The following is a 57331-nucleotide window of genomic DNA, read 5'->3' as shown; positions in this document are numbered from 1 at the left end:
ATGTTAACTTTTTTGTAGATCTTACTTTGCTGAACATTATTGCTGCTTACAGTTTATATATATCTATAATAATATTCAAAATAATAACAAAAAACTGCAAAATTTTGTTAAAACTACCAATTCGGTGGCAGCAACCCAACAATGGGTTGTTCGATTCGTCTGATAATTTCTGGGCCAATAGATCTTGACCAATTAAACAATTTTACCCCATGTCACATTTCCTCTAAAAGATTTAGTTTTTGTCGAGCCTGCGACTTTTGTCGCAGAAAGCTCGACATAGGGATAGCGATCCGGCGGCGGCGGCGGCGTTAGCTAACTTCTTAAAAGCTTTATATTTTAGAAGGTGGAAGGTCTGGATGCTTCATACTTTGTATATGGATGCCTCATGTTACGAAGTTTCCGTCAGTCACATGTCCAATGTCCTTGACCTCATTTTTATGGTTCAGTGACTACTTGAAAAAAAAGTTAAGATTTTTTGTAATGTTAGATTCTCTCTTATTATAAGTAATAAGATAACTATATTTGGTATGTGCGTACCTTGCAAGGTCCTCATGCCCGTCAGACAGTTTTCACTTGACCTCGACCTCATTTCATGGATCAGTGAACAAGGTTAAGTTTTGGTGGTCAAGTCCATATCTCAGATACTATGAGCAATAGGTCTAGTATATTTGGTGTATGGAAGGACTGTAAGGTGTACATGTCCAACTGGCAGGTGTCATCTGACCTTGACCTCATTTTCATGGTTCAGTGGTTATAGTTAAGTTTTTGTGTTTTGGTCTGTTTTTCTTATACTGTATGCCATAGGTCTACTATATTTGGTGTATGGAATGATTGTAAGGTGTACATGTCTAGCGGGCAGGTGTCATTTGACCGTGACCTCATTTTCATGGTTCAGTGGTCAAAGTTAAGTTTTTGAGTTTTGGTCTTTTTTTCTAATACTATGTGCAATAGTTCAACTATATTTGGTATGTGCGTACCTTGCAAGGTCCTCATGCCCGTCAGACAGTTTTCACTTGACCTCGACCTCATTTCATGGATCAATGAACAAGGTTAAGTTTTGGTGGTCAAGTCCATATCTCAGATACTATAAGCAATAGGTCTAGTATATTCGGTGTATGGAAGGACTGTAAGGTGTACATGTCCAACTGGCAGGTGTCATCTGACCTTGGCCTCATTTTCATGGTTCAGTGGTTATAGTTAAGTTTTTGTGTTTTGGTCTGTATTTCTTATACTGTATGCCATAGGTCTACTATATTTGGTGTATGGAATGATTGTAAGGTGTACATGTCTAGCGGACAGGTGTCATCTGACCTTGACCTCATTTTCATGGTTCAGTGGTCAAAGTTAAGTTTTTGAGTTTTGGTCTTTTTTTCTAATACTATGTGCAATAGTTCAACTATATTTGGTATGTGCGTACCTTGCAAGGTCCTCATGCCCGTCAGACAGTTTTCACTTGACCTCGACCTCATTTCATGGATCAATGAACAAGGTTAAGTTTTGGTGGTCAAGTCCATATCTCAGATACTATAAGCAATAGGTCTAGTATATTTGGTGTATGGAAGGACTGTAAGGTGTACATGTCCAACTGGCAGGTGTCATCTGACCTTGACCTCATTTTCATGGTTCAGTGGTTATAGTTAAGTTTTTGTGTTTTGGTCTGTTTTTCTTATACTGTATGCCATAGGTCTACTATATTTGGTGTATGGAATGATTGTAAGGTGTACATGTCTAGCGGGCAGGTGTCATCTGACCTTGACCTTATTTTCATGGTTCAGTGGTCAAAGTTAAGTTTTTGAGTTTTGGTCTTTTTTTCTAATACTATGTGCAATAGTTCAACTATATTTGGTATGTGCGTACCTTGCAAGGTCCTAATGCCCGTCAGACAGTTTTCACTTGACCTCGATCTCATTTCATGGATCAATGAACAAGGTTAAGTTTTGGTGGTCAAGTCCATATCTCAGATACTATAAGCAATAGGTCTAGTATATTTGGTGTATGGAAGGACTAAGGTGTACATGTCCAACTGGCAGGTGTCATCTGACCTTCACCTCATTTTCATGGTTCAGTGGTTATAGTTAAGTTTTTGTGTTTTGGTCTGTTTTTCTTATACTATATGCAATAGTTCAACTATATTTGGTGTATGGAAATATTTTATGATCTATTTGGCAGTCACGCAGGTTTTATTTGACCTTGACCTCATTTTCAAGGTTCATTGCTCAGTGTTAAGTTTTTGTGTTTTGGTCTGTTTTTCTTAAACTATAAGCAATAGGTCAACTCTATTTGTTGTATGGAAGAATTGTTAGCTGTACATGCCTGCCTAGCATGGTTCATCTGACCTTGACCTCATTTTCATGGTTCATTGGTCAATGTTTAGTTTACTTGGTTAATGTTAAGTTTATGTGACAGTTGTAATTAAGCTTTATATTTAGGACTATCAACATAATATCAATGATTAGTAAAGAAGGCGAGACATTTCAGCGTGTGCACTCTTGTTGAGATATAAGTCAAAAACTGCATTTGACCCTTATGTTCTATTTTTAGCCAGGGCAGCCATGTTTGTCGATGGATACAAACTTCGGATACAATTTTAAACAAGATACCCTAAGGAACATTTATTTAAAGTTTGAAGGTAATTGGCCCAGTAGTTTCAGAGGAGAGGATTTTTAAAGGCAGTGCTTTAATGCCTTTCTAGTTGCCGGGTTAATCCTTCCTTCCGCGATATCCAACTTATCTACGTGGGGGGTCATTAGACTCCAAGTAGATCCGGAAATGTTGAATTCTCTCCTCCTCTTATTGCGATATAAAATGTTTTTTGTTTCATTTCATTTACATTGGGAAATAGAGAAACGATCATTGTGTTTTGTTAGTTTTAAAAACTTTTGATATATTAGTATTTTGCATTATAAGCAGTCAACCGATTGACAAACTAGAATTATTTGAATTCCGTGTGGAAAGAGCTCGGGTTAATTTCGAGTGTTATCTGCAATCTAGATGTTTATAAATCATTTCAGTCGTTGATATAATAATTAAAGGTCGACTGAACATGAATTATATTATACAATTTAAAGCGCATTTCTGTTTATGCACGTGAACCCGTCTAACGTTATTTTCGCAGTTATATAAAGTAGCAAATTATCGTTCCTGAATAGGTGGCGCCGTGGTAGCGGAACCTGTTCCTCTTCTTCCGGTTTCTGCACTGTGCAACTATTTCAGTTATATTTTTAATTAACGATGCCAAATACTTGTTGTTGTGTACCTGGATGTCATTTAAGAGGAGGACATGCATTTCCAAATGACTTAAAAAGAAGGAAAAGTTGGATCAACGCCATGGCCCATACGCAGATTGGACGAGAACACGATGATATCGTGGAGTCCATCTCAATCAGCTGTTGTTTGCAAGGCACGTTTTACTGAAAAAGACTACTTGCAGGAAACTATTCATGGTAAAACTCTATTTTCTTTGTGAAATATATAGTAATATATGTTATCGCCATGCGAATAAACCAAAGTCTGTTTACAACAATTATCGTTTTAGAATAAAAGGGGGTGGGTAATTCAAGACGTCATAATTTTTTGGATTACGATTCAATGTGATCTGTTTGAGATTTTTTGGTGATTGCTACAATTATAATGATTTCTTACAAGAGGTATATCATACTGAGAATTATTTTAGCAGTAATTATGCTAATGTAGTAATGACAGGAATGCATAAGCTATGCCTCATAGACTTTCTTGAAAAATATCAATGACAATGTTAACAGGAACAAAACAATGACACGCTCTCATCTATATTATAGTTATTTAGGTACAAACAATGTACGTTTGTTGCATAAGTCTCTCATTGTTTGTCCTTTGGATTTACATAACATACATTGAATCAGGCAAACATAGTTTTATCCAGATTGTAATGAATAAATCTAGTTAATATTTCGCCAGGTAGTACAAAGTATACATTGCTAATGGAAGTTCATTTAATTATAAAAAAACTAATGTTTTATAACCTTTTTCAGGGCGCAAACCCCCCATACAGAGACTTAAGTCTACTGCAATTCCCAGCCTATTTTCCTGGACCAAGCAAGAGACTGAATCGTCCGCAAAAAGAAAAATCAGGGCAGTTTCCTGTGAAAACAAAAGAACTAAACTTGATGAATATTGTAGTAGAAATCTAGAGGAAAGTTTTGATTGTAAAGTTGGTTTTCCTGAAGAAGTCATTCATACTGCAGAAAGGATTTATGACTGTCCACCACCAACTGCCGAGCTAATGTTGAGCTTCACAGATGGAATAACGCAAACACCATCAATGCCTATGTTTTCAGCAGAGAATTTTGAAATGAAGACACGTGACACAGCCATGCATTTTTATACCGGTTTAGAGTTGTATACTAAATTTTTATTTGTTTTGACCACACTTGGTCCAGCAGCACATTGTTTGAGATACATATATTTCAAATTGATAGGGTGTCAGTTGAAAATCAGTTTTTTTATGACTTTGATGAAATTGAGGCATCATACAACCAACTTTGAACTGTCTAGATTCTAGATTGAATCTAGTGTTAAGAATATTGTGTATACATGGATTGTTTTTATGTCTAAACAGTGGTGTGAGGCTAACACTTGGCCATCTAGTGGTTTAGTCAGGTATTTTTCACCATCCAACTTCAAATTAAAGTTTCCTACGACTTGGATTATTATTGACAGCACAGATTATCCCGTGATAAAACCTAAAGCTCCTAGAGCTCAGGCAACCTTTTCATCAAATAAAAACAGAAACACTGAAAATTCTTGAATGTTCGACACCTGGTGATTTAGTCAACTATGTCTCTATGTCACATAGAGCAAATTATTGGACTTGGCAAAACATACAAAATTCTAATAAATCCTATGAATGGAACTGAAACAAAACTTTCATCTGAAATAACATTTAGTTGTTTTATGTTGTGTAATTTTAGAACTTGTATTGTACCAAAGGATGCATAAATAAAAGTGATGCAATGAATTTTGTTCTGATATATATATATTTACAATTACATGCACATGTAAATTGTAATGCATATAAAAATAAGGAGATGTGGTATGATATTCAGTGAGTTTATCAAACTAAAGTGCATAAGAAATGGGTTTAAGCAGTTACAGGTGTTACTGTCACCGTACTATCTCCAACAATGAGAAAAACTCGTACCGTGTAAAAAAATTCAGAGATCTTACAACTAAGTTTTGTTGTCTCACCTTGACTTTGGTGAATTTTTTATATCTGTTGATGTAAATATAAAAAAGAAGATGTAGTATGATTGCCAATGAGACAACTCTCCACACATGCACAAGAGACCAAATGACACAGAAATTAACAGCTATAGGTCACAGTACGGCCTTCAACAATGAGCAAAGCCCATACCGCACAGTCAGCTATAAAAGGCCCAGAAATGACAATGTAAATCAATTCAAACAAGAAAACTAACGGCCTATTTTATGTAAAAAAATGAACAAATATAACAAATATGCAACACATAAACAAACGACAACCACTGAATTACACTTTTGTAGGCTGCTGACTTGGGACAGGCACATACATGTACATACAGAATGTGGCCGGCTTAAACATGTTAGCGGGATCCCAACCCTCCCCCTAACCTGGGACAGTGGTGTAACAGTACAATATAAGAAAGAACTATAAAAATCAGTTGAAAGAGGCTAAACTCATCAGATGGATAAATACAAATACAAGTGGACGTGGTCAGGTAGTTGTACATCCAAACAACAAAAAGACACTAAGTACAAATCTGAGAGTACTCGCAGTTACTGACAGCTAGTTCAAAGCCACTAACAACTGATAAAAAAATCTTGCATCTAAGACTAAATTATCAATCCGTAAGCTCCCTTTAGAATTTTATAAATTTTAGATTTTACATTTCTGAGTTAAGGGGTTTTATTCATTAAAAAAGGTGGGAATTTCCAGTTTTTGGACAACAACTCAAAAATGCTTTAAGCAGTTCACATGAAACTTTGGTGAATTATTTATAGCTATTGATGTAATCTCCCTATTGATTTTCATAAATTTCAAATATGACATTGAGAAGAAATTGAACTTTATTTGTTTATAGTCTGGCAACAGATTTATTAAGTATTGCACAACAGCACAGTGTATTGCACAACAGCACAGTGTATTGCACAACAGCAAGAAATCTTTAATTGAATATAAATTCAATTCATATAACCGATTTCAAGTTCATTGACTACATTTATTCAGAAACTATAATATGTCAAATATTTAATTGCAATCCAAATTCAGACCTGTATCAAGCTTGAATATTGTGTCCATTTTTGCCCCAGCTGTTCAGGGTAGTACCTCTGCGGGTGTATCCAGCTGCGCTCAGCGAATCAGTTTATTTCTTAATTAGGAACTCCTTTTTATACCACCGCAAACAAATTTTTGTGGTCGTATATTGGTATGACGTTGGCGTCGTCGTCGTCCGAAGACACATTAGTTTTCGCACTCTAACTTTAGTTTAAGTGAATGGATCTCAATGAAATTTTGAAATAAGGTTCAATACCACAAAGGGAAAGTGGGGATTGATTTTGGGGGTTATGGTACCAACAGTTAAGGAATTAGGGGCCAAAAAGGGGCCAAAAATAAGCATTTTTGTAACTTCCAGACATAACTTGTGTGTAAGTGTATGGATCTCTCTGACATTGTACCACAAGGTTCCATATCACAAAGGGAATGCTGGGATTGATTTTTGGGGGTGATTGCCTCCAAATTTTAGGAATTAGGGGTCAAAAAGGGGCAAAAAACAAGCATTTTTCTAGTTTCATGACAATAACTTGTGTGCAAGTCTATGGATCTCTCTGACATTGTATCACAAGGTTCCATATCACAAAGGGAATGCTGGGATTGAATTTGGGGGTAATTGCCTCCAAATTTTAGGAATTAGGGGCCAAAAAGGGGCAAAAAACAAGCATTTTCTAGTTTCATGGCAATAACTTGTGTGTAAGTGTATGGATCTTTATGAAATTGTACTACAAGGTTCCATATCACAAAGGGAAAGCTGGAATTGAGTTTGGGGGTAATTGCCCAAAAAGTTTAGGAATAAGGGGCCAAAAATAAGCATTTTTCTAGTTTCCAGACAATAACTTGTGCTCAAGTGTATGGATCTCTCTGAAATTGTACTGCAAGGTACCATACCACAAAGGGAATGCTGGGATTGATTTTGGGGGTAATTGCCTCCAAATTTTAGGAATTAGGGGCCAAAAAGGGGCAAAAAACAAGCATTTTTCTAGTTTCATAACAATAACTTGTGTGTAAGTCTATGGATCTCTCTGACATTGTATCACATGGTTCCATATCACAAAGGGAATGCTGGGATTGATTTTGGGGGTAATTGCCTCCAAATTTTAGGAATTAGGGGCCAAAAAGGGGCAAAAAACAAGCATTTTTCTAGTTTCATGGCAATAACTTGTGTGTAAGTGTATGGATCTTTATGAAATTGTACTACAAGGTTCCATATCACAAAGGGAAAGCTGGGTTTGAGTTTGGGGGTAATTGCCCTAAACGTTTAGGAATTTGGGACCAAAAAGGGGCCAAAAAACAAGCATTTTTCTAGTTTCCAGACAATAACATGTGTTCAAGTGTATGGATCTTTCTGAAATTGTACTGCAAGGTACCATACCACAAAGGGAAGGCTGGGATTGAGTTTTGGGGTGATGAATCATAAGGGGGTTCAAAAAATTTGGGGGGGGGATTCTTTTTCCTTTTTTTTCTTTAAAATTTTCCATTTTAAATTGGTTATTTCTGATTTATATATAAAAGCAAATAATAATGATATGGTTTGAATAGGTAAATTAAATTTTTTTAAGTATCTTAGACCACTTTCATTCTGTGTCAGAAACCTATGCTGTGTCAACTATTTAATTACAATCCAAATTCAGTGCTGAATCAAGCTTGAATGTTGTGTTCATACTTGCCCCAACTGTTCAGGGTTCGACCTCTGCGGTCGTATCAAGCTGCACCCCAGCGGAGCATTTTATTTCATTCATAAATTACTTTATGCTTGGAAATATAATTTTGCTTGGAGTTGAAAGAGTTGACATGTTGCAATGTACATTTACTCTACATAGTTCTATGGTACCAAATCAAAAGTTTATATAAAGAAAGAAGTCAAAGGTTTCCCATCATAGTTTAGTTCCATACATTTTTTTTGTACCTGAGGTCGTTGAATATAGATCATTATATAAATAAGGAGATGTGTTATGATTGCCAATGAAAAAACTAAGGATTTTCTTATCCAAGGAATAGATTACCTTAGCCGTATTTGGCACAACTTTTTGGAATTTTGGGTCCTCAATGCTCTTCAACTTTGTACTTGTTTGGCTTTGTTACTATTTTGATCTGAACGTCACTGATGAGTCTTATGTAGACGAAACACACGTCTGGCGTATTAAATTATAATCCTGGTACCTTTGATAACTAATTTGACTATAAACATAGATAAAAAAGGTACAAACTGGACATAATGCACTAGTTCATAAACAAGTGAGAACAATCGCCTTCATATAGTGCTCAGAATATGACATTCATAAAACTTATTCAATATCATTAGAGAACTCTAAATCTTAAATACTGAAAGCCACCTCTGATAAGTACACTGTACTATGCAAGATAATGATATAACTGGACTTAAAATACACACAACCTGTAATTAACTGCCTTTACAGCGCTTTCGTGCTTTGATTAAATGTTAGCAAACTTGATGAACAAGTTGTGTAAAATTGTCTTTAAAGGGCAATAACTCCTTAAGGGGTCAATTGACAATTATGGTCATATTAACGTTTTAGTAAATCTTACTTTGCTGAACATTATTGCTGCTTACAGTTTATATATATCTATAATAATATTCAAAATAATAACAAAAAAAAAATGTTTAAGACTTGCAATATGCAATCTTGGAAGAGTTCAAAAATAATCGTTGATATACCATTAAAGAAATAATTCATGGGGGCTTCAATTTAAATTGATTTGGCCGTTTATGCTAAATATTTTTCCACAAGAGATAGCAAGGGATAAAATATCCTCATAAATGGCCAACCCGTGGTAAAATTAATATAAATTCATGCCCCATGAATCATTTCAATTCTAATAGGAAACAAGAGGCTCTCAAGAGCCTAAATCGCTCACCTGTATTTCAGAGGAGAAGATTTTTAAATGTAAGCAAACTTGATGAACAAATTGTGTAAAATTGTCTTTAAAGGGCAATAACTCCTTAAGGGGTCAATTGACAATTTTGGTCATATTAACTTTTTTGTAGATCTTACTTTGCTGAACATTATTGCTGCTTACAGTTTATATATATCTATAATAATATTCAAAATAATAACAAAAAACTGCAAAATTTTGTTAAAACTACCAATTCGGTGGCAGCAACCCAAAAATGGGTTGTTCGATTCGTCTGATAATTTCAGAGCTGATAGATCTTGACCAACTGAACAATTTTACGTCATGTCAGATTTGCTCTAAAAGCTTTAGTTTTTGAGATATAAGCCAAAAACTGCATTTGACCCCTATGTTCTATTTTTAGCCATGGTGGCCATGTTTGTCGATGGATCAAAACTTCGGATACAATTTATAAACTAGATACCCTAAGGAACATTAAGTTAAAGTTTGAAGGTATTTGGCCCAGTAGTTTCAGAGGAGAAGACTTTTGAAATAGTTTACGACGACAGATGACGACAGACGACGACGACGGACGACGACAGACGCCAAGTGATGGCATAAGCTCACATGGGGTCCTTCGGGCCCCGGTGAGCTAAAAAGGAAACAGATGTGTAAAAGCAACTTTGCTTGTTTCTGAATCCTAGATATTTCTCTCAAGTGTATTATATTGTTATGTGATGTTTTATCTGAATAAATATTGTTAAAACTAATAGGAAAAAGAAGGCAATTCTTTTGGATGGAAACACTCGAGGTGAAGGCAAATATTTGCTGTTCCCCTAATTAAACATAAAATTAATATTGAAGTAAAAGGCTAAATTAGTGACATGTATAAACAATTCATCATAACATACTTGGACAGGGTTGGACGAAGTTAAATGATTGTCTTACTTTTATTTAAAAAAATGGGCTTTCAACAAATTCTTATCGTTTATTTATGTTTCATTTTCCCCTTAGAATGCTTATATTCTTACACCATCGTTCAATTACGTCATTTACTCTAGTTGACCTCACGTAACATTCATAAAATAAAAAGATGTTGAAATTTGATTGGAACAGCCTTAACAAATCATGACGTCGCCATTTAGCTGACATATGCATACACTATATTCTTATTTTACCACTGGTGTGTACTCAAAAGCATTGGAAGAAAGTACATCATATTAGAATTTTACATAAGTTATGTCCCTAAGAAAAGTAAATTCTATAGGAAATTTCATTATAAGCACTCTCAAACCTACATTTTTTGTAAGATTTTCATGAAATTTATCAAAAGTTTATATAATACCAAAGTCTTGGAAAGTTCAATAATCAGAGCCAATCAATTATTTTTACAGGAGTCATGCCCATGGGAAATGTAAATTAATTGGATAACATTGTTTGATCTCATACATACTTTTTTGGTAAGATATTTATGAAAATGTTTAAATGTACCAAAAACTTTTTTGGAGTTTTTTTAGTCATACGTCCTTGACTTGAATAGATAAAATATTTGCATCAGTTGTGGACATTGGAATTTGAATTTTATCAAACTGGATACATTTACTCTCATAGTAGCACTTAAGCTGATATGAGGAGAAAATGTATTCCGTTAAAATAAAACAACCTCATTTTCCTTGGCAAAGTTTATGCGACAAGACTGAGAAAAACCCATATAACTTGAGAAGTGTGAGATTAAAAATGATCATAGAGATAGATTAAAGGGAAAGGAGTAGGTCCAGTAAGGGCCGATTTTGGCCTCAAAATTCAGGTTCATCTGATGAAAAGTTTTGGACACTTTTTAAACACTTAAATGTCTACTTCAGTCGATTCAATTAGTTAGTGTGAAAGATTTGAACTGATTTAGTCATTAAAGACGCTCAAATTCAGGCTTAAATATGAAAAATCTATCAAATATGCCATAATAATGTCACTTTTCAGATGGTTTTTGTCAAAAATGAAAGTGGCCGCATCCGTGTTCATTCTCAACTTTTATATATGTTATGTATTATCATCAAATACAACTTACATTTAAATATTAAGAATGAACACAAATGCGACCACCTCAGTTTATGACGGAAACAGTATAAAAATTAACCAAAATGCTAAAAATTCGAAGATTTCAGTAATTTAGCATGACTTAATGATGCTAGTACCCCATACATGTGCATTGTATTGTCAAAGACAGCCCATATTTACGTAACAGAAGTATTCTTCTTTCCAATAAATAGCTAAAAATGTACATTCCCGTATGAAATTATAAGGCGTATTACGCCTGGAAATAAGGCGTAAACCAGGCGTAAGTGGTAGTTACGTGTCTAGATCCAGGCGTAAGGGAGCAGGAAACGTAAATTTGTAGTCCTTACGGGCGTAGAAAAAAGTGGTAAACCTGGCGTAAATTGAAATAAGCAAGGCGTAAATTTTCTTACGGGCGTAAAACTGTTGGTATGGGGTAAATCATAATACCCATAATGCTTTGTTTAAAGGATCATGGGAATTTTTTTTCAAAATTTGGCTCTGGTTTGAGTTTGCAAGAGTTGGACTTAATGCAGCTTCATACATTCAGGGATAATTAGCTTGTTTTGTGCTTTTTGGAAGAATTTGGAAATATGGAATCAAATTGATTAATAAAAATTGTGAAAAAAATGGAAAGTAATACATGGTAAATAATAATTATGTGAGTATATTACCTAAGTTATTAAGTTTTAAGTTCTAACAGTAATTTTGAAATCCCAAAACCTTTATCCTTGGATAATAACATTAAAATCTTTTACATGAAGTTAAATTGCAGTATTATCATTTATATTTTAAAGGACATTAATTTATAAAAAAACTTAGTTAATCAAAATGCAGAAGTTTTATTTCAAGAAAAATTAATTGTCATAATTCTTATTTCAACTTAAACTTATTTGAGCCAGTGTCTGTCTAAAATGTATTTATTCATATATTAGCTTCTTCAATGGTTAATATTTCCAGTTTCATGTCAAATAATGAGAAAATAAAGCAACAGTACAGAAATTTGCATTAAATACACAAAAGTACACAGATAGGGTAATACACTGATTTGAAATAAGTGTAGTATTATGTAAGGATATTACGCCTGGTTTATTTATTGACCAGGCTTACTCATTTGCATATTACGCCTGGTTTTCTCTGGACCAGGCGTACTCATTTAAATATTACGCCTAATTTTACGCCTGGTTTCCGCCTCAGTTACGCTTGGTTTCCGCCTGGTTTACGCCTGGTTGACGCCTGGACATGCATTCTTTAAACACTGCAATGATGCCCAGATAAAATATGATTTTTACGCCTGGTTTCCGTGTCATATACGGGCGTCACAAGACCCCTTTTTGGCCCCAAAATATAGCAGTTTTACAAAATTGTTAAAATTTAACAATTTTGTAAAACTGCTATATTTTGGGGCCAAAAAGGGGTCTTACTGGGCCTACTCCTTTTGTAAATAGAAAAAATTATAGAATAACATATTCCAAGAATTAAAATATAAACGAACATTCAAGTGATCAAATGGCAATGTCTGCATGTATTTTCATTATTAGGCATAGCTTATGAGGGACAGATCACTGTTGTTTGGTCGAGAGTTGAATATTCATCCATCTTTAAATTTTGGATTGCTGGATGAGGTATGTTCCTAAGTAACAATAAATAATTTGTAAACAATAGCTACAGTTAATTGTAAGCACTTTATGCATTTCATCCCCCATGGTTGGGTTTACATGTTTTTGAACTTGGTCTATTCATCCTCATTATGCAAGAGACAGGCCAAATATGTCTATAGAAGTAGTATTTGCAGTATGAGACACAAAAATGCCATCTTCTGTTCAAAAAGAGTTGAGAATGCAGCTTACAAGATCTGTTCATTTCAATTTCTTTTATCAAATAGTGAGTTTTTCCTCGTTTACCTAGCTTTAAATAGCTGTTCTTTAATAACTGTGTATGACGGATAAAAGAATGTACCGGTAGGTGTTTGAACTCATTAGTAATCTGATATTTGTCCAATGACCTTCATGTCATACTAACTAAAGTGGTCTGTTCCACAGAATATGTAAATGACTGGTCAACAATATTTGGTTTGAGAATTCATCACTTCAAGTAATTTTTTATCAGACAGCCGACATTTGACCCTTAGTTCAGATTTTAAAAATAACAGCAATAGGTTTTCAAATATTACAACAGGCAAGACATTTACATATATCATCTTTTGTCTATTTTATTCATAGTATATTTGTTTATATGGTTACTGTTTGCTTTACTGTCCAGCAGGAAATATTTCATGCATATTCAGTATAACGTGTATGCATTATGATATGAATACAAATAGGGAAAGGAGATAAAGTATGATTGCCAATGAGACAATCCACCAGAGAACAAAGAACAAGAATGTAAATAGCTGTACTGCATGGCCTTCAACAATGAGCAAAAACCATACCGTATAGTAAGCCATTAAATGGCTGCAGCATGACTAGATATGGACGATGCCTCCTCTTCTCTGCCATATGCATGAGTAGTTTCACATACTTTAGATTTGACAAACAATGATGTTGAAGTACAACTTGAAATTGTTGCACTGTCTGTACAAATTATATAGAAAGTGAGAAGAAAATAAGTCCAACTACCAGTTTTTGTGAATATCTAACATCTACAAAATAGTAAAGCTGTAGCTCAAAAACTGTAGGAGGCGATAGCTGGACAAACCATGATCTCTTTATGCAGCTAGTAAAACAAACAAGAGTGCACACGCTGAAATGTCTTGCCTGCTCTACTGACCATTGATTTTATGTTGAAAGTCTTAAAGATAAAGGTTTAACTAAAAACATCACAGAAACTCAGGTCAGATGAATGCTAATATATGTAAACTAAGCAAAAGTTTCAAAGTCAATAGACCATGCTTGAGGGGGCGGGGCCAAATATTCTCCATGGAAATGAGATATGCCAATGCTTATACAACAGCATACCAAATATCATTGACCTACCACTAGTGGTTCCCCATTAACTGACCTAATCACAAACTAATACATGTAAACTAAGCAAAAGTTTCAAAGTCAATAGACCATGACTGAGGGGGCAGGGCCAAATAATCTACATGAAAATGAGATATGCCAATGCTTATACAACAGCATACCAAATATCATTGACCTACCACTAGTGGTTCCCCATTAACTGACCTAATCACAAACTAATACATGTAAACTAAGCAAAAGTTTCAAAGTCAACAGACCATGACTGAGGGGCAGGGCCAAATAATCTCCATGGAAATGAGATGTGTCAATGCTAATACAACTGCATACCAAATATCATTGACCTACTAGTGGTTCACCATAAACTAGACCTAATCACAAACTAATACATTGTTGACGCCGCCGCCGGCAACAGCATACCTATGTTGCTTTTTTACTCCGTCAAGGCGAGACAAAAACTTAACATTGATCAATGAACCATGAAAATGAGGGCAAGGTCAGATGATACCTGCCAGACACCTTACAATCATTCCATACACCAAATATTGTTGACCTATTGCTCAAAGTACTTGAAAAACAGACCAAAATACAAAAACTTAAAATTGACCTATGAACCACAAAAAATTAACATTGACCAATGAACAATGAAAATGAAATCCAGGTCAGATGATACCTACCAGACAGACATATACACCTTACAACCATTCCATACACCAAATATAGTTGATCTATTGCTTATAGTACTTCAACAAGAGGCTCTCAAGAGCCTGAATCGCTCACCTGTATTTCAGAGGAGAAGATTTTTAAACTTGATGAACAAATTGTGTAAAATTTTCTTTAAAGGGCAATAACTCCTTAAGGGGTCAATTGACAAATTTGGTCATTCAACTTTTCTGTAGATCTTACTTTGCTGAACATTATTGCTGCTTACAGTTTATATCTATCTATAATAATATTCAAGATAATAACAAAAAACTACAAAATTTCCTCAAAACTACCAATTTAGTGGCAGCAACCCAACAATGGGTTGTTCGATTTGTCTGAAAATTTCAGGGCTGATAGATCTTGAACAATTGAACAATTTTACCCAATGTCAGATTTGCTCTAAAAGCTTTAGTTTTTGAGATATAAGCAAAAAACTGCATTTGACCCCTATGTTCTATTTTTAGCAATGGCAGCCATGTTTGTGGATGGATCAAAACTTCGGATACAATTTATAAACTAGATACCCTAAGGAACATTTAAATAAAGTTTGAAGGTATTTGGCCCAGTAGTTTCAGGAGAAGATTTTTGAAAAAGTTTACGACGACAGTTGACGAGGACGGACGCCAAGTGATGGCATAAGCTCACATGGGGCCCTTTGGGCCCCGGTGAGCTAAAAACAGACCAAAACACAAAAACTTAACACTGAGCAATGAACCATGAAAATGAGGTCAAGGTCAAATAAAACCTGCGAGACTGACATGTACATCATAAAATATTTCAATACACCAAATATTGTTGACCTATTGCATATAATATAAGAAAAAAGACCAAAACTCAAAAACTTAACTTTGACCACTGAACCATGAAAATGAGGTCAAGGACAATTGAAATATGACAGACAGAAACTTCGTAACATAAGGCATCTATATACAAAGTATGAAGCATCCAGGTCTTCCACCTTCTAAAATATAAAGCTTTTAAGAAGTTAGCAAACACCGCCACCAGATCACTATCCCTATGTGAAGCTTTCTGCAACAAAAGTCGCAGGCTCAACAAAACTAGAGGCTCTCAAGAGCCTGTGTCGCTCACCTGTATTTACTGATGCTTTGGAAATCATGTAAAATAAGGTTAAAATCATAACTAATAGTATTAGAAATTAGATATTATACTGATATCTAAGATAATAACAAAAAACTGCAAAATTTTTGTAAAATTACTAACTCAGGGGCAGCAACCCATCAATGGGTTGTCGGATTCGTCTGAAAATTTCAGGGCAGATAAATCTAAATCTGATGAACATTTTTGCCACAGTCAGATTTGCTCTAAATGCTTTAGTTTCAGAGATATAAACCAAAAACTGCATTTTACCCCTATGTTCTATTTTTAACCAAGTCGGCCATGATGGTTGGAAAGCAGGGTCATCGGACAAATTATTTAAACTAGATACCCTAATAATGATTATGGCCAAGTATGGTTAAATTTGTCTCAGTAGTTTCAGAGAAGAAGATTTTTGTAAAAGATTACAAAAATTTACGAAAAATTGTTAAAAATTGACTATTAAGGGCAATAACTCCTAAAGGGGTCGACTGACAATTTTGGTCATTGACAACTTATTTGTGGATCTTACTTTGCTGAACATTATTGCTGTTTACAGTTTATCTCTATCTATAATAATATTCAAGATAATAACCAAAAACTGCAAAATTTCCTTAAAATTACCAAATCAGGGGCAGCAACCCAATAACAAGTTGTCCCATTCATCTGAAAATTTCAGGGTAGATAGATTTTGACCTGATAATCAGTTTTACCCTATGTCAGATTTACTCTTAATGCTTTGGTTTCAGAGATATAAGCCAAAATCTACATTTTACCCCTATGTTCTATTTTTAGCCATGGCGGCCATCTTGGTTGGTTGGCGGGGTCATCGGACACATTTTTTAAACTAGATACCCTAATGATGATTGTGGCCAAGTTTGGTTAAATTTGGCCCAGTGGTTTCAGTGGAGAAGATTTTTGTAAAAAGCTAACGACGACGGACGACAGACGCCAAGTGATGAGAAAAGCTCACTTGGCCCTTCGGGCCAGGTGAGCTAAAAAGTTATAAAGAAATTTTTGACACCTTATGACTAAAATCAATTGAACAGATACAATCATTGATAGACTATCTATATACTTTTTAATTACACCATTTCTGTTCAAAGGGAAATAACTCAAAATAAATAAATCATATAATAAGAATCACTTTTGCTACTGAAAGGTCTACAACTCAATGAGAACAGCTAAAATCGTGAAAATTGAACTTGACCTTCATTTAGTCACAGGAAACAACATATCTAAATTTGAAAAGATTTCGTCAAAGCGTTTTCATGTTAATGAAGGGACACTGTTTGGCAGCCGCAGACAGCTCGCTGTACATCCCCAAATCAATAACCGATTTTTCTATGAAAATTTCTGGTTAAAAAATGCTTAATTTACAAATCTTATATGAATTGTTTAGGTTTTACAAATTCTACAATATATAGCCATTTATAACTTAATACCTCTGCCAAAATATCTACTGTGACATTGCTCTTGGATGCTACAAAATTGCAGAATCTAAGCAAAAAGACTGATATCATCTGAATAAGAAAGACCACATACTTTCTGCTTTGATAACATATTGACATGGATTTTCTAGTCTGATGACTATTTCCATGTAAACAAAAACTACAAGAAGTTTAGTTTTATTTTTTATTCATAAATATAAACTCAAAAGACTTGTATATATTTTAGAGAAATGATAACATTATTGAGTTTCCATTATCAGATATTATAACAAAGAATTGTCAACAGCATCAAGATTTCATTCCTACTCTTTAAATCAACAGAACAGTTGTTCACTATGTAAAATATCTGAACTAACAAAATATAAGTAAAGTTATGAGATTCTGGAAGTTTTCAGAAAGGGAAAAGGTATAGAAATTTGATAGATAAGGTTAATTCTAAACCAAGTGTGTAAACAATTTGAGTCGAATGGCTTTCTTTTCAGTGGTTTAACTTGGTGGAATTCATATATATTGGACTGGTAAAATTTTAAAAAGAAGCCCTCATTTAAAATAATACAAGATCAAGAGATAGCAAGAAAAAAACAATAATAAAAGATAGAAATTAAAGGAAATGTGGAGGGTATATGTTGATGAGACAGCAACCCAACAACACAAAAAAAAAATCAAAACTCATTTAAAGGGTCAACATAGACTTCAACAATAAAATGTCAGGCCTTAAATTACTCTGAGCATTAAAAAGTTGTGAAGAAATAAAAGAGAGACTATCAAAGATCTTCAATACAGACCAAATCCTCAAAATATTTATTTCTTATACAAACAGTTCTATAAAGTCAAATTTTACAGTGGTAGGATGAATTCTGGGTTCCAAAGTTTTACAAAATTGAATTCTTTTTCTAGGATTTTTATATCTTATTTCACATTCTCATGGAAATATAACAAGGTTAATTTTTAAAATCATAAAATTACAGTAGGACGAAATTTGTGCAATAAAGGCTTAGTTAATACATCATATAGTTTTGTTTACAAATCTGTTGTCAAGTTCACATGAGCATAATGAAAATACCAGTTCCCAGTATACAAAGAGATGCATTTTTACACCAGGAAAAAGGCACACAGTAGTGGCTTACCGCAGCTCAGGTTATCAGTTGGTAATATTTACTTCATATTATAGAATCACATTAAATATTGTGAATTTGTATAATTTTCTAGCATTCCAAAGTTAACTTTCCATATACCCTGTAGTACATTGGGTGGACCACTGTTAAACTTTAGATCTTTACTAAGATCACCATAACCATGATAACATAAGCTGTTACTGTCAACTGATTATGGAATATCTTTTGTAACAAAATTCATCCCATTATAAAAATGTAAACAAGTCATTAAAAATGGTATAATAGCCACAGGAAAAAATATTTCACATACAAATTTCTAAAGTGTTAACCAAGCAAACTTGAGTGAAATCACACTCCAAAAATTGTTGGAGCTTACTTAAAATGAGAAAATGACAAGTTGAGTTATTTATAGCAAAGATAACAAAATGACATAATAACAATGTAAGTCTGAAGATGACAAAAAGCACTTTGTATAATTTATGCTAATTTTAACATGATTCTTAACTACAATTTGATAAGTCCTATTTTCTTTGAGATGTGAAATGAAATACAAACCCTATCAAAATAACTCTTGCACCATTCATGCAGCACTTTTATAATAAATTCACTCAAACATACATCATGCACAATGAAAAGTTTCACTCAATCTTCTTTGTTTCATTTTCAATTTCATCTATGCTTCTTTTAACACATATACCCTTTTCATTCACAAAAAGTACTCTCACATGCAAAGAACAATGAATAACAGAAAGCGATGTTTTCTGAAAAACACATATGAAGGTAATTGTATCTAAAAAGCACATGAACTCCTCAATGTATTCTAATGAATGTAAACAAAAAAATACCATGGGACTATGAAATTCATTTTTATGAAAGATGAAGAAAACTTCCTCTTGAAAAAATTGCAGCACTAATTTTTCTTTAAATTACTTACAACATGAAATAGGTCATGTGCTTTTAAACTAGATATTTGCCAAAGGAGTAGGTCCGGTAAGACCCCTTTTTGGCCCAAAAATATAACAGTTTTACAAAATTGTTAAAATGTAAATTTTTAGCTATTTATTGGAAAGAAGAATACTTCTGTTACATAAATATGGGCTGTTTTTTACAATACAATGCACATGTATCGGGTACTAGCATCATTAAGTCATGCTAAATTATTGAAATCTTCGAAATTTTAGCATTTTGGTTAATTTTTAGACGGTTTCTGTCTGAAATGGAAGTGGCCGCATTTGTGTTCATTCTTGATATTTAAATGTAAGTTGTATTTGATGATAACACATAACATATATAAAGGTTGAGAATGAACACGGATGCGGCCACTTTCATTTTTGACAAAAACCATCTGAAAAGTGACATATTATGGCATATTTGATAAATATTTCATATTTAAGCTTGAATTTGTGCGTCTTTAATGACTAAATTAGTTCAAATCTTTCACATAAACTAATTGAATCGACTGAAGTAGACACTTAAGTGTTTAAAAAGTGTCCAAAATCTTTCAACAGATGAACCTGAATTTTGAGGCCAAAATCGGCCCTTACCGGACCTACTCCTTTGGGTTCTGACCCAGATAATGTAGTTCACTGAACATAAAAGTGTGAGTGTAATGTGTTTAAAAAAGTTGATACATGTATTATACAAAATCATACTTTTAAATCTTTTTGTCCCCTGAGACAAGATATTTTGAGAACACCTCTCAGATATATTTAATATGTAAAGGAAATGATACCAAACTTTCATGATTCATGAAACTGAACCCTCTTAGTGATCACAATATTTGGCTGTCACAACCACTTGACTAGGAGGTAGAAGGATTAGCTGATCGTACACGCCCAGATCCTAAAGATTTTGAAGTCATCAGTCGCTCTACCATTGTCTTTGCATATCGAAGACGGCTTGATAGTTCTTTGGCACATCCAAACTTCTCTATTAGAGATGCTTTGTAAATGTGAAAGTCTCTTTTCTCATCTATATAGGTCACAGCTGACATTATAGGACATAAAATAATCTTGGTGTGATCTTGAAAGAAGTTGATCTGCAATAAAAGTTATTTTTACTTTAATACACGACCAAAAAAAAAAAAAATCTGGATAAAATTCAACTATTACATTGGTTGCAACGAAATAAGGTTATTTTTCAGTAAAATAAAAACCGATACTTTCACATGTGAAATGAATTTTACTCCTCTGATGTCATACAAATAGATGTTGTCAAGACATTGTATATGATGTTGCATCAAAACAAATTAAGAATGTGTAGAAAAAGATTTATAGTTCCTTGCACATTATGCTTTATTTCCATTAACCCTTTCACCGATAGCTGGCCTGACAGAAACTACTCTGAGACAATGGCTTCCCTGGCTATTATGACACAAGTGAGAGATATTTATTAAATATCAATAAAAACTTGTCTGTAGTTGTTTATGTCTTTATATTATTCACTTACACCATAGACACAGTTTTGTTAATGTTTTGATTTTCTTCATAAAAAAACAAAATTTGCAAATTTTCGGCATTAGAGAAATGAAATTCTCAAAATCGACTTTTTGACCCAAAATCGTAATTTTTTAACCCAAAACGGCATAAGTTCAAAAAAATTCAACAAGGTTGTACAAATTCCTTACACTGAACGATGTCCATTCCAAGTGTTTTTGTACATAAAACAGCATTTTATGTTAAAAAGTATACTAGTCTGGCTTCAATTCTTCCATATTCTTTCAAAAAAAATGTTTCCTTATTTCAAATTCTAGGAAAATCCGTAAATTTCATCTGATTTTGACACGGTTTTCAACAAACTGAAGAGCCATGTTTACACTTTCATCCGGGTATTCAACAAAGAAAGATAACTTGTGTTTCCAATGTTTTTAGCGGGAAATGTAAAAGAGGTATTAAGATCCCGGTAAACCAGGACTCATCGTCAGTTGTCTGAAGCGTGAATCCTGGTAAACCGGGATTCATCGGCGAAAGGGTTAAAAGTCCTTGGTCATTGAAATTTAAAGAATAACTAATCCAAGAATTCAATATTGAATTAATATCAACTCGTGACCGAATAATGCCAATAGTTTTCATGAACTTTGTGAATTCGTGAATTAATGTGTTGTTCTGTTTCTCTTTGAATACTTGGATTAGTTATTCAGTAAATATCAACAGCCATTACAGCTGAAACTGATTGTACTTGTTTGTAATGAAAGTAAATTCAAGTTGCAAGTAAATGTACATTTGTTTGTTTACTAGTAAAATAAAATATTAAACCATGTGATGAAAGTTTTACCTGTAATGTTCCGTTACTGAGATGTAAGACTATTGCACTGCGAGTTCTGAACCAAGTCCTTAGGAAAGGTAACCTGGTCATGTCATCACCTTCTCTTGGTACCATGTTTGCACCAGCCTAGAATGAATACAAATGTACTGATCAGCCAGTGAACAATACATTTTAATGTCTACAAATCCCAAACATGTTGTTTCAAAGAAATACTGCTATTAATAATGCTTCTGATCCAAGTTTTGTTATTTATGAACTGTATATTAAATAGTGCTAACTAAACTGAAATAAAAATATACTTGTGCGTGCTGGACAAATGACTTAAATAATAAAGCCATTCAAATTAAAACCATATAAAATTTGACTACAGTACATTCAGATCCTAGTTTATTCTAACATTCACATTCAGAAGAACGAAAGTCTAATCCTTTTCTCATCATTATGTACCGTATCTAAACACAAGCTATTATAGATATGAGTATAGAAAAACAAGATCATCCAAGTCACATATTCAAATCCCTGCTTTTGACTGTCCTTTCACTCGCAAAGTTATGTAAATGTGTCCATAGGATGCCATGCCATGCTCACACTGACATTTCAATGTCCTGTGAACTGCTTAATCTGGGTCAAAACCCTAACTTGGCAGATATCTTTTAAAAGTCACATCATCAGGGTTTAAACTAGGATTTTGAGGGCTTTAGTCACTTTTGCACGATATTAAAATCAACTTTATTTTGTGTAACAGCAAGGGACCAAGGATGTATATTACTAGCTACATCTTTGTCAGACTTTAAAGGACTTAGGCATGCTTGGCATTCAGTTTGTTCCAGGGGACATTCCTGTTCAACAAAAGTTTGATTCCTTTCTTTTTTAAACAAGGAATCACAGCAGTGAAACCTTGTAATTAACCTGCAACGATTATCTCACTGCATAATCATCCTTATAAAACGTCTAAATCGATATTAATAATTAACGGATTAGACACCCATCCCATAGAGATAAGCGGATTAGTTGTAATCACAACTTGTAACACCTGTGGTAAATGTTAATTACCTGGGTTCATAAACTTGTCAAAATAATGAAGACAGGTAGATTTATAGTATTTTCATGAGAAAATATTTTTACACTTTCAAAATTTAAGTGACGAAATTGATTTGAAATACTTTCGTCATTTTGAAAACCGTTTCATATTTTACGAAAATGACCAGCACTAGCAAAATCACTGCATCATAGAACATGTGAACTAATGAAAATATAAATACTGAGATTTAATCATTTTTGAGCAGTTCATTGGTATCGGCAGGGCTCGACAATAACGCTTGTCCGATTGTCCGGTACCAGAGGAAACAAAGGTCGGACAAGTAAAAGCTATATCAAGCTTGTCCGACGGGACAAGTAAAATTATTCTGCAGAAAATAAATTTAATCCAACTTTGATGAACAAAGTAATTACAAACAAAAAACAAGAAAAGAACATAAAAACAAGTATTAATTTGACATGTTTACTTGCAATCGATAATTTAAAACTGGTTCTTTGTCAGGTACTTTTTAACAGGTTCTCGGAAACCAGTCTTACTGATCCAATATGCTTCGCTTTGTAGATAAGGTAACTTTACAAGACAGTTCATCACCAGCTCGGAAGCGATTCAGCTCCAAGTTTAATAGACAGTTTGGCACCGTAGGAGACATATTCAATAAACATAATTAATAGACAGTTTGGTAACGCAGGAGACATTTCAGGACCAAGACAAATCAGTACCTCGTTTTCCTACCTTATTCTGTTGCTTTATAATAAATACCATACCGGTAATTTTTTTAGCAAAAATATTTTTAAAATAAAAATGACCATAAAATTTTGATCATATGTCATGTATGTAGAAAAAGACAATACTTGCAATACGGTGACCTATAGTTGTTAATTTCTGTGTCATTTGATCTCTTGCAGAGAGTTGTCTCGTTGGCAATCATACCTCATCTCCTTTTTTTTATTGATTGCATTTGAATAAACTTTTTTCAACTTAAAAAACCAGGATACAAATCCAATGAGTGTACATTGGCAATCCTATCAGACGGTGCCTCATGTGCAGAGTCTGATGAGACTTTGGCATTGATGAAAACTAGAACCTAAGTCCTGTGACATGACTAGATTCAGTTGTTCTCGACTCATATTTTTGTAAAGTATTGCAAAAGATATATTAAAATCAAATTCTGTTCGATTGTTTTAATTCAATCAACTTAAAATGCAAAAAAGGTTATTATTAAGATTTTTTTTTGGACAAGTTACAATTTCAATCGGACAAGTAAGTTTTGGTATGTACTTGTCCTACTGGACAAGTTGAAAAAAAAGTTATTGTAGAGGCCTGATCGGTGAACAAAATATATTTAATTGTCCAATATTTCAACAAAATACATATTGTCTTGAGGCTATCATGTAGTGTCTGCTTTGAAAACCACGAAATGTAGTACCTACAAAATTTTTTTTTTTTTTCTCAACCCACAACTAAATCTACAGTAAATTGAAATAAGGTCAACGAAAAGTAAATGCTGGATGTCATAGACATATACATCTTTGACATGCTAAACTGTCAGTAAGAAAAATCATTTGTAATTGTTTGGTAAAAATTTCCTATAAACATATATGACATTACCAATTTATTCTGCCTTGACCTTTATTAAACAGAAAACATACCTTAAGTAGATGTTCATTCATATAATTTCTGAAGTATTTTAGCAATGTGACCTTCTTTGTAAGAGTTTCTGGAAAGACTTTCAGGGTATGATAATGTTCTGTTCCATCTCTTTCTATATATTGAATATTCCTGTAAAATTAAATCAGAAAGATGAATTATGGTACATTTAAATCACTAATAATATACATGTAAAACATTGGAAGTTTGGAACTATCATGTTTCATAGAAGATATTTCACAACCACAACACCCTGCAACAATTGATTAAACTGTTTCTCTTCAGCTTTATTGCTCTGTGGATATTTGTGTGGTATAAAATAACACTTGGATGAGATAGGTAAGGCAAGTCTTAATAATTTAAACAGTCCATTCAGATACATACTTTGTACTGACATCATTATACAGAAGAGAGTTTCATCATTATGGACTGCAAAGTTAAAAAAAAAATGAAGACAATTTTGAGTTGCCTACAAGATAATGTTGTTTTCACATATAATCTTAAAAAAAATTTGTAAAGGGTTCCGCGGAACCCTGTGTCTTGCCTACGATTGCTGCTATCAGTGTTAAAAGTGTAATGTTGACTTAACTAGAGGCTCTCAAGAGCCTGTGTCGCTCACCTGTATTTACTGATGCTTTGGAAATCATGTAAAATAAGGTTAAAATCATAATTAATAGTATTAGATATTAGATATTATAATGATATCTAAGATAATAACAAAAAACTGCAAAATTTTTGTAAAATAACTAACTCTGGGGCAGCAACCCAACAACGGGTTGTCGGATTCGTCTGAAAATTTCAGGGCAGATAAATCTAAATCTGATGAACATTTTTGCCACCAGTCAGATTTGCTCTAAATGCTTTAGTTTCAGAGATATAAACCAAAAACTGCATTTTACCCCTATGTTCTATTTTTAACCAAGTCGGCCATGATGGTTGGAAGGCAGGGTCATCGGACAAATTATTTAAACTAGATACCCTAATAATGATTATGGCCAAGTATGGTTAAATTTGTCTCAGTAGTTTCAGAGAAGAAGATTTTTGTAAAAGATTACAAAAATTTACGAAAAATTGTTAAAAATTTACTATTAAGGGCAATAACTCCTAAAGGGGTCGACTGACAATTTTGGTCATGACAACTTATTTGTGGATCTTACTTTGCTGAACATTATTGCTGTTTACAGTTTATCTCTATCTATAATAATATTCAAGATAATAACCAAAAACTGCAAAATTTCCTTAAAATTACCAATTCAGGGGAAGCAACCCAACAACGGGTTGGCAGATTTGTCTGAAAATTTCAGGGCAGATAGATCTTGACCTGATAATCAGTTTTACCCATGTCAGATTTACTCTAAATGCTTTGGTTTCAGAGATATAAGCCAAAATCTACATTTTACCCCTATGTTCTATTTTTAGCCATGGCGGCCATCTTGGTTGGTTGGCGGGGTCATCGGACACATTTTTTAAACTAGATACCCTAATGATGATTGTGGCCAAGTTTGGTTAAATTTGGCCCAGTGGTTTCAGAGGAGAAGATTTTTGTAAAAAGCTAACGATGACGACGACGGACGACAAGTGATGAGAAAAGCTCACTTGGCCCTTCGGGCCAGGTGAGCTAAAAAGTGAGTCCATTTATCAGTAAAATACAGAATGTTAAAAAAGATTCAAACTCTCTCTGGATGCTATTTCTTGGTCTTGAAGATTAGCTTCCGACCAAGTTTCATAACAATCAATGAAGGTTAACAAACTTATCATATAAAAAAAATCTAATCCTAGACTGTCAGTAAATGTTTACTGTAAAAAAAGACCATCCATCAGAAAAATACTGAAAATGAAAATATATTTTCAAAAGAGTGCTTCAGACATTATCTCTTAATCATAAAAAAGTTTCATAAAATTCTAAGAAGGTTTGACAAAGTATTTGATGTGTAACAAACTTTAACCCCAGACTGTATCTATTTGTTACTTAATAAATGTGTATCTATTTGTTATTCAAATGTAAAAAAAAACTAAGTCCATTTATCAGTAATATGAAAATAAATATTTTCAAAATTTTGCTCTGGATACTGTATTTTGGTCATATACAAGGTTCTGTCCAAATTTCATCAAATTCCATGAAGGTTTGACAAAGTTATTGATCACTGAAAAACTTTAACCACAGACTGAACCTTAATGTTGACGCCGCCAACCAAATCTAGGATTGCTATCACAGGCTTGACAAAAAGGAATGACAATTTTCCATTTTATTACCTGATTGCAGGACTAGGTTTATACCTTATTAAATTTTCTTAAATCTGGTAAACAAGCTAGTACAATTTACTATTATCTAGTGCATTTATTTCTTATTGATTGTTGTCTGCTTAATGTCCTGTGCGTGCCTTTTAACAGATTTACATTATTGTCAAAGGAGATGGTATAATTAGCAACCCATTGATTTTGAAAACCCCAAAATATCATAAATCTATCATATAACATCCTCATACAAGAATCAATGTTTTTAATAAAGTTTCTGAGTGCAAACATCCGTTTTTTTCATGCAACTGTACTATTTCAATTTCAAACTTTCAAAAGTAAAGATACTTACTCTCCATTAGCCAAGAGAATGAGTCTAGTAGAATCATTAAACACTACTCCAACACTGTTATCACAAAGCTGGTAGCCTAATCCATACTTGTCTGAGTAGTCTACCCACTTACTAACCCAGTATATAGGTATCAGTGCTGGATCCTCAGCATCCTCTGTTAATTATAGAAAACAAACAATATAAGACTGCCTACTCTGTACCTGCATTATATTTAAATAAAAGAATGTATCCATGGGACACAGATACCCCTGTTTGTAAATATGCAAGGTCAATGTACTAGTTCATACCTATTGACGTTGTTTTCTTTGAAACTTAATGACATTTGTTTCTGTATGTTGTCAGATATTGCTTGGGTGTTTGAGTGCTCTCATTGTTCAAAAACAAACAGTAATGGGGTAAGTTACGCCACCCAAATTTGGACTTGGATCTGTGGTTGGTGGTAATAAGCATTGTGAATAAGTTTCACAACATTTGGTCGAGGCAAGTAAAGTTGGAGTGCAGAAATAGCAAATTCACCGTTTTTTCCATTTATAAAAAGACACAACTTAAGAATGGAAAAAGTGACGCCACCCAAATATGAACCTGATCTGTGTTTAGTAGTAATAAGCATTGTATATTAGTTTCAGAACATTTGATTGTGGCAAAGTAAAATTAAGAGTGGGGAAACTGCAAATTTCTCCATATTAATGATATCTCAAAATATTTTTTGAAAAAATTAATATTGGATACCAACCTTCTGTTATTACAACACGTTCTGATGGCTTAGATGCAACTACAGCTGATAACTGTCCAAATAAGTCAGAGAGATAATAATCTGCTGGTTCATCACCTGTCAAAAACAATGTAAAAAATCTCATAATTTTTAGACTTTACACTAACCAATTGTCTGACATAAGTTAGAAACCAGTGGCCTTAGTCCTTAAAAGTTCTTTGTTTTGAAGGCAGAACTTTGGAACTTTATTAAATGTATTCATAACTTGCAAGACTCCTGTAAATTTTTAGATTTGACACAGTCTATTGTCTAAACCATATGCTGACCTCTCGATGTAAACTTACCACCATAGACATATATCAATAAGATCTATAAAAAAAGTGCTCCCAAAGAAGTTTTACATTTTCTTACTTGGCTTTCTCTGTCCTTCATCTTCACCACCTTCTGCCAACTGTCTTTCATACACCTTGACAGAATCTGGAACAGCTGTCTGTGGTCTACCATTACCATCTATAAAGTAACACCAGTTTGAAATACTTAACAGTCAAATAATAAATCACAACTGAGGTCACTTTCAATCAGGATTTAGTTTGAATAAAAACATACTGACTGTTTGAAGACAATGCCTAACATTCACATATTTCATATAAAGTCTATAAATGCATGATCATGAATGCAATTAATGGCTACAATTAATAATTTACACATTCAGGAAGACAGCATGTTTATGCGATAAGTTAGACTGTCAAAGGAGTAAGTTAGGTAAGGGTCATTTTTGGCCCTGATTAATAAGTTCAATGGTTCACGATAAAAATGTTTTAAATTAACGAAAAGACGTGTAAGAAAGTTAAAAAGAACTATTTATTTTAAAGTGTTGATTTTAACTTCCCAAATCTGCCAAAAATAGATTTTTTTTGCGAAATTTGAAAAATCGTCTTGATTTTAGCCAAATTTAGGCCTAGGAAACAAATAGTATAGATGTCACCAACTAAATATTCAAGTCAGATATGTAAAATGTTATAACAAACTTTATGTTAAAAGATCTTTTTTAGGCGACGCATACGCTTTATGTTTCATGTCTAAAAAATCAATGGAAACGTTTTCATTGAATTTTCGTGGCATATCAAATTGAGTGCTATTTGTGATGCAATGAATAGAACGCAAGTACCTACTCCTTTTAAGTATTAAATGGTCAGACATATTCAGGCTAATTTTAAATTTTTTATACGACAACTGACATGTCATACCATGTGACACATTAAATATATGGCCTCTATGCTGACCAATCTTTATTCTTCCATCTGAATGATATATAATTATGCAGAGTTTAGAACTAGTAAAAAATCTATTATCAAAATCTGACATGGCAAGGCTTCAAACCAAAAACTCCCTTTTTGACATGTTTAATACCAGCATGCTCTTTTTATAGGCAACAGAGGAGTAAACTTTTGTCTTTATATTGCTTTTTTTTACTCAGGAATAATTTGCATGATCTATATAAATCTATTACCTGCTCTGTTGAGTTCCAACAATGGTTTCCTTGACTGTAATGTCTGCAACTCTGATTTAGCTAATGTGTCAAACCTTGGAGCCATTGTTAAACAACTTGTTGGAAGTCTGGCTGGTAAATAACCTGAATTAAAAAAAAGTCATCATTTTCAACAAAGAATATAAAACATTCAAGCAATACAGTTGGATTTTATTTCAAGTTTTATATAAAACATTTCTTACTGTCCATACTAAAATATAAATAGAGGGAGGGTTAAGTTCAACCATGTAAACAACCCTTTATATTCTTTTTGGCCTATTTCTTATCTGGAATTTCATTAAGTGGTTACAGATGGTTTTTTTATTGATTGATACAGATATTTCTAGGGTTTGGGTAATTTATAGCTTGCTTCTCTACATTCTCTTTCATTTGTCATTGATGGTATACCTTATACCTGAAGGACCATGACAATGAATCTGGTTACCTCTACATTCTCTTTCATTCGTCATTGATGGCATACCTTATATCTGAAGGACCATGACAATGAGTCTGGTTAACTGAAAATTTGTCTTCAGAAAGGAAAACTTGTATCTTTAAAGTGTACCAACATTGCTTTCAACTTCAAGGAACTTCTGATGGATCATTATTTCATATTTGTATTTTTCTACATATGGTGGTGACAACTGTATATCTATAGAGTATGGGGAACACTAGATTGCACTTACCACAATGCAAGAATTCATCATCTAAGATTTGATCCATGTTAGGTCTATCTGTTGGGTCAGATTTAAGTAACTTGGCTATAAGTGTTGCTGCAGCTTTACTTATGCGGGATGGTATATGATACTCATTCTTTTTAATTCTCATGTAAGTGTCTTTCAAGCAAGTAGTTTCAAATGGAGGTTTACCAACCAATAATGTATATCTGGAAGAAATATCTATAATTATGTAATTAAAATAATTTACAAATGCTATTTCTGCAGACGAGATTAACCTATCGAACATCAGTTCTTCAGATGGGCTGTTTAAATTGATTCATTTAAAATGAAATCAGGCCTAAAAAAAAAAAATCTGTGTTTCCGGTAACATCATTTTGAAAAATAAGGTCGGTAGGTTGGATTTTTTTTATTTTTTTTTTATTTTTTGGACATTGTAAACGAAATCCGGAAAATTATCATGGTTTTTCTAAGTCCGGTCCCTTATTTAGTTTAAAATACCGGAAGTGCGGCCATTTGCAATGTTTTTGAAGCACCTGCTGTGCACATTTCTTGGATTTTAACCTATTTGGAATACCTTTTGACATGAATAAAATGTTTTACTGGCTTTCTGTGCCAGTAAAAACAAGTTAAATAAATAATTATGTCGATTAACAGAAGCCTGTGTCAAAAACAGGGTCAGTTGATACCAATTTTTTTTTTTTTTTTTTAAGATCCAATAAAAAAATTAGGGTCGGGGCTAAAAAAACAGGGTCGGTCGGGTTACCGGAAACACAGATTATTTTTTTTTTCGGCCTCAGTTCCCTTTTCTGTAGAACAAATCTATACAGTAGTTTGATTTCCTTGCTAGTTTCGATTAGTATTCAGTTGTTTCTGTATTGTGAATTTCCATGATAAAGATAATACATGTAATACATGTAGGAGATACTATATGTATATACTGACATATAAACTGGGTTGCCACTCTTTTTCAGACATGAAAGTCCAGAATTTTTCCAGGATTATCAGTAGCTTTCAAGGATATAGAGGTTCTTGCATTGAGGTTGAAATTGAGCTTGATAAATAACATTGCAAAACATTTCAAGACCATTTGCATCAAGCATAATCGAGATCAGGATTCACCTCTATCAAGTCACCCCATTGGTATCGTCCCATGAAATGCACTCATTAGTACCTGTTTAACATACGGGTACACATTTTGCAAGGGACGAATCAAAGAGCACAGGGGAGGTAATGTTTTTTTTTTTTTAACTTCCAGTACTTATTAAACTTTCAAGGATTTTCCCCGGATTTTTTCGTGTTTTCCGAGCCGGGAGCACCTCAAATAAAATTCCACTTTTTCCTGTTTTACTGGGTGCGTGGCAACCCCTGTATAAACTACATAGTATTATCCTAATATCAAATGATTATTTGAGCTTTGAGTGTATCTAGAAACAGTTAATTTAATCTTTTTCTCTATCCATATTTCTATTATCATTACTTACATAATACAACCTAAGGACCAGACATCTACCTCATAACTATGTCCTCTTTTGCCTAAAACTTCAGGTGCTATGTAATTTGGTGTACCACATAAAGTCCTGAAAAAAATCATCAAAGAATCATGAGAATATTTTAAATCAATAAAAACATAACTTTACTGTGATTGGGGGATTCAACATATGAGGATAAGTTATCAGAGCTCCAGATAAGAATTCACAAATTGGGGTTTTTACCCACCATTTTTTTATGTAATTGGGTGATAAAGTTTTTTAATTGCATTATCAATTCCAATTCATCCCTCAAGCAAATATCAAATTGGGTTATTCACCACCAAGCTCCTTAATGTATTGGGTTTTTTCATCAACACAATATTGAATATTTAGGCATGTTATAATCACATTATATCAACCTCAGATGTGTTTCCATCTTAAATGTGTTTCTTTCTTTGTATATGTGCTTAGCTGTTTTATTTGGTTTATTCACTGACGAGCAATTGTACGTTTAATTTGTGTCCCGTTTTAAACGTTCTGTCAGTTTTGTATTTTCTCAAAACTTATGTAAACTGCAGCTGGTGTCACTAGTTGGACAGTAACTAATTGCCTTTCTAGATCCCATATGATCACCCTACAGTTTATAGTTGGGGTAGGTGTGGCTAAGTGTTTAGATTTTTATGTAATATATGTGAAATTTAGGTGCTGCTACTATAAAAATAGATTTACGCGACGACTGTAATCAGATAAGGGTAAATAACGCAAACGATAGCGAATAAAAGCGTTAAGAACTCATGGTTTTGGCATATAATTGGGTTTTCCTTTGAATTAATTGGGTTATTGAACCCTGCAATGGGCAATTGCATTGGGTTTTTAATTATTTGTATTGCGTGATCACGCAAATACGCAGTTTATCTGGAGCTCTGAGTTATAATGTAATTCTGGGGACCCAGTATTTAAAATCTATTTTCATTTCTCTGTAACATGATCTCTAACAAAAACCCCTAAAAAGTATGTATATTATTGTTAAAAGCAAGTATGTATTTCCTATTTATTATCAACATGTTGTAAAATTGGTTGAAATGGTTCTATTGTAATACATAGAATTGGGACTAATGAGACGCCACAATTGTATTACCTAATGGGGTCCCATTCATCTTCGCTAGCCAAGGGTTATGATCCAGTCCCCTCCTCTCCACCCTTGGCGGATTAAGATAGAATTTCCACGATGTAATAATTTTCATTGGTCGCAGTTGTAACTGGCTGCATCCAATCAAAAAGCGCCTTTAAGATGATCACGTGTAGATGTAGAAAATGTAAATAAACAATTACCACGTGCTGGTTGTGCAACAAGCCTTCACCCCCAAAACATAGGACGATATTTAGTGACAATTTTAAAGTTCTTAATCAACTAATTGGGAGTTTCGTGGGTATGTTTCTCGCGCAAATGTTGGAATGTCAGAGTATATTTTCTGTTCCTGCTTCACAAAATTTTTTAACACTGGACATAATCATTTTTACACCTCCACACAAGGCTTCCAAAACGGTCATATATGCCGGACATTTGTATAATGTCCGGTAAAAGTCCGGCTGGGCAAAGCATGAAACGGTCATCTACTTTTTAGTTTTCAAGGCTTTAAGAGACGGTCATTTTAACATAATTCGCGATCTTTTTGACCCAACGTTTTGCCTTTAACAGCCACACATTTCCGGTCATAAAAGTGACATGATCATTAAGTACTATCAAAACAACCCCTACTTTAATACCTTCTCATTTTAATCAAGGCTAATTAGTTGTCAAACAGCTGAAATTTACCTGTTCAGGTGACAGGTAAACTATTTTGAACCGGACATTGATCGGTCTATTCAAAGTTATTTTCTTACATTTCAGCGGTTTGCAACTCATTAATTTAGTCAAAAAGATTTAAATTATCGGAAATACGTTCACAAATATGATTTGATGAAAAAATTAAAAAGGTGAAAATGAAAAATCGTCATAACCACGTTGTTTGAACCTAGAGACATGTCTCTGTTCGAACTAGTACACGTGTGCGCAGGTGTGAAATTTAAATATGCATCCTATAATTTCTTCAAAAATGCTTAAATTGCCATTGATACCTATATCTCATGTTTATTTCGAATATTTTCTTGAAGAAATAACGTAGAAAGAGCTACTTCCACTCATTCATGCTTTGCAAACGTACACGGAATTTACGCATCCGTCTCTGGTCCATGTTTTACCATTGTCAAGATAACATCCGGTATAAAAACGAAAGTAAAGTTTTTGACAACGTTATTTTGCACAAATAAAGAGTCTAAGGCAGATATAAGTACGCCGATGTTGCACACTTCGAATGATGCACTGCCAATTTAACAGTTTACGTCAGAACTTCGAATTTGAATCAAAGAAAGTTAAATATCGTTTTTTTTAATGTCAATCATTGGGATGGCCAACTCGGCAACTGATTACCATAATTGCCTTTTGTTTATTTAGTCTTAAGGGATTAAAATCGGGATAATATATAAAATGTCCGGCTGGCTAAAAATAATTTTGGAAGCCCTGCCTCCACACTGAAGAGAGTTAAAATGCTGCCATTGGTCAAGAATGATGTCTTCAGAATGGGTGGGACTTTTATCTACCAGTAGATAGCGCAGCACTGTAATCACAAATGCTGGCTTAATCTGCCAAGGGTGGAGAGGAGGGGACTGGATCATAGCCCTTGGCTAGCGAAGATGGGTCTCATTTAATGAAAAACAGAAAACGCCAAATTTCCTGTTAGAAGTTGGATTTACTAGAATACAAAATTTTTTTTATATGAAAAATAAATTGCATTACAATAATTAACTAAGTAATTAAAAGATAACTGCATGTTTAGCATTTTCATTATTTTGCAGTTCTAGAGGAATTTGCAAGTGTGTAGTACGATAACTGCAGATGCTATACCTTTTTCTTTCTCCATCATAATCTAATCTTGTTGCAAGTCCAAAATCTCCAATTTTTATTTCCATCTCATCATTTATGAACAGATTTCCAAGTTTCAAGTCACGATGGATGATTTTATTAGTATGTAGGTACTGGCAAGCTAGGATGACTTGTCTTACAAAGTATCGTGTCTCAGGTTCTGTTATTGCTTTTCGTCTCTTGTGCAACTCCATTAAAGACTACAAGGATAAATAATCATATATTTAACATTAAATGTGTTTCTGTAGAATTTCTGGAATAGGGTACTTTTCAAAAATTTTGGTTAATAAAAAAAAAAGTCATTAAGTACTCAAAAATTGAAATATACTAATATACATAATACAAACAGAAACAAGTTGACAATCATTTTAGAAAAAATGTTTAGCTAAGCACACACTTTTTAAAGGGTTATATCAATGCAGAAAAGCAATTTGGCATATAATTTAACTAGTTCACACTGTAATTAACATGTGTACTAAGTTTCAAGTTGATGTGATATATATCACAACTTCATTGTAAACTACATTTACCAAAAATTTAAACCTTATAGAGGACCCACTATATTTCTCTGTTCAGTCAGTGAACCTTTAAATTGTGGTAAAAAATCTACTATGGCATCAAATTTTAAATGTTCACATAACAATAAACCTGTGTACCAATTTTCAAGTTGATAGGACCTCAACTTCATGGTAAATTGCTTTAAATAAAAACTTTAACCTGACACAGGTCAGAGCTCCTAGAAATGATTATTGCTATAAAGATTAATAGAAAACATTATATTTTAAGTTTTTTTTAGTAGTTTCTGTCACCCCCCCTAAAGTTCCATTGATATAAATATAGTTATACACATGTATCATACATGTACATTTGTACAACAAAAAACGTAAAACCAAAGAAACTTTATAAACAGCAATTCATTGTGCCATTTGTGGCTTAATTTGTAACCCTGATTTTTTTATTTCCAACTGCTTTTTACTTACCCTCCTACGACACAATTCTAGTAGAATGTAAACATGATCAGAATCCTCAAAGAAGGAGTGGAACTTTACAATGTACTTATGTGATATACTTCTGTGGATGTTGATTTCTTGTGTCATCTAAAAAATGTGAGTTTAATAATAATTATGTACAACATATATGAATTCCATTTTATAAAATCATTTTTTTCTTTTGAATTTTGAACATTTCATTTATCTATATGTGAGAAACTAACCTGAATATTTAAACTCTCCTACTGGCAAGGGCCTGAACTCTTGATACAATTAAAATGCAGAAGTAACAATTCATTTAGTTCGATTGGCTCTTTATGATTGTCAGAGAGAGCCAATCAGCTGGTAACTTAATGTTATAGAGGTAGATAAATCTGTGAGCTAATTCTGAATGTTTAATTGAGGATTTTTCATTGACTAGGCCATGTAGGCCTTTAGGCGTTAATGTAGCCATTGCAGAGCATCGAAATATAACAACTGAATTATTCAGGTTAGTAACTAGCACAAGTAGGTTAACTGGTGTAGCTGTGTCTTGTTCATTGTGTTTTTGCATCACTTCTTTTCAAATTCAATAGTAACAATAGTGAAGTAGTTTAATAATGCATAAATAAATTTATTTGTAAGACTGAAATTACTGAAGTTAGATTGGAACACTATGTAAAAAATGTCCTACAAAGGCTATTTTATATCTTGATATATATGTTATGTAATGAATTAATAAGATTGGTAAGTAAATAAACATATATATAAAGTACCTTGTCCTTCTGATGTTGTTTAACCAGCAGTGATTTGGGAACAACCTTCCCAGCAAATAGTTCTTTGGTTTCCACATCTGTCAACTCATAACATTTAGCAAATCCTCCCTGTAAACAAAATACAAAAACTTTAAAAACATTTACAATTTGTCTTCAGCATTTACCAAATCCTCCCTGTAAATAAAATACAGAAACTTACAAAACATTTACAATTTGTCTTCCAGTTTATGTTTTAAGACTGTAATTCAGTAACTTTTCCTTGGTGCTGTCTGTCATGTTTTTTCTAGCATAAATGATAAATCAAGATGTTTGTTTTATCTTTAGAATTATTTCACATCAGGTAATATCTTGGCCTTTTATAGCTTTATTACTATATACCATATCATGTTTTCCTCCTCATTGTTTAAGGCAGTCTGTGCCCTTTAGTTGTTAATGTCCTTTGGTCTCTGGTGAAGTTGTCTCATTGACAATAATACAACATTTGTACAGTGTATGTCAATTAGTCCATTTATTTATCTTTATACAAAAGTTTAGATGGGGAAAATACAAAACTGAAGGTATTTTTATCTTCTTATCCTCATTTGGGGAATTAGATCTTCAGAATGACAGAAAACACTGAATATACCAGTTACAAATATATAAAAACTTGTCAGCATGTTAGGAGAAAAATATTATTACAATAATACATGTAGTAACCTTTTTTGATGTAGAACTGTACTACACCACATGTACTTGTAAGAGTTGCAGATAACAAAATTTCTTTACACAACAAGAAACACATATTTTATTTTGGTCTAAAAGAAGTACAGTGAATCAAAAATCAACCATTGATCTAAATAGACTTTTACTTAATTGCAGACAAATCTTGTTTAGTTAATCTGATTTGTAAAAAAAGAAACATAGCACTTAATGGATTAGTTTCATTTAAATATCTAATCCATGTTTTACCCATAGAACTATAATTATTTATTTCTGCACCTATGATATTTTAAAACATTATAAAGGTTGCTGTTTTTTGGCACTAAAATATTACAAAAAGTAGTGCACTGCAAGCATAATTTATAGATGGCAAGCCAAACCCCAGGTTTATCTTTCCAGCTTGGTCATCTAATTTATTTTATTTTAATGTCTGCATGATGTACTTGACTGATTTGAATTTCAAGTTAAAAATACTAAAAATTTCAGATTTAAAAATTTCTCAACCCTTATACATCATACATGTATATCGATGATGTATATCGCTATTTTGGGAATCTGCAAGAAGTGCACTGAGAATTTGCCACACTTGAATTATTGATGTCATACAACAATCATTTTTCTTTTGTGGCTTCAACATTTTCTATAACGACAAAATTTTACAGGAACCTTTGAGATGTCCAGTAATGGCAGACAAAAATGCCCCCTCCCCCAACGGAGAATAAGATAAACCATAACACTTCAATACCCCCAGACACATCAATTGGCTCAAACAATTAAAGTTTAGTGCATCCTTTCATCACATTTTTTCTGTGAAGCATTAATAATTCAGTCATGGTGTCTTGGGGCCAAATGATGTCATTATAAACCTCAATGTTTGCGCCATGACAGCAAATATCTTGAAATCCAAAGGTTATATTTTTATCACTGAAAATTGATACCTAATTCGGGGTATTATATACCATTAAATGTGGATATTACCCATTTATGAGGATCTTCCCCAACCAGTTTAGTCTGAATCCTGATTACATTTGTCTTTTGTTTGAGAGTGATGCAAGATTGATTGATTGGTGTTTAACGCCACTTTCAGCACTATTGCTCTATTTCGTTCCACTGTTTCAGTAGTAGAGGTATTTTGGGTTAATGGTCATTAATCATTGAAAACAAATAGTGCCTCTGTGTTTATCATACCAGCTCTTTACTCTTTTATTGTGTTTTCTATCAATTCTCTGTTACATTGTATTCAAAAAAAGTCTTGCACACATTTGGTTAAGTAATATTCCTTTTTCAAAACAAACTTCTGTCAAAACACTGAATCAACTATGGCCAAACTGGTACTGTGGCTGTGAATTGGTTGTGGCCAAAACGTCTTGATCGCATTATCATCTGGAGATAAGTTAGTAGCCTTGAAATACTCTGATTTTTGGAAGTCATTTTCTTTGTAATGTAGACAGTTCTCATTTGAACTATCAAATAGTCTTAAAGGGGAAAATGTTACCATTTGTATGAATATTTGAGATGACAGACAAATCAGATTTTTTATCACTGTAAATTAATACCTGATTTTGGGTACATGTATATTACCCATAATTTGCATAAATGGGGATAGTACCCATTTATGAGGATCTTCCCCAATGCCCAACCTGCTTAAATTTCAATTCTAGTTTGAGGATTTGATTGATATCCTAATAAAAATATTTTATTATAAATATAACATGTACAATTGACTGTCAGCTGTTTATTAACACAATAAATCTGGATCATTGCCAAAAACTCAGCTTAGAATACAAAGAAAGGTAAACAAAAAAATAATCTGGTTTGTTTCCTTAATAAGTTATTTTGACATCACACGAAATATTTTTAAAATAATAGTTTCCATTGAAGAGAAAATTTCGAAATTGGTGTTTAAATTGGAGAATAGTGTATATCAAACTATCATAACACAAATCTGAGACATGTCATAACTTGCATAATCAATAAAAAAAAGAAGGTACAAGTATAAAATTTTATTTAAAAATCTAAAGATTGAATAACCTCTTTTACTAAGCTTTTAATATGTTATAAAAAAAGCATGGTATATTTTTTTATTTAGATTCGAATGTGTTACCTTTCCGAGAAATCTTCCTTTCAAATATCGTTTCCCTGAGCTTGGATCCACAACCATGTCAGGAATTATATCTTTTTTCATTTCTTCTCTTCTCGCGCTAGACATTTTGATGTTTCAATTTGGATGCGTAGGTTAGATAAAAGAAAAAAGCATGAGAGAGAATTTCACCGCAGTAATATTTCAAAAAGAGTTGTCTCTATTTTCAAAAATTTCGTAGTCTCCATTCAACTTCACAGACGAATTTCAAATTTAGGTTCTTCGGAAGGTATTCAAATCAACAATAATTTGATTGGGCAGTCCTTAAAAACACACTTTTGATTGGCCCATTTGGCTCCGCCAGGTGGACATGTTGTTTCTTGTCACCTTTTGGAATACATTGGTCATTTTCCATGCAGTACACAGACGACTATTCATACTATTTAGTATTGCAGTAGACCAATCAAAAATCCGATATCTAAAAATAATACCGGAAGTTAAAGATTGCAATACACAAAATGTCAATGCTTGCAGAACCTCGAAGAAAACAAAAGCTATCTATTGACCCAAGAGGTTCAACCTGGAGTAAAGGTATTCGGGGTGTATTGAAGAATTGTCAAAGTTAATGGTTCGTCACCACATTTAATGGCAAAAAAAAAAAAGAAGTACGGGGACGCAAAATAAAGAACGAACTGTTTTTCACCACGTGTTCCTGAAGTTATGTTGGAAATAAATTTATAATTATACCCCCGATTTAAAAAAAGGGGGGTATACTGTTTTACCTTTGTCTGTCTGTCCGTCCGTCCGTCCCATGAATATTTTTCGTCGCATTTTTCTCAGGAACTACATGATAAGGATTATTATGTGGGATATCCCTTAAGGTTCATGTGGACCCTTTGGCTTTGGCTAAAATGGTTGTGTTTTTCACCACAGGCACTTGTTTCTGTCAAAGGGTATTTACTATACACACTGGTACGAAAAATCATTCATGATAGCGCTTGTAATTTTAGTTTTACGTCTCCTGCCCGACTTCGTTTCCCATTTTCGCGCAAAATAATTTGACTTTCACGTGTCACGCTTACAAAAAAATTGGCCCAGTTTACGCTTAAACCCCGATGAGACCCACTATCAAGTGATTCTCAACTGTTTGTTAATTTTATCATCTTCTGCAAGGACAAAAAAAAAAGTGCACAGCAAAATCCAGTTAAGTTCTTATTTTCTAAAACAGGAAATGTATTTGAATTTTATTTATTTAGAGCAAGCTATGCCTGAAATTAAAAATTTAATTCCAGAGGCACAGATTCGACTGTACTCCGAGTAAATAATGAGGTGAAATTGCAGCCATTTTAGCCAAAGGGTCCACATGAACCTGAAAGGGATATCCCTCATTTGGGATAATAATAATACAAACGGCCTACCATCAGTATTTAAAGATTTAAAGTGAACAAACTCTGTTTTGTATATTGTGGTTTTACTGTTTTTCTACATTATTTTTATTTAACTTAAGGTTCATGTAGACCTTGTGGCTAAAATGGCTGTGTTTACACCTCAAATATTACTACAGACAAACCTGTGAATCTGGAATAGTTTTAAGGCATAGCATGCCTTAGATAAATAAGATTCAAATGCATTTTTTGTTTTAAAAAATTAAAAACTTCAATAAAAAATATCTTGATTTATAAATGTTGAAATAATTAATATGTCATTTTTTTTGGTATCACGAAGTTGTCGTCGTCGTCCGAAGACATTTGGTTTCCGGACAATAACTTAAGTATTAGTAAATAGAAATCTATGAAATTTAAACATAAGGTTTATAACCACAAAAGGAAGGTTGGGATTGATTTTGGGGGTTATGGTCCCAACAGTTTAGGAATTAGGGGCCAAAAAGGGGCCCAAATAAGCATTTTTCTAGTTTCATGACAATAACTTGTGGAACAGTGTATGGATCTCTCTGAAATTATACCACAAGTTTCCATACCACAAAGGGATGGTTAGGATTGGCTTAGGGGGGTTATGGCTCAAACCCTTTAGGAATTAGGGGCCAAAATGGGGCCCAAAAAAGCATTTTTCTAGTTTCCAGACAATAACTTGTGGAACAGTGTATGGATCTCTCTGAAATTATACCACAAGTTTCCATACCCCAAAGGGATGGTCAGGATCAAGGCTTCCAAAACGGTCATATATTCCGGACATTTGTATAATGTCCAGTAAAAGTCCGGCTGGGCAAAGCATGAAACGGTCATCTACTCTTTAGTTTTCAAGGCTTTCTTAAAAGACGGTCATTTTAACATAATTCGCGATCTTTTTGACCCAACCGTTTGCCTTTAACAGCCACACATTTCTGGTCATAAAAGTGACATGATCATTAAGTACTATCAAAACAACCCCTGCTTTAATACCTTCTCATTTTAATCAAGGCTAATTAGTTGTCGAACAGCTGAAATTTACCTGTTCAGGTGACAGGTAACTATTTTGAACCGGACATTGATCGGTCTATTCAAAGTTTTTTTCTTACATTTCAGCGGTTTGCATCTAATTAATTTAGTCAAAAAGATTTAAATTATCGGAAATACATTCACAAATATGATTTGATGAAAAAATTAAAAAGGTGAAAATGAAAAATCGTCATAACCATGTTGTTTGAACCTAGAGACATGTCTCTGTTCGAACTAGTACACGTGTGCGCAGGTGTGAAATTTAATTATGCATCCTAATTTCTTCAAAAAATGCTTAAATTGTCATTGATACCTTTATCTCATGTTTATTTCGAATATTTTCTTGAAGAAATAACGTAGAAAGAGCTACTTCCACTCATTCATGCTTTGCAAACGTACACGGAATTTACGTATCCGTCTCTGGTCCATGTTTTAACATTGTCAAGATAACATCTGGTATTAGATTTAAAAACGAAAGTAAAGTTTTTGACAACATTATTTTGCACAAATAAAGAGTCTAAGGCAGATATAAGTACGCCGATGTTGCACACTTCGAATGATGCACTGCCAATTTAACACTTTACGTCAGAACTTCGAATTTGAATCAAAGTTTTTTTTTTATGTCATATGAATGTCAATCATTGGGATGGCCAACTCGGCAACTGATTACCATAATTGCCTTTTGTTTATTTTGTCTTGAGGGATTAAAATTGGGATAATATATAAAATGTCCGGCTGGCTAAAAATAATTTTGGAAGCCCTGGTCAGGATTGGCTTTGGGGGGTTATGGCTCAAACTGTTTAGGAATTAGGGGCAAAAAAGTGGGAAAAACAAGGGTTTCCTGGTTAACACATGGTTAATGGACAATTGAAAAAAAGTACTATATTTTGTTTGGATAACCTCCTTTACACTGCTTTTAAATTATGTATACAGAAATATTGTATTGTCTTGAGGTGATTAGCTGTCAATTTATTTTTAGAAGTTACTTTTTAAAAATGCTGAGTAAGGAATATTAATTTTAGCCATGATTATGTATGTCATATTCTATTTTAAGACTTATGATGTATTTAAATGGGTAATTATGGTTGCAAACTCCATTGGAAATTTGAATTGAGATTATGACCATATCTTGATCTTGAGGGAAAGAATTTTTTTGGGAAAAAGGGGGGGGGGGGGGGTAAAAAAGAAATTGTGAGGGGAGGTGACAATTTTTTCTCATTTCAGATTTCAGAAATTAAAAAGAAAATTTCTTCAAATTTATTTTTTTTTTGGGGGAGGGGTCAATTTGCAACAGCATAGTGTATTACACAAAAGCAAAAAAAAAAGGGGGGGGTTATTTTTTTTTTTTTTTTGGAGGGGGGTGGGTGTCAATTCGCAACAGCATAGTGTATTGCACAAAAGCAAAAAACTGAATATAAATTCAAATCATATAACCAATTCTAAGTTCTTTGACTACAGTTATTTTGTGTCAGAAACCTATTATCATTTATGTGTCAAATATTTAATTACAATCCAAATTCAGACCTGTATCAAGCGAGAATATTTTGTCCATTTTTGCCCCAACTGTTCAGGGTTGGAACTCTGCGGTCGTATCCAGCTGTGCTCGGCGAAGCAATTTATTTCATGTTGGTAAACTGGTGTTTTTTAATGGTTGGAGTGTGTGTGTGTGTGTGTATGTTTTTATTGTGTTTAATCTCTAGTGTTCATAATTGGTTTTCAATCAAAGTAAACTTTGATTGACAGTTAATGGCTTTTTTAAATGGATTAATTAGGATAAAGGGTAATAATATTACAATGATCACATCAAACAGGTAGCCTGAGTTTTATGTGCAAACTTTTATTATATGTAATTTTTTGATAACTTAGAACTATATAATAAGATAAACAAAGTACACAAAAAGCATCAATATCACACATAGAGCCCCAGTAGTTGTGAAGTCAGTGGACATTTGGTTAATTACAATGTCATGTAATTACAGGTAGTTATTTTCTTAATTAGTGTTATGGGTGATAGAAAATGTGTCAACAGTACAAGTGCCAGTAATTAGTTTATAGGTAATTAAAAAGGTGTCAACAGTACACCCTCCAGTAATTAGTTTAAAGGTAATTAATAAGGTGTCAACTGTACACCCGTTTGTAATTAGTTTAAAGGTAATTAAAAAGGTGTCAACTGTACACATTGCAGTATTCAGCTGTTGTCATAGGTCATGTTCATTAAAATAAGTCTTGCATATGAAACAAATTTAAGAAAAGGGAAAACAAGTGGTAACTTTTCTATATTAACTGAAATCAGTCATAATTTTCTTCTTTTTTATGCACCCGCCGTAGCGGAGGGGGCATTAAGTTTTACCCTTGTACGTACGTCCCAAAGTTGGTTTCCGTTCTCTAACTTGAGTTTGCCTCAACCAAATGTTATGGAACTTATACACAATGCTTATTACAACAAAACACAGATCAAGTTTGAATTTTGGTGGCGTCACTTTAACCGTTCTAGAGTTATGCCCTTTATAAATGGAAAAATTGCAAAACTTTTAGTTTACCGTTCTCTAACTTAAGTTTGCTTCAACCAAATGTTATGAAACTTATACACAATGCATATTACCACAAAACACAGATCAAGTTTGAATTTTGGTGGCATTACTTTAACCGTTCTAGAGTTATGCCCCTTTATAAATGGAAAAATTGCAAAATTTTTAGTTTCTGTTCTTTAACTTAAGTTTGCCTCAACCAAATGTTATGAAACTTATACATAAATGCTTATTACCAAAAAACACAGATCAAGTTTGAAATTTGGTGGCGTCTCTTTAACTGTTCTAGAGTTATGGCCCTTTATAAATGGAAAAATTGCAAAATTTTTATTTTCTTCTAAATGTCAAGTAATTTTAAAATTGGAGTTATCTTCCTTTGTCCATGATTATAGTTGAATCAACTACAATCAATGCTTTATACAATGCAATGTTTAATTTTGACTTCCAGTGATAAAACACAGATCAAGTTGAATTTGGGTAGTGTCATTTTAACCATTATTGAGTTATGCCCCTTTATATTTCGAAAGATTGCAAAAGTTTTTGTTTGCATTCTGTAACTTAAGTTTGCCCCAACCAAACGTTATGAAACCTATACACAATATTCATTACCAAAAAACTAAGATCAAGTACAAATTTTTTGTTTCCGTTTTCTAACTTTAGTTTGCCTCAACCAAATGTTATGAAACTTATACACAATGCTTATTACTACATAATACAGATTAAGTACGAAATTTGGTGGCAACACTTTTACCATTCTTGAGTTATGTCCCTTTATAAACATAAAAAATGCTGATTTTTTTAGTTTGTATCAACCAAATGTTATAAAACTTACACACAACTGTTCTAGAGTTATGTGTGTTTACGAATAGAATAAAATGCTCCGCTGGGCGCAGCTTGATACGACCGCAGAGGTCGTTCCCTGAAAAGTTTGGGCAAGTATGGACACAACATTCAAGCTTGATACACACTGAATTTGGATTGTGATTAAATATTTGACACAGCATAGGTTTCTGACACAGAATGAATGTTGTCTAAGAACTTATAAATTATTAATTGACCTATTCAAACCATATTATTATTATTTGCTTTTACATATAAATCAGAAATAACCAATTTAAAATGGAAAATTATAAGGTGTCAGACCACCAATTAAATATCCCTTATATCTGTTCAACCAAATTTTGCAATTTTCATAGCTTTCTAAATATTTTACCTTAAGTTTAACTTCATAGAAACCAGGTATATCCTGAATTGTACATGTATCAGCTTTCTGCATGCCAATTTTCAACATACATTTAAAGCCTTCTAAGAAAAAAACTGACCTTCAAAAAGAGGTACTCCAAAAATAACCCCTGGTTTTCTGGAAATCTTAAATTAGTATACTATGGAGTGCATTAATCCTCAATTTTTAATGCAAACTCATAGACAAGTAAATTTTGGCTCAAAATGGTCTCAATATATTTCTCTTTCACCAAAAGTTTCATTTCTGCAAATTTGTTGGTTAGTTTAAGTAAACAAGGACATCAAAAGCACTATTTTGTGTCAGAGTAGGGCTACTTTTACATACGTTCTAAATTAGAGGGAGTAATTGGTGGTCTGACACCTATAAAGAAATGTTGTAATCTCTTGAAGTGATTAGCTGTACATTTATTTTTTGAAGTTATATTATATGTTGACAAAGGAATTTTATTTTTAGATATTACTATTAAATTTTGCTGATCAAGGTTTTCTCATTTTAGCCATGACTATGATGTCATTTTCTATTTTTATACTTTTATGATGTATTTAAATGGGCTTTTATGGTTACAAAGTCCATTGGAAATTTTGAAAGCAAATTTAAATTTAAAATATGCGCTTAATTTTCCATTATCTTTTGAATAGCAATTTATATAAAACTGCAAAATTTAGTATGGGTTCATATAGTGCTATGATGTCGTTTGCATCGTCATCAACTGAAAACACATTTTCCGAACAATAACTTTAGTTTACGTGAATGGATCTCTATAAATTTTTTTAAGAAGGTTCAATACAATAAAAGGAAGATTGGGATTTATTTGGCAGATGATTGTCCCAACCGTTTATGAATTAGGAGCCCAAAAGGGACACGAAACAAGCATTTTTCTACTTTCAGGATAATAACTTGAGTATAAGTATTTCAATTGCTCTGAAATTGTATCACAATGTTTAATACCACAAGTACAAGGTTGGGATTCATTTTGGGGGTTATGGTGCCAACAGATTAGGATTTAAGGGTCAAAAAGGGGCCTAAAACAAGCATTTTTGTAGCTTCCAGACAATAGCTTGTGTAATAAGTGTATGGATCTGTCTGACATTGTACATGTACATCAAGGTTCCATATCACAAAGGGAAGGCTGGGATTGAGTTTGGGGGTAGTTGTCCCAAACATGCAGGAATTAAGTGCAAAAAAAGAGCCAAAACAATCATTTTTAAAGTTTCCAGACAATAACTTATGTTTTTAAATAAAAGTGTATGGATCTCTCTAATATTGTACTACAAGGTTCCATACTACAAAGGAAAGACTGGGATTGAGTTTGATGATTAATGCTCCAAGGGGGATTCAAAAAGTTTGAAAGGGGGGGTTTCCAATATTTTTTAATCAGTTCGTATTTTTTTTTCAACATTTTTAAATTTCAAATTTTTGAAAAATTTTAAGGAGAAATCTTCAATTGCACAGTATTGCGCATTAGATTTGTAAAATCTTTGACCACATTTATTTTGAGTCAGAAACTTTTATTATGGCAAAAATTTTATCACAATCCAAATTCAGATACTATCAAGCTTGAGTATTGTGTCCAAATTTGCCACAACTGTTCAGGGTTCCACCACTGCGGTCGTATCAGGCTGCGCTCAGCGAAGCATTTTACTTGAAAAGGGTTCATATTTTGTTTTCAAAAATTTCCAATTTTTGAAAAGTTTCAAGAAGAAATCTTCAATTGCACAGTATTGCACATTAGATTTGTAAGATCTTTGACCACATTTATTTTGTGTCAGAAACCTATATTATGTCATAAATTTTATCACAATCCAAATTCAGATAGTATTAAGCTTGAATATTGTGTCCAAATTTGCCCCAACTGTTCAGGGTTCGACCACTGTGGTCGTATAAGGCTGCGCTCAGCAAAGCATTTCATTTATCAAGCCTTCCACGGGTTTTGCCAGGGAATAATACACATTGTATTAACATAGTCCTAGCGTAGAAATGTTTGCTTGAATTAAGGGTCAAAACATACCGTGACTTATAATAGACTGTCTTATTGTCCTTACAGTTAAAGTTATATTCTCTATTTTTTTTTCACCATATTCGTTGAAAAAGTAAATTTAAAAAAAAAAATAAAAGATTTACTTTTTGCGCTGTCAACATGTAAAAAATCGAAATATATACGGTAAATATAGAAAATTTTATCTCATGAATGTAAAAAGTTGCATGTCTGTTCGTTTTATTTTCTTACTAGCAGATGGTAATTAGCTTTCAAAATTAGTCATCAGCGCGCTAAAGATTACGTTAAAATATGATTAAAGACCAAGACTTTAAATGATTGTACTTTAAATTCCCACATGCAATACCAGGAGTTAACGCCACGTACTACAGGAAGTAGTCAATAAAAAAATTATTAATTATTGATTTTCTTCTTTATTACTGCACATATACATGATATAGTGATAAAACTTTGTGAATATGTGTTTTATGTTATAATGAACATATTTAAACTATAAGTAAAAAATAGTGAATTTTCCCTTTGAAGTCTTCTAGTAGTCGAAGTTTGCAATTTAACTAACATGCTGATTTTGTGAGGTGGATTTTATTATAGTCCAGGTTTGTTATGGGCTGAGTTATCAGGTAGTCCAATCAATACATGATCCTCCGATTTGTGCTTTTTTGCGGAAAATTTGATGTCACAAAGCAAATATCTTTCTGTCACATTGTCCTATGACAAGTTTCCCACCAAATGACCCCAGTTCAAACGGGGCAGTTCATGAATTAAAATCTGAATTGGAAAATCTTCTTTATTAAAAACTGAACTGGATTTCGCTGTGTTTTTTTTTTTTGTTCCTTTCCTGCAAAATAAACTAAGTTGGAACTCCCCTCAAATAATGAATGTAGTGAACTGTTTTGATTGACAGTGCATCTAGATAATAAGCAGTTTAATTTTATATTTCAAAAACCAACATAAATTGTTTATTTTAACTTCTTGAAATATTTCAGATGAATCTAAATTTGGACAGAAGATGTTGGAGAAGTTTGGATGGTCTAAAGGAAAGGGACTTGGGGCAAAAGAAGACGGGCTAGTAGATCATGTAAAAGTATCTCTGAAAAACGACAATCACGGTTAGAATTAATTTTGTCTGTTGGTTGTTCAAAATTTATTTTAAATTATAATGGAATTATATAAATTGGATTAAGAAAAGCTTTGATGTGATGTCTTATTTAGCTAAAGCAGACACCAAGGAATGCACCATTTTACAACAAAGCAAACTGGGACACAATAAAAAAAAAAGTAAATAACCTCAATTATACAATACAAAAAAAGCTTAACACACATACTGTTGATGAACTTTGGCAAGAATTTAAAGCAAAACTTAACCAACTAGTCCGTGAGCCTTTTCAACATCCCAGTAAAAAACATGGAATACAGCTGCAACAATCATGACAATTAGTTTCATCTATCCTGTTCTGTAAATTAATGAAAATTAGACAGCCACTTTATAAAAAAATGAAAAAACTCTTGAATTAGTAACATGAGAAACAAATATAAGCAACTCAAACATTGGGTACAAAAACAACTTAGACAATCGTATTAGGTCCGAGGACACAGTTATGGTCCTTTGATTTTCGTTGTCTACACATATAGTCCCTAGTGTGGACAGTGTATAACTTGCGAATTTTTTTCATACACTTTCCAAATTTATTTCTTTATATTTTATGCATAAAATATTAAGTAAGGGGATGAAATTACATGTTAAAAAAATTTGGGTGCTGAATCTTTATGTTAAGTAATGATTTGGTCCAGTTAAAAAAGTCAAAAATTAGTATGTCTGAAGCTGTCAAACTGAATTTTAGACCCCCTTAACATAGAATTGTCAATATTTTGAGTTAGGGGACGACCATTTGATATTCTGGTGGGGGCCAGGAGGATTTTGAAAATAAATAACTCAGCCTTGATAATCACAAAAAATAAATGGTTTGTTCTGTGGTAGTTTGAAAATAAATAACCTGACTTGCAATGTATTAAAAATAAATAACTCGGCAGGTCTATTTGAGAGCATGAGATTGCACCAGATTCTTCATAAAATTCAACTTTTTTTTCAAAAAAAATCGGGAATCACTTCCCAAATCTTTGAATAATAAAAGTATAAATATTATTTAAAATACTTGAAATGTCTGAAAAATGGGTTTCATTTAACTTGAGGTTTATTGTCTCAGGAACACTGAACTCACTTTTATTACATATGGCAGTAACTACATTCAGGCAAATGCCTCATGTAGGAAATTTCAAAACCAAAAGCTTGTCTTCATATCAAATTGTTTTCACGGCAAGTGTCTTGCAAGAAGCAAGTTCTGTTCTCCCTCAGACGTAGCTTCTGTTTTTTGGGGATCAATGTTTCTTATTTATTTGTCTTTTGTTCATTGATTGCCCTTCTGTATTCTGTTAGTGTTGCATTCCTTTTGTAATTTAGTAATTTTGTTATTAACTTGATCAAGAGTTTAAAAAAAACAGCAGCCACATACTTAACTATGTGAATTAAATTTTTGCTTTATCTTTGTCTTTTGATGTTGTTTCTAAAAACTTAAGTCTTACACTGAATTTATACATGTTGCTTTGAGACCAAAATATTGTCAAAAAATGATTAAAACAGAACTTTCATTTTCAGATTAAGAAAGGGTATGGGAAACACATTTTGCATCATTAGTTCTATAGCAACTTGGGGCCTTCAGCGGCTCCAAAACCCTTCAAATTTTTTTTAGCCTCGCTCCGCTCGGCATAAATGCTTTTGCAATACTTTTAAAAGACACTAATTACAGCCAAACTTTAATATCTTGTATGTATGCAATACATGTATATGCAGTTGGGAATTCAGAAGATTCATTTCTACAGAAGATGATGATCAATTCTGATTAAATGGTACATAATGATTGGACTATTCATGTATTATTTATAATAAAAAATGAATTTAAAAATTGTATGTTTTCAAATATTATAAATATAGTTGTGAAAATAAATAATCAGTCCCTTGCTTTAATGAAAATGAAAAATCTTGCTTCAACAGTGCAGAAAATAGATAATTTGTCCTCTTAGTTTACAAAACCGATCAAAAACAAATCCTCCTGGCCCCCCCCAGAATATCAAATGGTCGTCCCCTTAGAGCAGGTAGACTTTTCTATAATTTTGATATTATTTGTCCCAATAGTAGTACACTACACTGTAAAAATCTTTTTGAGATAGAACGGGTGCGATTTTTTTTAATTTGAATTTATTGCCTAAAATAAATACGCTACGAAATAACTGTGTTCTCGGGCCATACTGCCAGTACATTGAAAATATTGTTACATCAAAACCTAACGAAAACAATTTTTCCAACATGAACAAATTTTGGTCTGCAAAGTACATAATTACAAGTATAAGCTTGGTGGTCAGGAAAGTGTCTACTTTGTAAGACCCTTTTATGCGCACATGAATCTTATGTGACAGTTAAAGAATTCTACAGTTTTAAGATGTAAGACATAATAAAATTGATATCTCTTTTAATGTCTTTTTTTTTAAGGTCTTGGATGTTCTAAAAGTCAAGTAGATAACTGGATAGCACACCAGGATGACTTTAATGCTCTCCTAGCCAACCTTAATCAATCTAACACACAGAATGATACTGATAAAGTATCTAGTCTTGAAAACAAATCAAAAACATCGAAAAGTCGTGTACAGTAAGTGTGTTTGTTTTTAAGCTGAGAAATTATTTTATAATCTCGTTTGTTAAAAGATATTTCTATTTAAATGATAAAATAGGTTTGTGTCATCTGGAAAATTTCCAGATTTTATGTATCATTATTGGTTTTATCAAAAAGCACCTGTCGCTTGTAACAATGTTGAGTAAGGCAAGAATTAAAAAAACAACCGAGTATGAAAATCCTAAGAAATACAAAACAAATGTTTTGTAATAAAATGAATTGATTAAGGTGTTTACAGAGTCTAAAAAATTTCTACACTTGTTCGATATATTTTTCTTGTCAAAACATCAAATGATGCATGAGTACCGACTAGCAAATGATGTCACATGTAATTGAATTTTTGTTCCTATGACGAAATGACTTGTAACAAACGTATTAATGCTAATATTTATGTAGACGGGTATAAAAATTGATAATTGTCTTTTAAATTAATTTTTAGATCTGCCATTTTAGTGAAAAAAAGATGATATTGTCCAATCCAAATCAGTACATGTAATACAAACAAATTGCATAGGTTTATTTATTGTTGCGTAAAAGAGGTTTCTTGACATGTGTTTAGTTGTGTTTTACAGATTAAAAAAGAACGTAAAAATAATTTCTCAGATGACAAATCACTGCAAATAGCATGAAACATGTACATAAACTTTCTGTGAATTAACAAACTATTTACAACTTTATTATTACCAGAGTCAATTTGTACTTATAAAATGATATTTATTTGTGATATTAATAATAGCTTTGAAGATGATATGGCAAACATGCTAAAATGTGTACAATTTTCCATTAGTATAAGTTTTCTATGGTATTTGATTGGTAATTAAATGACATCATGTTCTCTACCTTTTTTCATAGTGATTTATCTTGTCATATTTCAGTTACCAGAAGTTTACAAAAGGTAAAGACCTTTCTGCAAAATCCAGTCAAGACCTTGATTGTATATTTGGTAGACGTACAACAAAAACAGAAGATACCACAGGCTCAGTAAGGATTGACTTGCAAATTCTACACTGATCGGAATTTTTTAATAAGAAAACTATCTAGATGTTCTCATAATGAGTGAAATGTACTCAAGAGGATTTTATACACCACATACAATAGTAGTGGGGGCATTATGTGTTTTCTGGTCTGTATCCTTCTGTTCGTTATTTCATCATTCGCCCGCCCTTACTAGGTTAAGTGTTTGGTCAAGTTGGTTTACCATGACATTGTAGTCACATCAACTTGAAGTTTAGTACACATGTTCATTATCATGTGAACTTTTTGAATTATATACAAATTTTAATTTTGGCCCTGATGTCATGGTTCACTGAACAAGGAAATCTATAGTTCAAGCTGGGGGTGTTCTATGGACTGATATTCTTGTTTTAACTCATAATAAATCTATGCACAATAAAGTATGATGTGTAAGCTGTCACAGTGAAGTGGCTCTTGATAAAACAATGTGAATGAGTCAACATTTGAAGTTTATTGTTGATATTGAATGCAGTGCAAGAAAATATAAAGAGATGAACAGAAACTATTACTGCAGATAAATTGATCATGATATTAAAACATCATCATAGGCAATTGGGCACATTTGAATATACAATTTTGGTCTTGTCCAGCATACATCTGGTCATTGTTTTCCCTCTTGCATGTTTGTTGGATATTTAACATAAGGCTTATACATTGTTGTATCTTAATAAGAAAATGAGCTTCTTGTTAATTGAGTTTTTCCAGAAAAATGTCCAATTGATCACAGAAATTTGAATTAAAAAAATAGGTTTTCCTGCACTTTTAGTCATTTCAGCTACTCCTTCTTGGTTTATTGCAAAAAAATTGAACTTTGTATATTGTTCAATCCTAACATGCAGATGTATAATTTGGGTAGAATGTTCCAATTGATTTAGTTTTTCCAGCTTTGTATTTTCATCCTTTATACCTAGGTATAATATTCAAATTTCATAGAATATTAAATATTTTTATTCAATTACAGGAAATTCCAGATAACGAAAGTGATATGGATCCCAAGGAGAAAGTTAAAGGTGGATTTATTACAGTTAACAGTGAACAGAGCATTCAAGATTACTTTGCTAAGAAAATGACAATTTTAAAAAAAGGCAGAAGTTCTAGTGAACCAGAATTACATTCTATATTGAAAGGTCATGATAAAGAAAATGCAAGTTTTCTGGATGACAAATCTTCTGATGATTCAGTCAGCAATTCATCATCTAAACGTGTAAGTTTTATGATTGGTATAGATGAAGATAGTACAGACAGCAAATCAAACAGCGATGAAGAAAAGATAGATTTTCAAAGTAGTGATGAAGAGTTAGATTCAAAGTCCATAAAGAAGAAAAATAAGAAAAGAAAGCATGAAAAGGTTGATAAAGAACAAACAATTGAAGAAAATGCGGTTGAAACTTGCCAGAATGATGTAAAAAAATCAAAGAAATCTAAGTTAAGTAAAAATGAAAGGGATATGAACACAGAGGAACAAGTTGAAGCAAGTACAAGTGACAAAAAGAGAAAGAAGCGAAAGATTTGTTCAGAGGAAGACAAAACGGAACATTTAGAGGAACTAGTTCAAGGTCAGAATGAGACCGAAAGAAATTTAAGGGACAGACTTACTGGTAGTGATGAAAGTACTGGAGCAAGTGAAAGGAAGAAGAAGAGAAAAAGCAAAGATAGAAATGATCAAGAGTTTGTTGATAAAAGAATTCAGAAAGCAAAATTAATGAATGCTTTAGGTAACTTCACAAAAGAACATTGTCCTGAATTTGTTTTGGATGACCATTTCAATAAACAAAAAGATACACCCAAAGAAATTTCGAATTTGACTTCAGAAGAAGAAAACAAAAAGAAAAAGAAAAGAAAAAATAAGAAAAAGTCACAAGAGAAAAACAAAAATAAAACTATAAAAACTTCAGGTGATAACTGTAGTTCAAATAAACAGAATGATTTAGCAAATAAAGAAGGAAATAAAGAGAAATCAAAAAGAAAAAGAAAGAAAAATAAGAAAAAAGGACAATCAAAATCCAGTGAGAAAAATTTACTTGATGGGAGTAAAATGAGTCCAACAGAGACAGGACAAGGTATCCCTATGGTACCAAAAGTTATGAAGGAATTACAAACTGCATTTAAAGGATCCAGTATGTCTAATATTGAAGGCTATGCTTCATTGACAGGGTATAATGAAACAAAGGTGGATAAAAAGATAAAAAAGAAAATGAAACAATTAAAGAAAAACAAATGAAATACATTTATCTAGATTTTAGTGAATATGTGATGAAATATTAAAATTATTAAATCTTACATGGAGAATTTCAGCCTTTTAACTCAAATATACATGCTATAAGTATTGGAGTATTATTATACTTCTTGTGGATTTCAGCAACCTTCTTTTCTAAAATTCTATAATTACTAAGCAATTTATCAAAAGAATGTCCTGTTCAATTTCAATTGTCTGAAGATGGACATATATATTGCAAATTGGAATGATATGTTGTTTTCTGGCGTATATGAAAAACATTTAAATATTGTTCGTACTATAAGTGGCCTTCTTTGTTCACTGGATTGAACTTTGAGGATAATTACTGTAGATGGACAAATAGCATGTCCTTCCTCAATAACACTCTTATAAGGCATCAGAAAAGGTCCAGCTTTGCAACTAGGGTTCATCAGAACCATGTCCACTGCTTGGCTTTTGGAAATGCTTGGACACTTTTCAATTTCAAAGTCTGACAGGTGTAAATTCCCAATAATAGTCGCAGCATGATTTGGGAGATTAAGCAAAAAAATGTTCATTATTTCTTCTTATTCTCATTAGAATGGTAATGATTCACTGAATTGATTTGAATTGCACTGAATTTTGGACATTTTGTCTCACTGTTCAATATATGGTACAAAGAAGGCTGCTTTCTGTACAAATAATATTTATGTTTGATTACACTGCTATCATTTTTTTAGTGATTTTTATGGGGGAAACACAAAAAAAAGAGTTCAAAAGTTAATCAAATGATTTCACTTCAGTTATTCTTCTTTTTTTGTTTCATTTTGAAAGAATACTAAGGGCCTTTATCATGATTACACAAATGATTTAAACATCAAAATGGTAGACATTAAGAAAATGCTTCTTTACAATATGTTATTGGATTTGCATCAAATCTTTCTGAAAAATTCCGATACCTACAAAAATATTTTTTGGCATATAATTAGACCTCTGTTCTTAATTAAATGTTATCCGCTTAGTGGTTGGGAGTGCTTGAATTTTGCCCAACTTCAAGGTCAAAGGTCATGGTCATCTGAAGCAATATGGAGAAACTGAATATATTCCTTTGACGTTCTTTTGTTACACTTGAGTCTTCAGTGGGTTGGAAATTGGAGGAATTTTTTTAAGTCAAGGACGTAAAATATGAGATTGGTCCAATAGAAATTTCCAGTGACAATTGTGTTTTTAAAGAAATTTGGAAACATTTGACATTGAAGTTGTGGTATTTTGGCAAATTGTATCATTAAAAAAATTTTGTATATATTTTAATGATATAAAGTAAAAAAGATAAAGGAGTAGGATTCGATAAGGCTCTAAAATGACCCTTATTTCTAGCTTAAATTTCAAATTAGGAATTATTGACAAATATTACAAAGCATCATAGTTAAAACATTGACAAGGTAGGAAATATACCTGAAAATTTATATATAAGCATTCTATTCAGGACGTCACAAATAGCCCAAATATTGGTTATCCATGAAAATTAAAGAAAACTGGTAAATTTCCATTGTTTTTTTTTTTGGACTGGAAACATAGAGTGCATGCATAACCAAGAAAGATCTTTTAATAATTGTTTATTGTAACATTTTACATATCTGATTTGAATATTTAGTTTGTCGATGCCTGTGCTCTGTTCCTTGGCCTAAATTTGGTAGATATCCAGATGATTTTTTCAATGTTCATCAAAATCTCTACTTTTGATGTATTTGGGTTGCAAATATTAAGCTTTTTTAAAAACAAAAACTACACCAAAAAAGTTCTGTTTAACTTCTTTACATGTCTTTTCATCTGCTTGAAACAATGTTTATCTTCAGACAATTAACTTAATATTAGGAGCCAAATATGACCATTACCTAACTTACTCCTTTGTATTTACTGCTCATATTTCTTGCTTAACATGAAGTGGTCTATGAGAAACAGAAGAAGTTACTTGAAAGGTTCAGCAGAAAATCAATGCAGTTAGTACTTTGACCTTATTCTCTTTCAACCACCAATAGGACCAGTTTTTAACAAGTACCCGGTAGGTAAAATTTTCCCTATTGAAAAATTCATTTCACTTTCTGTATATATATATTATATTTATGTACAACTACAAGTTATTTTTTTCCCATTAAATTCCCCAAATATTGTGATAATATCAGATTTGAAGTTAAGAAGGTAACTTTTCATTTCCTGCTTATATTTATATAGGGTTTTACATACTATGCAACATATATCAAAATCACAATATAATTTGAAACAATAAGGACCTGCACTCTCATGTGCCCCAGTTTGATCTTTGGCTGGGTAGAGCAAATGACTAAAATATTGATTTGCTACTTCTCTGCAAAGCACTCAGCAATTAGGAGCAAGAGCAAAGACTGGTCAGCTCAGTGTCTGGGAATAAAATGATGGAGTATGTGAAATTTTCTTAAACAAAATGGCACTCTTGCCCCTGGCTTTGGTATTCGTTATGATTTTGTAAATGTTTATTTTTGGTTATCTTGAAGTTGTTTAATTCAATCATACATGGTTAGGCACTTCGAAAATGGGATAACCACCTAAAGAGGAAATTTTAGAATTTCATAATATGAACTGTATTTGACACCCACCATTGGTTGATTTTGAAATGTCTTCCCTGTGGCGTATGTAGTTCTAATGAATCAGCCCTAGTGCATTTTCCTTTGGATAACTGGTTTTTGTCGAGCCTGCGACTTTTGTTGCAGAAAGCCCGACATAGGGATAGTGATCCGGCGGCGGCATTAGCTAACTTCTTAAAAGCTTTATATTTTAGAAGCTAGAAGACCTGGATGCTTCATACTTTGTATATAGATGCCTTATGTTACAAAGTTTCCGTCTGTTATATGTCCATTGTCCTTGACCTCATTTTCATGGTTCAGTGACTACTTGAAAAAAAGGTCAACATTTTTTGTAATGTTAATTTCTTTCTTATTATGAGTAATAGGATAACTATATTTAGTATGTGCGTACCTTGCAAGGTCCTCATGCCCGTCAGACAATTTTCATTTGACCTCGACCTCATTTCATGGATCAGTGAACAAGGTTAAGTTTTCGTGGTCAAGTCCATATATCAGCTACTATAAGCAGAAGGTCTACTATATTTGGTATATGGAATGATTGTAAGGTGTACATGTCCAACTGGTAGGTGTCATCTGACCTTGACCTCATTTTTATGGTTCAGTGGTCAAAGTTAAGTTTTTGAGTTTTGGTACTTTTTTCT

The 57331-nt window shown here is 32.8% G+C and overlaps 2 protein-coding genes and 1 long non-coding RNA gene across 4 annotated transcripts; 1 reads left to right on the top strand and 2 right to left on the bottom strand.

The window, feature by feature from the left end:
* Positions 1 to 649: 649 nt before the first annotated feature.
* Positions 650 to 2495, bottom strand: LOC127704878 (uncharacterized). Of its 2 annotated transcripts, none has more exons than XR_007983554.1 (3): positions 2049 to 2495; positions 878 to 1610; positions 650 to 730 (listed from the first exon to the last, which is right to left on the bottom strand). It is a non-coding gene; the product is annotated as an uncharacterized LOC127704878 (long non-coding RNA). The 2 variants fall into 2 exon arrangements; XR_007983553.1 differs by lacking the exon at positions 2049 to 2495 and adding an exon at positions 1611 to 1740 and having other exon boundaries at positions 878 to 1170.
* Positions 2496 to 17578: 15083 nt separating this feature from the next.
* On the bottom strand, positions 17579 to 39215 carry LOC127704869 (serine/threonine-protein kinase PLK1-like). Its single transcript, XM_052209099.1, has 13 exons — positions 38959 to 39215; positions 36156 to 36263; positions 35392 to 35508; positions 34394 to 34611; positions 31462 to 31557; positions 29987 to 30186; positions 29283 to 29405; positions 28184 to 28282; positions 27794 to 27889; positions 27061 to 27214; positions 24476 to 24605; positions 21797 to 21913; positions 17579 to 20561 (listed from the first exon to the last, which is right to left on the bottom strand). The coding sequence occupies exons 1-13, from the start codon at positions 39061 to 39063 to the stop codon at positions 20325 to 20327; spliced, it is 1800 nt and encodes a 599-aa protein (XP_052065059.1). The 5' UTR covers positions 39064 to 39215; the 3' UTR covers positions 17579 to 20324.
* Positions 39216 to 39376: 161 nt separating this feature from the next.
* On the top strand, positions 39377 to 54155 carry LOC127704871 (PIN2/TERF1-interacting telomerase inhibitor 1-like). Its single transcript, XM_052209101.1, has 5 exons — positions 39377 to 39525; positions 48123 to 48245; positions 50681 to 50837; positions 51737 to 51842; positions 52837 to 54155. The coding sequence occupies exons 1-5, from the start codon at positions 39453 to 39455 to the stop codon at positions 54094 to 54096; spliced, it is 1719 nt and encodes a 572-aa protein (XP_052065061.1). The 5' UTR covers positions 39377 to 39452; the 3' UTR covers positions 54097 to 54155.
* The last annotated feature ends 3176 nt before the right edge of the window (positions 54156 to 57331 follow it).

Source organism: Mytilus californianus, unplaced genomic scaffold (assembly GCF_021869535.1).
Source record: "Mytilus californianus isolate M0D057914Y unplaced genomic scaffold, xbMytCali1.0.p SCAF_6, whole genome shotgun sequence".
In the NCBI taxonomy this organism is placed as follows: Eukaryota; Metazoa; Mollusca; class Bivalvia; order Mytilida; family Mytilidae; genus Mytilus; species Mytilus californianus.
This window is presented reverse-complemented; position numbering and strand designations above follow the sequence as displayed.

Excerpts from the sequence above, each read along its gene's own strand:
- LOC127704869 (XM_052209099.1), bottom strand. The coding sequence starts at position 39,063 with ATGTCTAGCGCGAGAAGAGAAGAAATGAAAAAAGATATAATTCCTGAC. Across the intron at positions 35,509-36,155 it reads AACAACATCAGAAGGACAAG|ATGACACAAGAAATCAACAT; the intron begins GTACTTTATATA and ends CACATTTTTTAG. Across the intron at positions 30,187-31,461 it reads TGGTCCTTAGGTTGTATTAT|ATATACATTATTGGTTGGTA; the intron begins GTAAGTAATGAT and ends TATTTCTTCCAG.
- LOC127704871 (XM_052209101.1), top strand. The coding sequence starts at position 39,453 with ATGTCAATGCTTGCAGAACCTCGAAGAAAACAAAAGCTATCTATTGAC. Across the intron at positions 39,526-48,122 it reads AGGTTCAACCTGGAGTAAAG|ATGAATCTAAATTTGGACAG; the intron begins GTATTCGGGGTG and ends GAAATATTTCAG. Across the intron at positions 50,838-51,736 it reads ACATCGAAAAGTCGTGTACA|TTACCAGAAGTTTACAAAAG; the intron begins GTAAGTGTGTTT and ends GTCATATTTCAG.